The sequence below is a fragment of the Diabrotica undecimpunctata genome, chromosome 4 (genome assembly GCF_040954645.1).
Source record: "Diabrotica undecimpunctata isolate CICGRU chromosome 4, icDiaUnde3, whole genome shotgun sequence".
In the NCBI taxonomy this organism is placed as follows: domain Eukaryota; kingdom Metazoa; phylum Arthropoda; class Insecta; order Coleoptera; family Chrysomelidae; genus Diabrotica; species Diabrotica undecimpunctata.
This window is the reverse complement of record NC_092806.1, coordinates 90,416,182-90,488,270: the sequence shown is the minus strand read 5'-3', so window position 1 is coordinate 90,488,270 and position 72,089 is coordinate 90,416,182. Positions and strand designations below refer to the sequence as shown.

General features: G+C 33.9%; 1 protein-coding gene across 1 annotated transcript; it reads right to left on the bottom strand.

The window, feature by feature from the left end:
• Positions 1 to 70,103: 70,103 nt before the first annotated feature.
• Positions 70,104 to 70,613, bottom strand: LOC140438797 (uncharacterized). The gene has a single exon (XM_072528445.1). The coding sequence runs from the start codon at positions 70,611 to 70,613 to the stop codon at positions 70,104 to 70,106; it is 510 nt and encodes a 169-aa protein (XP_072384546.1).
• Between the last annotated feature and the right edge of the window lie 1,476 nt (positions 70,614 to 72,089).

The window sequence follows — 72,089 nt, the reverse complement described above, 5'->3', positions numbered from 1 at the left end:
TAACACTTGACTTCTGGACTACATGCACTAATGTCTTGCCAAGAAGGTCTTTCACCTCGACGCATCCAATCCAATACTCTTTTTATACATGGATCATCTGCTTGAGCGTCTTGTAGCTGTTGACGCTACCATTGATCATTAATTACGGTGATTCGTCTCACGGGGCAAAGTCGTTCTTCTACTTTCAGACAGTGATTACAATTTGCACTGCACAGTCGTCTCGAAAGAGCATCAGCATTTAAGTGAACTCTTTCATCCCTGTGTTCGATCTCGTAATTATATTCTTGTAATCGTTCTAACCATCTTGCCATCTGGCCCTCTGGATTCCGGAATTGTAGAAGCCATTTTATGCTTCTTCTCGCAAGCTTTTACTATGCCTAGCAATTCCCTCCTGCTAACGCAATAGTTTCTTTCTGGTTTCGACAAGACTTTTCTAAAGTAACCGATGACTCTCTCCTGCCCATCTTGGATTTGGGAGAGAACAGCTCCTATTGCACTGTTGCTGGCATCGGTGCCCAACACAAATTTTCCTGCCTGTCTAGGGTAGCTTAAAATCGGTGCACTGATCAGAACCCTTTGTAATTGTTCGAAAGCTTTTTGACACTCTTCGCTTCATGTATATTCTTTGCCTTCTTCTGTCGACTTTGTTAATGGCTTGGAGATGTTAACAAATGTTTTAACAAAACGTCGGTAATATGTACATAGACCAAGAAAACTTCTAATTTCGTGTTTATCTCTTGGTACTCGCCAATCCTTAATTGCAGCATGTTTTTCAGGATCAGATGTTACACCATTACTCGCTACAATATGTCCCAAGTACTTCACTTCTCGTCGAAACATGTGACATTTCTTCGGACTTAACTTTAAATTCGCTGCCCACAATCTTTGAAAGACTTCTTTCAGATTAATGACATGTTTATCGAAGGATTTTCCCACCACAATTACATCATCCAAATAAACCAGACATGTATTCCATGTTAGACCTCTTAAAACTGCCTCCATCAATCTTTCAAATGTGGCAGGGGTATTACATAAACCAAAGAGCATAACCGTAAACTGTCAAAGCCCTGATCCTATCGAAAATGCGGTTTTTTCTTGATCATCTAGCTCCACGTCTACTTGCCAATATCCACTTTTTAGGTCGAGTGTGGAGAACCAACGAAAACCAGAGGGAGTATCTAATGTATCGTCTATTCTTGGCCAAGGATAACTATCTTTCTTAGTTACCACATTGAGCTGGCAGTAGTCAATACAAAAACGAGTTGAACCATCTTTTTTCTTGACTAGAACTACTGGTGATGTCCATGGACTGCTTGATAGTTCAATTACCCCTTGTTTGTTTATATCTTTGATGATATCTTCGGTTTCTTCTCTTTGCGCAAATGGAAGTCGTCTAGGTTGTTGTCTGATTGGCTGAGCATCTCCGGTATTAATTTTATGCGTTACTATGCTTGTTTTGCCCTTATCCTTCTTATGAATGGCAAAAACATCTTAAAATTCTATCAGCATACACTTCACTTTTTTAGTTCGTTCATCATCAAGATCTTGGCACGTTTTAATCACCATCTCAACAAGCTCTTCTGGATACTTAAATTTCGATGATTTCTCATTTGTATTTTAGAACAAATCGAAGCCACGGAAACACACTGTCCGATTAAAGTTCTTTTACTTAACTTAATAGCAGTTCCCTTTAAATTAATTCATAACTGTTACAGGAACGATCTCGAATTCTCACCAAAGCTGTTGCCGTTAGGAAGTCGGCATTGTCCGCATCTTCGACCATCCTTAAACTTCCCTCTCGGCAGTAACCATCAGGTCTGGTCATCAAAATGTCTCTGAGTCATCTCCATTCTTGTTAAGAACATCCTTGAACAAAGTCCCCTTCGTTGGCTCAGTGAAGATGTTCGTTCAGTTGTAATGGAAACACCAAATAATAGTAGCAGAGTTTATTGTTGAGACGTACACTATGGGTGTTGACCCGGGATTACTTTGAGTAGAGACTGATGAAGTTGATCGTTGAAGACTATCAAGTTTGTTGAGTGAATATTGATTGAATGCTTCTCTAGGCAAGAGATCTTAGTTTTATATAAGTTTTAATTGGGCCAATATATTCGCGGACCTCGCGTGATATGTGTATTTAATTTATGTAAATTGTTTAACTTTGTCAGCACTTTTGACTGATGTCCAAATTATATTATTGATAATTGACCAAATGTGTATGTAACCTAATTAACTACGTGTGTGTATTTAATAACAAATAAATTCATTCGGTCTACTGGGTGATAAAATTATACTGTCCAATTTCGGATATGAATTCTGAAGATTTGATATTGGACATACTGCGGAATCGGGCAATCTGGCCCAAGTGTCAATACTCAAAGTTTACATATAAGTATTACATAACATAGTAAAATTCAAACATAATAAATTATAAATAGTTTAAGTGAACAAATCCCCTTCGTTGGCTCAGTGAAGATGTTCGTTCAGTTGTAATGGAAACACCAAATAATAGTAGCAGAGTTTATTGTAGAGACGTACACTATGGGTGTAGACCCGGGATTACTTTGAGTAGAGACTGATGAAGTTGATCGTTGAAGACTATCAAGTTCGTTGAGTGAATATTGATTGAATGCCTCTCTAGGCAAGAGATCTTAGTTTTATATAAACTTTAATTGGGCCAATATATTCGCGGACCTCGCGTGATATGTGTATTTAATTTATGTAAATAGTTTAACTTTGTCAGCACTTTTGACTGATGTCCAAATTATATTATTGATAATTGACCAAATGTGTATGTAACCTAATTAACTACGTGTGTGTATTTAATAACAAATAAATTCATTCGGTCTACTGGGTGATAAAATTATACTGTCCAATTTCGGATATGAATTCTGAAGATTTGATATTGGACATACTGCGGAATCGGGCAATCTGGCCCAAGTGTCAATACTCAAAGTTTACATATAAGTATTACATAACATAGTAAAATTCAAACATAATAAATTATAAATAGTTTAAGTGAACAAATCCCCTTCGTTGGCTCAGTGAAGATGTTCGTTCAGTTGTAATGGAAACACCAAATAATAGTAGCAGAGTTTATTGTAGAGACGTACACTATGGGTGTAGACCCGGGATTACTTTGAGTAGAGACTGATGAAGTTGATCGTTGAAGACTATCAAGTTCGTTGAGTGAATATTGATTGAATACCTCTCTAGGCAAGAGATCTTAGTTTTATATAAACTTTAATTGGGTCAATATTTTCGCGGACCTCGCGTGACATGTGTATTTAATTTATGTAAATAGTTTAACTTTGTCAGCACTTTTGACTGATGTCCAAATTATATTATTGATAATTGACCAAATGTGTATGTAACCTAATTAACTACGTGTGTGTATTTAATAACAAATAGATTCATTCGGTCTACTGGGTGATAAAATTATACTGTCCAATTTCGGATATGAATTCTAAAGATTTGATATTGGACATACTGCGGAATCGGGCAATCTGGCCCAAGTGTCAATACTCAAAGTTTACATATAAGTATTACATAACATAGTAAAATTCAAACATGATAAATTATAAATAGTTTAAGAATAATCAACAATCTTCCAACCGTACCCTAGCTATCAATGTCCGACTCTATCTCTAGATTAAAATTAGGGCAATTGGATGAAAATGTGGAAAGTGGGATGTCAACTTGGGAAGTCGACGGTACATTGTTGTGCCGATTACTAACTAAACTAATACAGGTACTTCCTGTTCGTTAGTCTGAGTTTGTGGATTCCCTGAACGACATAGTCGTGCAACAGGACGGTACTTCCATAACGTGAGTATCCCAATTATTACCATTATAGTAATGATCCCGGTGGCCACAAAATAATGCCAATTAGATTCGTGAATCGATCGCCACTGAGTATGCGTCATTTCTTGTTCCAGACTCTCCTCCTCAAGTAACACATGACGTAGCTCTCCTCCTGGTATGTCAAGGTAGGTGTTTAGAGGCGTGTTAAACTTGCGGGGTGTCCTCGCCACCAGTTGGGCCACGGGAGTGATTGGCGACTTCAGGTAACTCGTCACTGCTCTGTCCACCCCACTGCTAGTGGGGAGTAATGTAATATTTTTCGTTTGTGCGATACATTTGGGTGAAAGCTTCAGGAATGTGACTCGTTCCAGTACTCTTTCGTTCCGATTTCCATCGCAAATAATGGATATGTGTATCGTGACTGGCGTGATAACTAGCCAGAGGTTGGGAGTACCCATCTTACTCCATTGAGCTGTCTGTATTGTCCTGGCTACCACTGGACATGTGTTATTCTTAGATCGCTCATAAATTTCTTCAAGTATGCAGTTTGGTTGGGTATCCATGTTTCTTATAGCCGTTGGTGAGCACGCTATCTGCGCCTTTGTCAACAGTAAGCATCTTTCTCTATCTTCCGCGGTCAATTCGAAGTAGTGCAGTGTGTTATAATCTACGACCAGTAGATTCCTTGGGGCGACAAATGTGCGCAACACCGACCCCTCAACGTTAAGTGGTATGGCCGTGACTTTGAGCATGCTGTACTTATTTTTCCCTGTCACTATGAAGTAGCCGATGACTGTTATATATCTGTCGTCATGACTGACTTCTGTTTCTATAATGGGTTGTCGTCGTATTTCGACCCCTTGAGGCAGTATCTGCCCTGCTTTCCCTATTAATTTGGTTATTTCAGCCGGTTTCACTATATCAATGAAGTGTCCGTGGTTATAGTGAAGGTTTAATATTCCCTCGTAAAATTGAGTATATTCGTTTATGAAGTCCATAACTTGTAATGCTATCGTTTGTATTCGTAACGTGCTATATTCGGTTTCTAGTTTTTGTGCTTTGTGTTCTACTTCGTTAAGTCCTTTAGATATTTCTTGTAGACCTGTGATTAGTGCTTTGTTAAACTTGTTCATTTGCTCGTTTATCCTGTTCTCTGTGTGATTGATTAATGTTATTGTTTCTAACATTATCTTCGCCTGGTGCTGTGATCCCTTTATTAGCTCCTTTTGGTTATTATCTAATGCTTCAATGTTACTGTAGGCTTCGTCATTGACTCCAAATACTGAGGTTAATATTGTTCCTAATATTCCTCTTCTTTCCCTTCCTTTTATTTCTACTGTCAACCCCTCGCTTACTGACTCCGCCTTTCTTTGTCCTTCCTCTAACTTCTCTATTATATCCTTACAATTCACGATTTTTATCTCATGACACAGTTCTCGTACGCCTTGTATCATATTTCCTATTAGTTGGTGCTCTGTTCGAATTCTTCCTTTTTCGAGTAACACCTTTATTCGAAATGTTCCCCGGTCTATGACGACCTCTCCAAGGTCTTCTGTGAAAAATCCTGGTACCGGATTATATATTTTATACGGTTCTGCCTTTATGGGTTTTAACATCGTTAAAAACATTATAGCTACTAGTATTTTCTTCCATCTTAGTGCTGCTGCCTTCTTCGGCTTTTCCTGTTTCTCTTCTTCCAGTCGTATTAGCTTATGTATGGGTCTTTTAGTCAGTTTCCCGTTTGCCTTTCTCACTGTTACTACTCTGGTTAATCCCTCCGCTCCAGGGTGTGTTTCTGTTACCCTTGCTAATGGCCATCTGCCTGGAGGTGTATCCTCTTCTTTAATTATAACTATTTCTTCTTCTTTTATGTTAGGGTGCGCCTTATGCCATCTATTTTTCTGTTGTAATTGGTGCAGGTATTCCTGTTTCCAAATTTTCCAGAAGTCTCTTTTTATTTTCTCCACTAATCTCCACCTCGTCGGCATCTTCAAATAAGTCGTAAGCTCTTCTTCCCGATTTGGTGATATAATTTCTCTCCCTATAAGGAAGTGAGCTGGTGTCAGGGTTTTCCCTTCAGGGTCTTCTGATGACCCACATAATGGTCTCGAGTTCATACATGCTTCTATTTGTGCCAGCACCGTACTCAATTCTTCATATGTTAGAACTGTTTCCCCGATGATTCCTTTCAAGTGATATTTTATTATTCGCACTGCGCTCTCCCATAATCCTCCGAAATGTGGTGCATATGCAGGTATGACATGCCATTGGGTACCTAGTGCCAGTAATCCTTGTTTTATCTCGTCATCTATTTTTTGATTTTCTTTTTTCAACAAATTTGCTGTTCCTACGAATGTGGTTCCGTTATCGCTGTATACGTTGTTGCACTGTCCTCTGCGTGCCGTAAATCTCTTGAACGCTGCGATGAATGCATCCGTAGACATATCGCTTACTACCTCAAGGTGTACTGCCTTCGTTGACAGACACACAAATACTGAGATGTAGCCCTTATAGCTCCTCTGTCCTCTGCCTCTCGTGGTACTTATTTTTATTGGCCCGGCATAGTCTATCCCTGTGTTAGTAAAGGGATGACTCGGGATCACTCTGTCTTTCGGTAGATCTCCCATTAATTGTTGTGCTGCTTGGCTTTTATACCTCCTGCACCTTAAACATTTTGCTAGATGATCTTTCACGGTTCTTCTGCCGTTGATTATCCAGTATTTCCTTTTTATGTACTGTAGTGTTTGTTGTAATCCGCTATGTAGATTTCTGGCGTGACTATCTGTTATAAGTAACTTTGTTAATGCACTATCCTTTAGCAAAATTATCGGCTGGTTTTCTCCGTACTTTAGATTCGTGTGTCTCAGTCTTCCGGTGACTCTTAGAATTCCTTGTCTATCCAGGAATGGTACCAATGACGCTAATTTATTTTTCTTGTCTAATTGCTGTTTCTTCTCCAGCTTATTTATTTCTTGTTTGAAGTAGGCGTGCTGTGTGTGCTTTATCACCTTTAATAGCGTTTCCTCTAATTCTTGGACTGTAAGCTGACTTTGTCCATTGTCTTTCTTTTTTTTGCATTTGTCTGCAAATCTCCTACAATATGAAAGTACTCTTCTGATTATTGCTAAATTTGAGAATCTCTCGCATACGTCCTCCTTTATCGTTGTCGTGTGCACCGTTATTTTCGTTTTGACTTCCTCCTCATTTGTCTCTGGATTTCTTCTGATTCCTTCGTTAAAGTTTTGTTACTAGTCAGCCAAGTTGGTCCCTTCCACCATAGTTCTGCTTCTAATAATTCTAATGCGGTACTTCCACGTGAGAGGATGTCCGCTGGATTTTCCTTTGTATCTATCTTATGCCAATTTTTCGGTCCTATAACGCCTCTTATTTCCTCTACTCTCTTGGCGACGGACATTTTCCACCTTTTTGATGATCCCCTTATCCAAGCCAGGGTTATCGTTGAGTCCGACCATGCATATACCTCAATGTTTTCCCTGTTCAATGCTTCATTAAATTTGCTAGTAGTACCGCGGCACACAGCTCGAGCCTCGGTAACGTCGTTTTCCCTTTCAATGGTGCGACTTTCGATTTTGCTATCATTAGATTCGTTTTGATTTCTGGGCCTAATACCCTTGAGTAGATTACCGCTCCATATCCTTTCATAGACGCATCTGCAAATCCATGTAGTTCTACTCTGTTTATCTTGCTTAAGTTGTTCCACCTGGGCAATGTTATTTTCTCCAGATTTACTAATTGCGCCTGGTATGTATTCCACCTGCTTTGTTGGTTGCTAGTTAATTCTTTATCCCAACTGGTCTTTTGCTCCCATAATTCCTGTATGAACATTTTCGCCTGAATTACTACAGGTGCTATCCATCCCAGTGGGTCGTATAGTTTTGCTACTTCTGACAGAACGTGTCTTTTCGTTATTTTCTTTGCCGTCGTTATCCCTATTTTGAATGTGATTATATCCTCTTTAGGTGACCAGTGTATTCCTAACGTTTTCCGTACTTCTTCTTGTTTGAATGCCTTGGAGTCTACGTTCCTCATATCCTCCGGTACGTTCTCCATTATTTTTTCTTCGTTGCTCAACCATTTTCTAAGAATGAAACCTCCTTTTCTGAACAGTTGTATTAATTCCTTTTGGACTGTTTCTGCTTCCTGCACTGTCTCAGCTCCTCCTAGTATATCGTCTACATACATGTTTTCTTTTACAATTTTCGATGCCAACGGGTACCTCGCTCCTTAGTCTTCTTGTAATTGTTGTATTGTTCTTAACGCTAAAAAGGGTGCTGCGGCCGTGCCGTATGTCACCGTCGTTAAGTTATACTCTTGTATGTGGTCCTTTGTGTCCTTTCTCCACAAAATTTTTTGATATTTTTGGTCTTCTTCTGCCATTCTGATTTGTCTAAACATTTTTTCCAGATCCGCTGAGTATGCTACCTTATTGGATCTCCATCGTAATAGTATATTTGTCAAATCTTGTTGATTGTCTCTGTTGTCTTGATATCGTACAGCATACTTCTGCTTTTATATTCTCCCTTTCTCGTGCTATTCCCGAAACTATCCATCCTAGTTTGGTGTTTTGACTCAGGAGTCCATTACTTATTCTGTGCATCCCTTCTGTCAATATGTAACTGTATTCTTTTACTCCTAGTAGTAAGTCTATCTTCCCTACCTTGTAATATCTTGGATCTGCCAGTATTGCATTTTTCTCGTTATAGTCCGGTAGAATTATATCCTGTTCCGGTAAATTCCTTGTTATCTTCGGTAGTACTAGTGCTTCTATTTCCATCTCGAAGTCACTTTCGTAATGAGTTTCGATTAAAAGTTTCATACTCCAGTTGGCTGTTTTTTCTCCTGACGAGCCTATCCCGGATATGGTCGCCTGTATGGGCTTCCTTGTTGTTCCTAGCGTCGTCGCAGCTTGTTCCGTTATAAATGCGCATCGTGACCCTTGGTCGATTAGTGCTCTCATTATGTGTTAAATTTCCTTTCGCATCTCTTATGCGTACCACAGCTGTCGCTAGTAATGCTTCACCTTCCTTATGGCTTGCACAGTTTACTGAATTCTGCCCTCTTTGTTGGTCGTTGCTATTCCTAGGTCCATTGGTATCTTGTGTATTTTCTCGCCTTCCGTTATTTTGTTCTCTGGCGTTGTATGGATTATAATTTCCTCCTCTGTACCTATCAGCTTGGTACCCGTTTCTTCTATTGTTTGAATCTCTTCCATTTCTTTCTTGTGTTTGTTCTCCTTTCGTTTCATTCTAGTTTCTTTTGTTGCTTGTGTTTCCTTTTTCATAATGCAACATATGGTGGTGGTCTCCGCCACAGTGTCTGCACCTATATTGTGAATAACATGGTTTTTCTTTTTTATGTGCTAGGCAGTTTGTACACAATCCTTTTTCTTTTATCATCCTGTTCCGGTCTCTTACATTGAGTTCCTGAAATTCTCTGCAGTTCGGTACTCCGTGATCTCCGTTGCATATCACGCAATGTGTTCTTGGTTTCCTAAGAGATCCTCCTTGCTTCCCTTGTCTTTTTTCTGACTCCAGCAGTTCCAGTGTCTGAAATCTTCGCTGTAAGAATGTTTGTGTCGATTTGTACGTCGGTATCTCTCTACTGTCTCCAATGTGGTTTTCGTACAGCCTCCTAGTTTCATTGTCCCATTTCGTTATGATAATTCGGGCTATCAATGGGCTCCACGCTTCCGTGTCTGTTCCTAACCCTCCTATGGCTTCCAGACTTTCGTGGAAGGTGTCATGTAGTGATTTCAATGCTCTAGCAGAAGATTCCTTTACTTCCTGCGCTAGTAGCATCCTGTCTATTAATTTAAACAATATCATCCTTGGGTTCTCATACCTATCTTTTAGCATGTTCCAGGCCACTTCGTAGTTGGCCTCGGATATGTTTAAGTGTTGTATCATTCTGTTGGCTTCCCCTCCTACTTGAGTTTTTAGGTACTGCATTTTTTCTGCGTTTGATAACTGGTCGTTTTCATGTATTACTTTAGTAAACAGATCGTGGAAAGTTCTTCACGTTTCATATCTGCCTTCATACACAGGGATTTTTACCTGCGGTAATGTGACACCGTCCCTCCTCTGTGTGCTTTCTGGCCGTTGCATTCCTGGCCTTATTTTCTTTAAAACTTCCCTGACTTTCCTCTTTAGATGATTTATTCTCTCTACTTCTCCATTATCTGTAGCGTCTAGTTCCTCATTTACTGCTGCTTCAATCATTAGTGTATTCACCTTTTCCATGTATTCTCTTAACTCTGACTGTAATTCTTCATCCTCCTGCAAGTCTTGTTCATTTTCTGGCCGTAATAATTCCTCGATTCTTTGTTTTCTTATCTGTATCTCCTTTACTTCCGGTGCTTTTCCTCTTTTCAGCACCCTTCCATATTCTTCCAACAGGGTTTTCCCCTCAATGTGTGTCTTAAATACCTGATCATAGTATTTTGTTTCAAAATATTTTTCTTTCGTTATACCCCCTTCTAGCAGCTTTTCGTGGTTATTCAAAAATTTTGCCCAATATTCTTCTAATTTTTCCTGTCTATCCCGGATGTATTGTTGATTTTTCCGAGATTGGGAATCCTTTTTTGTATTTGAAACGAGTTTCGCTATTTCTGCTTGCTTAACGTATACACTTTCCATGTTTATTTTTATAAATTTTTACATTCAGCGGTAAATATATTAGACAATATGAAATGTACGTTATTTATTAAATAAGTATACCTGTACTATTACACTTTCTTTTCTATCGGAATGTGCAATTTAGCGTAATATGAGTTTGACCTTGCGTGCTGTGCTATTCTTTGTACTGAGGTAGGTCAAGATGTAAACAACACACTCTCACAATGATATATATATATATATATATATATATATATATATATATATATATATATATATATATATATATATATATATATATATATATATATATATATTGTTATCAAAATAAATGAAATTATTTGCTACGTAATTATTTTAATTTTTCGAAATAAAGTATTTAATTGAAATTAAAAGCAAGCTATATGTATGAACGTTTCTTTTTTCAAATTGTCATACAAAATTACTGTTTAGTAAATTTTAGTTGTGAATGACGTTTATTTTTGTTTTATCAATTCTCTGTATTATTTAAATGGTATACATTCTAAAGTACATTATTATACGATTGATAGAGTGGAGATTGTTGTTCTAAATTGTTAAATTGTAATAAAAAAAAAACTTGTTAAATTGTAAGATTGTAAAAGTTGGAAGATTTTGTAATTATTCAAAAACTTACGGTTTTTTGTGTTCTTAGACGTTGAGGATCCCTCGCTTCTGGTGGGTTCTGCAATCGGTCCTGTCCTTTGGCTGCTCTGCGGCTCTAGTATGGCTCTCGGCTTTGGTACTGCTCTCGGCTCTAGTATGGCTCTCGGCTTTGGTACTGCTCTCGGCTCTAGTATGGCTCTCGGCTTTGGTACTGCTCTCGGCTCTAGTATGGCTCTCGGCTTTGGTACTGCTCTCGGCTCTAGTATGGCTCTCGGCTTTGGTACTGCTCTCGGCTCTAGTATGGCTCTCGGCTTTGGTACTGCTCTCGTTCTCCCGGGTCTAGTGGTCTCTCTCTGCTACTGAGGGTGTTGCTGGCGTGGACTGTATAGGCTCTCTCAAACTTCCTTGAAGTATTCTGTTTCTCGATAGGACCATGAACAAATTTCCCTTCGTTGGCTCAGTGAAGATGTTCGTTCAGTTGTAATGGAAACACCAAATAATAGTAGCAGAGTTTATTGTTGAGACGTACACTATGGGTGTTGACCCGGGATTACTTTGAGTAGAGACTGATGAAGTTGATCGTTGAAGACTATCAAGTTTGTTGAGTGAATATTGATTGAATGGTTCTCTAGGCAAGAGATCTTAGTTTTATATAAGTTTTAATTGGGTCAATATATTCGCGGACCTCGTGTGATATGTGTATTTAATTTATGTAAATTGTTTAACTTTGTCAGCACTTTTGACTGATGTCCAAATTATATTATTGATAATTGACCAAATGTGTATGTAACCTAATTAACTACGTGTGTGTATTTAATAACAAATAAATTCATTCGGTCTACTGGGTGATAAAATTATACTGTCCAATTTCGGATATGAATTCTGAAGATTTGATATTGGACAATCCTTCAGTCGTTCTTGAAGGATCTTCTTGGACCCCCTGCAGTCTTCATCTCGTTTTTCTCATTGCTTTCGCAACTGTTTACCTGAAAGTTCTACTAGCAGCATCTTTGGTCAAGCACACACGTACTTTTTTAAATGTTCTTTCGTACAAAGATCACTACCGAACTACACGGACGTTCCCGACGAACAATACTTTTCAAAAGTCATTTTCAAAAGTCACTGTTAAATTTATTTTTAAATAAATCAATTTACCCGACACCTGACACCAATTGTACCGTTTTTAAATAAAACAAGCGGTTCTAATTTATATAAATATGTTTATTTATAAGTTTACAGCACGAGTATATCTTATCAACTAAACTTTGCGAATATCGGAGCTACTTATATATAAAAGTTATTATGTACTTGAATATTCTGGAGTAGTCTACCTCTAATTCGTTCGTTTGATGGGTCGATTTCTCCAGCGCTCCATACATCTCTGGAAGCTTCTCGTTGTTTCGAGATACAACCGTTATATGGGCTACATCGAATCCATGTTCGTAACATTACCAATTATTTATTTAGTTAAAATAAGGCTTATTTTCCATTTAAAATAATAACACAATTACCCCAAATTTCCCAAGTTTAAAAAAAAAATATCAAAAAAATATCAAATATTTCCGCCATACAAATCCACCCGCCTAACTAATTATTTAACGACCCTCGTAGAAGTTTATAATTGTGTCTCAAACATTCACAGGGATTGAAATTTGGTTGACATATGTTCCTTAAATTTTCGATATCGCGTCGCGTCGTTTGCATAGATTGCAATAAATCGGTGTTTTGTTTGTCTTCATTGGAGGAACATCTCTAAATGAAGCCAAATGTCCGTTTTAAATATCTAAATTTTCGTATCCTCGAATATGAACATTATTAACTGCAGAGTTTGTGTGTTTTTTGTTTTTTTTTTGTTAAGTTAGTTTTAAATGTTAAGTACATTTTACAGTACATATATAACATCAATAGTAAACTACATATTAAGTTGTAAGTTATGAACTATTAACACTTATATATCTTATAAACTCTTTGTTATCTGTTGTATTTTAGAAAACTGATGAAGTTTTAGAAATATAAAGCGAAACGTCTTCGATTAAACTAATGAAGTAGTCGACTTCTTTGTTTTTTATTTGCCAACCTGAATGACCGATTAAACCTTTGAATTCACTAGTTGAATACTTTTGAAGTATTTAACTTATATATATATATATATATATATATATATATATATATATATATATATATATATATATATATATATATCCCGCTATCGTTTTAAGCTCTTTTCACGTTTAAGCACAAGTCGTGTATGTTCGTTTAGTGCAACTTTGTAGGCTTGGGAGGTAAAATTACTGTATTTGGTATCAGTTTAAAGCCAATATATGTTGCCAGTGTTAATACTTAAATAATATTTGAAAACATAAAAATATCGATCGGTTTGGGTCACGTTCAAATAAAGACATTGAAACTACCTGCCGGCCGGCTGGGGTCAACCAACAATTTTTTTTATATCAATGTTCAGTTGTTATTCAATTTAGATATTTTTTCCCAGAGAGTTGTGTAGGGGAATATTTTACATATTTGAATTTCCAAGCTGTTTAATCGAAGCTATCAGTGAATAGTTTAAGATAAATATTAGGTTTTTATGGGATTAGGTCAAAAATATTGGTTGTGATTGGGATTAGAATCACATTTTTAATTATTTAATGTTTAACATTCTGATTTCCATTCAAGAAATAGTTCTCAAAAAACGTTTTTTGTACAAAATGTGTATACACATTTTTACATAATTTGTACAATAAACAAGGTTAAATATTGGAAATCGTATCGTTAAATATTAGTTAATTAAAAATGTAATATTCATCTCAATATCGACCAATAATTGTGGCTAAATCACATAAAAAAATAATATTTGACTTTGACCATGCCATAAGAAAGTAGTTCACGAACAGTTCACGAACCTCGCTAAATAGTTTAAAAAAATCTTATACAGAAATTTAAATTCTAAATAGTATGAGGGGTAGCCAACAAAAAATTCGTAAAGACGTACAGTTGATTTTGCTTTGTTTTTTTAAACAATCATAAATGGCAAAAAAAAATCGGTTGCCTGTAAAGTCGGTTTTACGGGCGAAGATTTTACGTGACAACGTCTTTTTCTCGGTAGAATATTTATTGATATGAATATTATTAAATTGCACAATAGGAACAAGGAATTGAATGAAAATAAGAATTGCACAAATTTTAACTATAGAAATATATTTTGTTTACTAAAACATTGTACATGTAAACTTAAACTTAACTAATTTCCAACGCGCCTAATTCTCTAGTGCTGCGCGCGCAGCGCACCGATCATGTTTGAGTGGGAGAGAGACGCAAGGCATTCGCCGGTCCGGCGGGCTCCCTCTCGAGCCTGACTCATCGTAACAGACGTGAGCGGGCGTTACACTTTTTCATGAGTGACTCCGAGCCACAACCTAATTTAAGACGTTGTCACGTCAAAAATGTTTGCTTATAAAACGTTTAAATTTAAATTTAAATTTAAAAATTTAAATACATAAATAATTGAGATAATTCCAAAAAACCATAAACTCTAAGATATTATGTTTGTAGTAATTTATAAATGTTAATAACTTTGTTTTTTTGACTAACGACAGGTAATATAGCTACTTGAAATCATGGCAAATGATGAGTTATTAAAGTGTGCTAAATATCAAGCAGATCAAAAAATATTTTACAATTTATTCAATTTGTGTATCACAGAAAGCGATTATTTAAACAACTGTACTTGTCCAAACTCGTATGACTCTACAAGTATTTTGTAACTTGCAATCGATTCTTTGCGCTTTCAGTTTTAGGGTATATTAAAAAAACTTTTAACATATTATTAAATTTTTTTACTTTTTAGTTTTTAGACCACTTAACGTTTTTTTAGTTTCTTTGACAAGTGAGGATTCGGTTATTTCTTCATATGGGCTATGAACAATTGTGTAGTCTCAAGTCAACACTATTATAGAAGTTACCCATACTTTTTCAGTAGTCATGCAGACGGTTCATCTTAATTGTTCCCATATGGAACATAAGCCCGAGAAAAGTCTTAAATTCTGTTTGTGTTGTCTCTTTCCAAAACGCAATCCTCGATTTGTCTGAACGACTTTGTGCAAGTATTTCGTCAGAGTCACTTCCACAATTCATTTAATCTACATCGTCCTCGCCAGATGCTTCTAACAATGATTGTAATTCAGCAGTGGTCAATCTACGTTTATCTTCACATCTAGCTTTTTTAGAAGGCATATTATTTACATCCATTTCTTTATAAATACTATAACTCACTTTTAGGGAGGTAATTAACAATAAAAACGTTCTACTGAAAACTATCAACTTACGACTTCCAATACTATAAGGCCACTTGAGGCACAATACGTTTTTACTCAATAATAGTTCCTGTATAAGTAAAATTGTTTTTTAATGTGCTTCATTGAAGCACACTAGATATATTTCAGTTTTGCAATCACATTCTTCCGAGTATGTTTTAACTTTTTTAACTTTTCTATCGGCCTTTCTACTAGTCAGGTTTCTTCTTAAAACTTTGTAACATCTTGTACACTTTCTTCTCTTTGTATTATCTACATCGCTTTGCCTTAAATGGTGTTTTTGGGTATAACTGGTCGTGAGGGTTACAACATTTCTTTATTTGTAAATGCCTTCGCGAACTCCAGTCTGAATTCAAGGATAGGTTGTCGCTTTTTTTACGTTTTCTATTATTTACCAACTGAGCATTGACTACTGCGGTATTAAATATTAATTCCATTGCCACTTTCCGGTACCACTTCAGCATTTTGCAGGCTTTGGTAAGAAGCCACTTGATCACTAAAATCAACACTCTTTTTCACCAAGTTATAATCGAGAATAGTTTGTGGTTTTAGTACTTGTGTATAATTTTTCTCTTCATTTGATTAATCCAAGATACAACTATTATGTTTAAATGTTGCAAGGATTAAAACTGGTCTTTTGTCGACCCATTTTATCACTCGTAAAATCAATAATGGGGTTAAGTTTCATCGAGAGTAACTGGTTGCAACTTTTTTAATCGAGATTTTGGTTTTACATGTTTTTATAGTGAAACATCTGCACATGAATAATTCGTTTCTTGAACAATGATTTCAATTCATCGACCAATATTCTAAAATAAGGTGTTATTACGTCGTCATTCATCGTCGTATTCATAAAGCATTGGAAATATAGTTTACACTCTATATTATTATCTCCGTTAAATCCTATCATTTTAGGCTCCATATGTGATGATTAGACCTATAGCACCGGAGATACGCAACTAAGGCTCTTTTGACATAACATATATAGGAGCAAATATATATACCTAAGGTCCTTTTGACGTGTTGATGTATTTGATTTCTACGTCGTAGTATTCTATTGGTTAAATGTTACCTTTTAAGGTACTGTACGTCACAATTGGACTAATAGGATCGAAGATACATAACTAAGGTCCTTTTGCCAGGCTACTCTATTTAATTTTTGTATCTCATTGTATTCTATTAGTTTAATTCTATTATTTGAAGTACTAAACGTCACGATTGGACTAATGGGACCGCAGATACATAACTAAGGCTCTTTTGACAAGCTGATGTATTTTATTTTTCTATCTTATTGTATTCGATTGGTTAAATCCTATCATTTGAGGTACTGTACTTCACGATTGGGCTACTAAAAACGAAGATACGTAACTAAGGCCCTTTTAACATTTTGCTGTATTTGATTTCTATCTCATTGTATTCTATTAGTTAAATTCTATCATTTGAGGTATCGTACGTCACGATTGGACTAATAGGACCGAAGATACATAACTAAGGCCATTTTGACATTTTGCTGTATTTGATTTCTATCTCATTGTATTCTATTAGTTAAATTCTATCATTTGAGGTATCGTACGTCACGATTGGACTAATAGGACCGAAGATACATAACTAAGGCCATTTTGACATGCTACTCCATTTAATTTTTATACCTCATTGTATTTTATTTGTTAAATCCTTTCATTTGAGGTACTGCACGTCATGATTGGACTAATAGAACTAAAGATACACAACTAAGGCCCTTTTGACATTGTTCTGCATTTGATTTTTCTATCCCATTGTATTCTTTATATTAAATCCTATCATTAGAGGTACTATACGTCACGATTGGACTAATAGGACTGAAGATACGTGACTACGGCCCTTTTGACATGGCTGTATTTAATTTTTTTTATTTCATTGTTTTCAATTCGTTAAATCCTGTCATTTGAGTTACTGAACGTCACGATTGGACTTATAGAAACGAAGATATATAATTAAGGCCTTTTTGACATGCTGCTATATTTGATTTTTCTGTCTTATTTTATTTTATTGGTTAAATTCTATCATTTGAGGGGCTGTACGTCGCGACTGGACCAATTAGAGCGAAGATACAATAGGTAGTTGCAATATATCATAACCCGTTACTTTTAACCAAACATGATGCCAGAATGATTTGTGGATGAAAAAAAAATATATATATATATATATATATATATATATATACATATATATATATATATATATATATATATATATATATATATATATATATATATATATATATATATATATATATATATATATATGTATATATATATATATATATAAATATATAATAATTATATATATATATATATATATATATATATAAATATATATATATATATATATATATAAATATATATATATATATAAATATATAATATATATATATATATATATATATACATATACATATACATATATATATATATATATATATATATATATATATATATATATATATATATATATATATATATACATATTATATATATATATATATATATATATATATATATATATATATATATATATATATATATATATATATATATATTATTGTGATATTTAAAGTCTTGGTGCGCCAAGCAATAATTAGCTAATTAATTTTTTTGATTAATTAAAATTATTTAAATGATATGATTATGACTCTATCACAATTTTTAATTCTTTTATCTCAGGGTTAAATTCGTGCTTCAATATCTATGCTATTACATGTGAAAGGTAAGGTCCAAAGAATACCGGAATAATAAAAAACACATATGATCTAACACTATATATTGAAATAAAAATAATGAAATAATTCACACTCAAAAGTTTTCAATAAAGAAATCTCATATAATGATTCTCAAAATTTTGTTCTACGTACGTGAACAATCAAAATTAATGGTACAAACAATATTAATTGAAATCTCAAAATCCCAAACTATTCTAACTCTCCTAATCAAAATATTTATATCCTTTCTAAATTAAGTGTAAAAATTGTGTTATCAATAAAAGAAAAAAACTGCGGAAAACAAAAATATCTCTCTCTGATGATGAGTGGTCCAAATCCTTGTTCCTTCTAGACTATATTATCTCCTCTCAACCGCTCCCTATGTAATCAGCAATCGTACAACAGATTGTTGCAAGTATATCGTCCTTAATGATCTCCTTCAAAAGCACAAATCATTCAAATTATGATAGCCTTTCTCCTCTCGATAAACTGAATCTCTCGTTGGCCCGAATGAAAAATGACTCTTGGAATATCTTCTCTTTACGATAAACTGAATCCCTCGTTGGCCTGAACAGTGACTCTTGGAATATAAGTAGAAAAATATGACTTACAATATTTTGCTGCTTCAGCTTCTGTCAGATACACTAACTCCACAAAAACTCACTAACATTCAACACTACTGCTTGCTACATCTCGGGAACCGCCAGAGAACAATCACTGTTCGTCTTACAGACTTGGAAAACCAACTGATTATCTTTTCTCTCTCCTAAATCTAGCTAAACTTTCATTCCTACATACCTATCCCACCTTTTTCAATCTCCGCCAATCAAAACTCGTCACAATTCCCCCATTTTTTCATTTCGATAACAAACAAATTTTTACCTATAATTATAAATTTTCCTAAAACTTATTTACAAATAATATTTTTCTATAATTCTTAAAAACTAACAAAAACCTCTTTCTAAAATCTCTTCTATTGTCTCTACTCACTGCATTAATGTATTTGGAAAACCCGGTTCAATTGTCTTTGGATTTCACTTAAAATTATGCGGGTCACTCAAGTATAACAAAGAAATAATTTATGCATAGCTTGCATTTTGTTTAGTAAAGGTAATCCAAGAATTTAATAACTTTCCTTCTTCGAAATGTTTGTTGGTTATTATCCTACTTATCTGAATTATTTTAATGTTTTTGAACTTTGAAATATTTTAATCAACTAATATTTAAATGGGAATAAGCCACAATTAAAGGTTAAAATACATTTATTGACGTTTCAATTTCCACTTCGGAAATCGTTCTCAAAATACAAACATTAGTAAATTAAACAAATTTTGTTTTTGTTACTTAGTGAAAAATTCTTCTAATAATTTAATTTTATCTGACTCATCTATATTGACAATTCAGACATACATTATACATTTTAAAGTAGACGACTTTAAAATGATATTGCCAATATTGTTGAGTTGCGTTCCTGGGACGACTTTACTTATAAGAAATCAACTTTAACGTGAGAATATCCGTCAGAAAAAATCATAACATGTAATTCGTCTTTAAAAAGACAAATACATGCCATGATGGCAGTAAAATTCTCCCGTTAGTGATTCCATAGTAAATTATGAGGGAAAAACCAGGAAAAACCAGAAAAAAAAAAAGTTTGTTATTTAAAAATATAAAAAAAAATTTTATATTTTTAAATAACAAACATATAAAATCGGAATTTGGTATTTATTGAAGGTAAACTAAATGCAAGATCAAATACTTACCATGTCGGGATAGTATTATGAGGTTTTTTCCTGGTTTTTCCCTCATAATTTACTATGGAATCACTAACGGGAGAATTTTACTGTCATCATGGCATGTATTTGTCTTTTTAAAGACGAATTACATGTTATGATTTTTTCTGACGGATATTCTCACGTTAAAGTTGATTTCATGTAATCGAATGAACTATCTTATAAGTAAAGTCGTCCCAGGAACGCAACTCAACAATATTGGCAATATCATTTTAAAGTCGTCTACTTTAAAATGTATAATGTAGGTCTGAATTGTCAATATAGATGAGTCAGATAAAATTAAATTATTAGAAGAATTTTTCACTAAGTAACAAAAACAAAATTTGTTTAATTTACTAATGTTTGTATTTTGAGAACGATTTCCGAAGTGGAAATTGAAACGTCAATAAATGTATTTTAACCTTTAATTGTGGCTTATTCCCATTTAAATATTAATTAATTTAAAATGCCACAAGAAAATAGCTTCAGAACAATATTTTAATCAACCCAATATTTTTCTCGATTTTACATATCATAACATATATATATATATATATATATATATATATATATATATATATATATATATATATATATATATATATATATATATGCCCGAGTGTCTGATAAAGCAGGGATGCTGAATAATGATATCGATTCGAGCACGGGAAGTTTAATAAATTTGTGCTCCTAGGCCATATATTTGGTCATTTAATTCAACAAAGCGATAGCAGCCTTTGCTAAAAAAAATTATTATTCTTTTACACATTTCGTATAACTCAGAGGACAGAAAACGATATTATTAAATCGTTTTCATTCATGGCCACCAAAGTAGGTGATACCTCTGTACGCTAACGCAGTGGTAAAGTTTTAGGAGACCTTCGTTGGACGTTTCGAGTTTGAATTTGTATCGGCCCGTGTGTCTGATGTAGTAGGGATGCTGAAATGAGTCATAAAACTCTATTGATACCGACTCAAGTACGGGAAATTTAACGAATTTGTCTTTCTACGCCATATATTTAGCCATTTAATTCAACAAAGCGATAGCAGCTTTTACTAAAAGATTTAATCTTTTACACATTTCGTAAAGCCCAACTTTCTGTCTTCCTCTTGCCTGATTACATGCCCTCTCTATCTAAGGCGTACTACCTTAATCAAATTTAAACCATCAGGTTCCCCGACCATTAAAGCAGTTCTTGGTTCTTCTGTGTAAGTGACCACGTTTTAGTGTAACAGTATGAACGTGGACTGTATTATTAGAAGATTAGAAGGTAAATCCGAATCATTTCAATTTCATTTTAATTTCATTTCAATTTCATTTCAATTTCATTTCAATTTCATTTCAATTTCATTTCAATTTCATTTCAATTTCATTTCAATTTCATTTCAATTTCATTTCAATTTCATTTCAATTTCATTTCAATTTCATTTCAATTTCATTTCAATTTCATTTCAATTTCATTTCAATTTCATTTCAATTTCATTTCAATTTCATTTCAATTTCATTTCAATTTCATTTCAATTTCATTTCAATTTCATTTCAATTTCATTTCAATTTCATTTCAATTTCATTTCAATTTCATTTCAATTTCATTTCAATTTCATTTCAATTTCATTTCAATTTCATTTCAATTTCATTTCAATTTCATTTCAATTTCATTTCAATTTCATTTCAATTTCATTTCAATTTCATTTCAATTTCATTTCAATTTCATTTCAATTTCATTTCAATTTCATTTCAATTTCATTTCAATTTCATTTCAATTTCATTTCAATTTCATTTCAATTTCATTTCAATTTCATTTCAATTTCATTTCAATTTCATTTCAATTTCATTTCAATTTCATTTCAATTTCATTTCAATTTCATTTCAATTTCATTTCAATTTCATTTCAATTTCATTTCAATTTCATTTCAATTTCATTTCAATTTCATTTCAATTTCATTTCAATTTCATTTCAATTTCATTTCAATTTCATTTCAATTTCATTTCAATTTCATTTCAATTTCATTTCAATTTCATTTCAATTTCATTTCAATTTCATTTCAATTTCATTTCAATTTCATTTCAATTTCATTTCAATTTCATTTCAATTTCATTTCAATTTCATTTCAATTTCATTTCAATTTCATTTCAATTTCATTTCAATTTCATTTCAATTTCATTTCAATTTCATTTCAATTTCATTTCAATTTCATTTCAATTTCATTTCAATTTCATTTCAATTTCATTTCAATTTCATTTCAATTTCATTTCAATTTCATTTCAATTTCATTTCAATTTCATTTCAATTTCATTTCAATTTCATTTTAATTTCATTTCAATTTCATTTCAATTTCATTTCAATTTCATTTCAATTTCATTTCAATTTCATTTCAATTTCATTTCAATTTCATTTCAATTTCATTTCAATTTCATTTCAATTTCATTTCAATTTCATTTCAATTTCATTTCAATTTCATTTCAATTTCATTTCAATTTCATTTCAATTTCATTTCAATTTCATTTCAATTTCATTTCAATTTCATTTCAATTTCATTTCAATTTCATTTCAATTTCATTTCAATTTCATTTCAATTTCATTTCAATTTCATTTCAATTTCATTTCAATTTCATTTTAATTTCATTTCAATTTCATTTTAATTTCATTTCAATTTCATTTCAATTTCATTTCAATTTCATTTCAATTTCATTTCAATTTCATTTCAATTTCATTTCAATTTCATTTCAATTTCATTTCAATTTCATTTCAATTTCATTTCAATTTCATTTCAATTTCATTTCAATTTCATTTCAATTTCATTTCAATTTCATTTCAATTTCATTTCAATTTCATTTCAATTTCATTTCAATTTCATTTCAATTTCATTTCAATTTCATTTCAATTTCATTTCAATTTCATTTCAATTTCATTTCAATTTCATTTCAATTTCATTTCAATTTCATTTCAATTTCATTTCAATTTCATTTCAATTTCATTTCAATTTCATTTCAATTTCATTTCAATTTCATTTCAATTTCATTTCAATTTCATTTCAATTTCATTTCAATTTCATTTCAATTTCATTTCATTTCAATTTCATTTCAATTTCATTTCATTTCAATTTCATTTCAATTTCATTTCATTTCAATTTCATTTCAATTTCATTTCATTTCAATTTCATTTCAATTTCATTTCAATTTCATTTCATTTCAATTTCATTTCAATTTCATTTCATTTCAATTTCATTTCAATTTCATTTCAATTTAATTTAATTTAATTTAATTTAATTTAATTTAATTTAATTTAATTTAATTTAATTTAATTTAATTTAATTTAATTTAATTTAATTTAATTTAATTTAATTTACTTTAATTTAATTTAATTTAATTTAATTTAATTTAATTTAATTTAATTTAATTTAATTTAATTTAATTTAATTTAATTTAATTTAATTTAATTTAATTTAATTTAATTTAATTTAATTTAATTTAATTTAATTTAATTTAATTTAATTTAATTTAATTTAATTTAATTTAATTTAATTTAATTTAATTTAATTTAATTTAATTTAATTTAATTTAATTTAATTTAATTTAATTTAATTTAATTTAATTTAATTTAATTTAATTTAATTTAATTTAATTTAATTTAATTTAATTTAATTTAATTTAATTTAATTTAATTTAATTTAATTTAATTTACTTTAATTTAATTTAATTTAATTTAATTTAATTTAATTTAATTTAATTTAATTTAATTTAATTTAATTTAATTTAATTTAATTTAATTTAATTTAATTTAATTTAATTTAGTTTAATTTAATTTAATTTAATTTAATTTAATTTAATTTAATTTAATTTAATTTAATTTAATTTAATTTAATTTAATTTAATTTAATTTAATTTAATTTAATTTAATTTAATTTAATTTAATTTAATTTAATTTAATTTAATTTAATTTAATTTAATTTAATTTAATTTAATTTAATTTAATTTAATTTAATTTAATTTAATTTAATTTAATTTAATTTAATTTAATTTAATTTAATTTAATTTAATTCAATTTAATGCCAGTGTATCGGATAAGTGATTCTAAAAAAGAACACATCTACCGCCTAAATATTTCGTGTTGGTATCATGTGACGTCACGGGCTATGACGCGGATGACGTGCAACGGTAAGTAAATAAGATGAAGTATATATTAGAACTGAATAAATTTTAAATAAAGAACTGAAACTGCATTGACAAACTGCCAAAATTTCAGCTCTTAATATTTATAAACAATTGCGCTTTGATTTTAAAAATAAATAAAATTATCGCCGGTTCTACTGGCCGTACAAACTTCTTTTTTTAAGATGTGTTTTGTTATAACCTTTCAGATGGTGTATTTTGTTTTTTTTTGTAAATGTAAAAACAACGCAGATATTTAAATTGTTTATATGTCCAAAAATAGTAATTCATTCAAATTAATATACTTTTGAAAAAACATGAAAATTTTAGATCTTATGAAGAGAATCAGATAAAAAAAACCATTCTAATTATTGACGAACCACCTGTACAGACATTTGAAAACGACCTTTTTGTCTCAAATGGGATAAACAACTAAATTTTTTAAAAACTACTCGACCGATCGGTTCCATATTTCGCAAATATAGTTACTGTGTAAAAACTCACATTGTGAAATGTTTTTTTAATGTTTTTATTGTTTATTTTAATAACTATAAACAATTGAAAAAATGCTTACTTTCGGGTTTAATTTACAATTACTTTTTTCGCCTTAGTCGAAATTTTTCTGTTCAACGTTTTCATCTAGAATGTGTAGTTTATTCACAATGAAATGAAAAAAAGTCGCTTTTTTGGCTTAAATGTTAATAACAAACCATGAAGCAGGAAAAATTTTAAACTCACGACATGGTACGCCTTTTCTATTAACTTCTCCCAGATATTCCAATTGAAAAAAAAATAGCGCCAAGTAATTTTTTGATTTTTTAAGGGCTTTGTTTCCTGGGATATTAATTAGTATATAGCATTTGCATTTAGTATTTTTTGTCTAATTCCTTATTTGTAAATCAATTTAAGTTGATTATACCTTGGATGAAGAGTATACCTACTGGTCAATTTAATGTTTCCACCTCCTTTTTTGTATTTTTTTATTCATTAATATCTATGTATATATTTGTTCGCATAAGTGTGTATATGTGTGCATATGTGCATAATATCCTTAAATTTAATATTAAACCAAACAATATTAATTATCCATCATAACTGAATGTATCAAGCAATCTAAAGACATTAAAAAAAATTTCTACTATACCGGCTCTTATACTATACTTATAAAATATTAATTACTATTTAAATGGGAATAAGCCAGAATTAAAGGTTAAAATACGTTTATTGACGTTTCAATTTCCACTTCGGAAAATGAAATTGAAATTGAAAATTGAAAAGTCAATAAACGTATTTTAACCTTTAATTGTGGCTTATTCCCATTTAAATAGTAATAATTTAAAATGCCACAAGAAAATAGCTTCAGAACAATATTATAAAATATATTTAAAAAAATTATCCATTTGCAAAAAAACTGAATGTTCTTTTTATTTAATAAAAAAAATAATAAATCCCTTGTTTTGAGACTTGGAGCCAATCGCCCCCATCGTCTCCTCTTGGATCCACCATTGGAATCTGATGAATGAATTTTATATAATTTGAAGTCTGAAATATACTTATAGGTCTGAAATAGTTTTAAGTCTTAAATAATATACTTTATAGATTAATGAAATCGTTTCATTAATCTAAGTAAGTATAAGAATCTGAGTTTAGTTGCGTACTTAAATACACATATTTTGCATACTTTATTTCCTTTGGCGCCTCTCTAATCTCTAGAAAATGATGCTGGAAAGCTGGAAATCAGTGCAATTCTAAATTGAGTATACACGTTGCTGGAACAACCATGTTTATGATCTCTACTATACATATTATAAGGAAAGTATGTAACTGTCGACTTATAATGAATATGGTGTGATTGTTCTGAATATCTCCCAACGAATTATTTTACTTTAAGTCTACAAATATTATTCATTAGCTTACATCAAAATTTTATTATACAATAAGCTGAATTAATAATATTAGAACCATTAGATAATTAAAACTATTTAGAAGTGCGTGTGAAATTTTCTGTCTGTTTTGTTCATTGATCCACATATTGTTTCAAAAAAATTCCAAATAGTAATATTTTTGTTTCCTAAGAATACAATGTAGACTTTTTAAGAAACAATAGATAATTATATAATAATGTTTATATTTTGTAAAGAAATTAGAAGTATATAATATAATTAATTTTCATTGAATGAGAGAAAATTATACACGTTGGAACTCCAAGAAATAAATAACTAACCGCAACCTTGGTCTATTCCTACTCATATCAACAACTTTTTTTACATTTTATATTAGCATTTAAACACCTAACATAACATTGTTTTCATTCGACAAATATTTCGTAATTAATTTTTAATCACCGTTCAAGCAAAACCAAAAGAGATTATGAACAATCTGGGATTTAAAATTCCCAGATTCAGCTTAAGAAATTCCTAAACGATGATCAAAAACTTTTACTTTTTAGGAGCTCCGTAGGCACATTGTGACTTTTGCCACAATCTCATTCTACAATGAATAATAAATCAGTATATCTACAGTATCCTATAGGAATGCGATTTAATTTTAGCCAGGTAAAGCATAGAAACGTGATAGATTGTATCTAATGAAACCTTGTGTAGAATTGGATTTAAATGTAATTAAATTTGTTGTTGGCTTATATCTGACTGTCCATTGTCTGTTTAAGTTATATAGTGTCATTGACTATTCCGACAGCACATCTGATATATAAATGTCTAGATTTCAGTAGCTGATATTCTTGTGTAATTTATAGGATGCACCCGTAAACGATATTACTTAAAGCAGAAAAATACACTGGGATTATTTTAATAGTTCTAGCTATTGTTCTCATTTTTATTGCTTCTGAACATCGACTTCGTTAACGTGTGTAGTATTTATAAGCTGAGTCAGCTCTATCTCGTAAGCCCTGGAATGGAACATTCTTTAAAAAGGAGGTGTCAGATGACCACCTTTGCTACTTAAAAAAATTGAGGTTCCGGCTGTCACACGCTGCAATTCATATTTATATACGCAAATTATATATAATTATATTATAGGAATATGAATTGTGGATATTGTTAACTTTTGCATAAAAAGATAATTAAATAATGTGTGAAAGACCAATAACTTAAAATTTAAAAAAAAAAGTGAAAAAAAATATATTCAGGAATATTATGCACCTATGAAATAAGTTAAATTAATTTAATTCTTTCTGATAAACACGCTACCTATAATTGTCCATGCATCAAACATGGAAACTCCGAATTAATTCCGCAAGTTTCCATTGTTTTTTTGGCGATTTGTTTATCGTCATGGCAAAGGCCAAAATCACGGGAAATTGTAGACATTTAAAATCAAATTGTAAGTCGATTGAAATCAAAGTCGAGATCAAGAAATCCCCTCCTCTATATTTAAGACGCAGTCGAAGTTGATTTATGTTACGCAGTATAATGACAAATGATCATACGAGGGTCATTCATAAAAAAATGCTGCTGAGGTAGAATCTGGCGTACTGGGAGAAATCTGGCAACACTGCCTTACGCATCACCTCTTCCTCTCTCCCTCACCCCACCCCTATCAACAAGCTGCATTGCACAGTGCTGGCCTAGTAGCCGTCGAAGATAGAGCTCCCGATTGCTGTTACCGCTAGATGCAAAATTCGTACTCTGATACGTTTTTTAAATGCAAAACGGATTTTACCTATTGACATTCAGTTAACCGAAGTTTATGGGGAAAAATGCATATCTGTTCAACATGTTCGCAAATGGTGAAGCGAATTCAGTGAAGGCCAAACGAAAATTCACGATGAAATCGGAGCGATAGATCGAACGTTCACCAATGACGTCTTTGCTTTACATATTCCTGAGACGTCCCATACCACAATATATAAGATATTAACAGAAACATTGAACGATCACAAATTGTGTGCGCAGTGGGTAGCGCAACTGCTTACAGCAAATCACAAACAGCAACGTGTCGAGTGTGCCCAACACTTTTTGCAACAATGTGAAGACAACAAGGAAAAATTTTTAGATGTCATTATTACCGGCGACGAAACATGGGTGTTTCACTTTACCCTCGACACCATTCGACTTTTTGCCTCACGTAACAATAGGAATAGATCCAAAACCGTCGGCGTGAACGAAACTTATAGCAGCTGAATAATATTGACGCTTAGTATAAGTAACAGTGTTCTTTTTTACTTTTTCCATACAATTAATCACTTTTTACATATTTCATCAAAGTTTATCCCCGTTTCTTTTTGTTTAACTACTATACAGTTTACATTATTTAGTGAAACATTAACATATTACAACATTATTTAAATATATATTTATATATTATATGCACTTAAATGCTTATGAGTGTTGTCTAAAGTTTAGTTGCTCTATTTGCAGCAATGCGCACATTTATTCTTCTAATGATTTGGCTACTGTTTCGGTTTCTTTGTTTTGCATTACGTATCCTTTTATGTATTTGCTTAATTCGCATTCTTCTCTTCTTCTTCTAATGGCGCTACAACCCTTTGTGAGTCTTGGCCTGCTTAACAATGTTCTTCCATTCTGCCCTGTCGGATACTTTCCTTCGCCACTGCCTGATGTTCATGGTTTTAAGATCCCTCTCTACGTCGTCTATCCATCTTTTACGGGGCCTTCCTCTTGTTCTGTTTCCTTGGGGCTTCCATCTCTGGACTACTTTTACAGCTCGATTATCTGGCATTCTTTCTAGGTGACCAAGCCAGTTTAGTCTTTGTGATTTTACAAATCTGACAATATCTGCGCTCTGCATTAGTTCATCCAGCTCGTGGTTCATTTTAATTTTCCAAGAACTATCGCTGCATTGGGTTGGTCCAAATATCTTCCTTAGTATTTTGCGCTCAAATATTCTCAGTTGATTTTCATCAGTGGTTGAGAGGGTCCACGTTTCACATCCATATGTGACCACTGGTCTAATTACTGTTTTGTAGATTCTCAGCTTAGACTCACGATTCAGTAACTTACTTTTCATTAAGTCTTTGTATGCATAAAAGCATATATGGAGTGCTTAGTTCGCATTATAATGTCAATATATATCTATTACCATTGTCATCTACCTTAAATAGGCCTACCAGATCTATAAATATCGTGTCAAATGCGCTAGTGGCTATCGACATAATAGTCATGAATTCTGTGGTAATAATGGAATGTTTATGTCTTTGGCAGTCGTAGCATCCCTTCACATATTCCTTATCATTTCTCCGTAATCCGTTCCAGAAATAGTATTTTCTTATAGTCTTATACATTTTATTTATTACAGCATGTCCTACTGTAGGTAACATGTGGAAATCTTTAATTACAACTCTTCTTAATTTTCAATCTACTATATTTTGTTTCTCTCACACTATACAAACTTTTATACCTTTTTCTTTAAAACATTTTGGATATTTTTGTATTTTATTAAGAATTGGCTTATTCTTATCTTTTTTCATTATTATTATTTCCTTTATATTTTTCGACGTGCATAGTTGTACCAAGTCTCCCAGCGACGCGACGTTCGTAGTGCAGAAGCTGATCGAGGTTCTTGATAACTCGAGCCTCTCAACGACGCTTGCAATGCTGACGTAGATCGAGAATCTCGAATTAAATAAATAACATCATCTTGATTATATACTATATCGTTTCTTGTGTGTACATCAGCAGATTCTAAATCCATTTTTCCGTATTTATTACTATCTATTAATCACACTCGCATTTTTTGGGAATGTCAACAGTTCGATAACATCCGGTTGATGAGTCCTTTCGTCCTTTTAATTCTGTATTTTCTCCTGTCCCTTAGCTTGTTCTCTTGTTGACACCAATGTGCTTTTTTTGTGTCTCTGTTTATTCGCTTTAGTTCTTCTGATGTGATTTTAATCCGTGATGAGGCCGTAACATTTTTAGCTTCTTGTATGTATCTAATTGTGAAGTTATATTCTTTCAGTTTTCGTCAAAATCTTCTTTTTCTCAAATACTTCTTGTCATTCAGTTGTCCATTTAAAATTTACATTTTTCGTAGATAATTTATTAAGCGGTGTGGCTTTTTCTGTGGAATAGTGTATTTCCTATAATAATTAGGAAAATCCTACAATCTGCTTTGCTTCTTTTGCATTCTATGATGTTCCATTGCTATTATTTTTCCTGGTCTGATACTATCTCTTTATTCGAGATCTTATATTCTAAGTATAAGAGTTTTTTTCACAAACTAACATTTATTCGAGTTTAATTGAGTTGTTGTAAATTGTTGCCAAATACTATCAAATCGTCAAGATATATAAACATGTTTTCGAAGTTTAGGCTAACATTGCCATTTTAATATCCTTGATACAAATCTAAATGAGAAAAATATGTAGCTCGAGACAAAGTGTCTAGGATTTATTCTATGCATGGTAGTGGAACTCTGTGGTTTTTTATTTTATTGTTTAATTGTCTGTTATCTATCACAATGGTATCTATCACCCTAGCATTCCTTAGCAGCCTCCTGCTCGACGTAGATTTCAACCCTTGTGGTCGAACCATATTGAGTTTGCTTACGTTCGTGGAAAAAAATCTACTTCATGCACTGGATTTGTTTGTTGTTCATTTCGCGTTATTATTTCTTCCTTGTTGGGCTTGCCATGCTCCTCTGTTTCTGTGGTATCTTACCTGTATCCATAGAGTATTATTTTTTCTCGCTGAGCTTGCCATGCTCCTCTGTTTCTTTGAAATCTACTTCTATTATGATATATTCCTGCATTATGTCGTTCACATTTATTTTTATTTCTGTTATTATTGTTCTCATATTCTTTCCTTTTGTCGAAATTGTACTTGTGTCCGTAAATCCCACTTCTTCTTCTACCTTTAATTTTGTTCATATGGTATATTCTCGAAGTTTCTATTCGGGCAAGTGATTCTTCATTCATAGCCCACGTCATCACCTCTGCTAAAGTGCTAAAATTTCTTAATTTCATTATTATCTTAATCCTATCATATCTTAATCCATTTGCAAATACGCTTATTTCAATTTTTCATTAACTTTAGCTAATATTTGTTCCGCTTTTTCGTTCCCATCTGCTTCTGCAACTTTTCGAATTTTTCTATTGACCTATCAGCTTGCGTTGCTGCATGTAACTTATCCTTAATATCGTTTAATTTAATTCAGTTTAACACAATTCAGAATATTGTTCTGAAGCGATTTTCTTGTGGCATTTTAAAGTAATTACCATTTTAATGGTAATAAGCCACAGTTGAAGGTTTAAGTAAATTTATTGACGTTTTAATTTCCACTTCGGAAATCGTTCTCAAAATACAAACATTAATTTTAATTAATTAATTAACATTAATTTTTGTATTTTAAGAACGATTTCCAAAGTGAAAATTGAAACGTCAATAAACTTACTTTAACCTTTAATTTTGGCTTATTCATATTAAAATAGTAATCCTTTAATAGCTCGTTATTTGAAGCATAATTATGTCTAACGTCTTAATTTTTCTGCTTGTGTCAGTTTAACTTTTATGATATATTTCCTTAGCTTTCCTTTTTCGTCCAAAAATTCATCGTATATCTTAATTGCATCTAAAATGCTTTAGTCGAATCTTCAGTAGTTCCTATGTATGGGATAAGATTCCTTGCTGTTTTAAAATCATATTTCTCTTCTCTTTAATTTGTTTTTCTTCTCTAGGTTGTTGTTTCTTTGACATAGGTAAAGCAACTGGTTTATAATCGTCTACATGTTGAGTACATTTTTCAGCAGAAATTTTCATAATATTATTATCGATTGAGATATTTCTAGATATAAAGTTAAATTCTCTTGGCTAACTTGGACTTCTCCTTGATACATAAATTTTACCAAATATCTTAATGCTTGACAGGGATTTGACAATTTCCTTCAAATAAGGGCTATAAATCGAAAGAACCATTTTATCGGCCTTTAACTATTATCCAATAATGAGTTTATTCCAGAACTCATAATATATTTTCTTGGAAATCGTTCTAACATAATGCAAATTTTTCTGGCGCCATGGTCAATTATTATCTTAAAAATTGTCTCTTTTCCTTCGTTATATGTATAACGATAATTCTAAACATCGTAGTTTATTGTAGTTAAATAGTAAAATAAAAAGTCATATTCGATTTCTTCGTCTAGTCTATATTATTTAAAGAATTTTTCATCTAAGCAAATTCGTATCGTAATTTAATATTTTCCGACTCATGCAATATTTCACGAACTATTTCACTCATCTTAAAATGTTCACATAATCTGACCAATCACAAACCAAAGACAGCTTGTGTTATCGCGAAAACACCAACTGTCTTTCAATTCTGATTGGTCTATCAGCTTCGTGTTTTCAACGACGTAACCATGGATATCGATCGCAAAGCAAAGTTTGACGTTTGCCAAAAAAATTATTGTAGCTGTATACGTCAAAATGAGTCGTTTCGGTGGTACTTCAAACGAAGTTATAAACCAAAACATTGAAGAAAATATACCGAGTAACACAAGAAAATCTAAATCTTATATATGGAGACAATTTATGATGTTCTGTGTGGATCGCAACTACAAATTAGATGCAGAAAATAACAACGAAAGACTAGCATTCATTCTAAAAGACTGGGCCTTCAATAATTATATTCGAGAATAATGTATTTTTTTCGTGTACAAATTATTTATTGTTATAGGTAAAAAATAATTATAACAAATTATTTATAGTTATAAATATTTCATGATTATGACTAATTGTGAATTATTCAAAAAATGGGTAGATTTGGGTTACCTAGATCAAATGTATTATTATTAAATTCCTTCCTCTCATTCTACTGAATTTTTGACCTATCACTTTGTTCATGAAATAGTCTAATAAAATACCACTCGTAATTTAATTTAGCTTATAAATCTGTCTTTTATTTCTAAACTCAACTAAGTTTCTTAAAGAAAACACCACTCGTCCTACGGACTCGTGGTGTTTTCAAGCAACTCAGTTTCGTTTAGAAGTAAATCGACAGACGTATCGCGAAGATTGAATCACTAGTGATATTACTATTGATAAGTTTAAATACTTTTAGAAAAAAATATATTATAGCTTACGTAAATAAAATTATGTATAAAGCATTTGTTTCATTTAAGAAATAAAACTTGATATACAGTGTGTTCCAATGAAAATTTGACCCCTCCCCCCAGAAACTCACAAACCAAAAGTTCCTTTAATATTAAAAAAAACACGTCAATTTGTATTTTTCATGCAAAATTCATACCCTCAAATGTAACTCTCTACTGCCCCGCATCAACCATTCGTTTTTTTAATAGTAAGTGTGGTCGAGTGGTACATTGAAGCATGTTTAAAATTTCCTTAAGTATTCCTCTCAGCAAATTACTTTTACGCCACCTATGTTCATATACTTTACTAGACCCATTAAAAATAACCCTTAAGTAGTGCGCGATTTGTCACGCCTGCTCGCAGCAACGAAATGTCTTACAGTATGTTGTCCTTTCTCTTATTATCTTTCGTTAGCTAAATAGAATCTCTTCCTCTTAACAAAGAAGTTCGTTCCCATTGTCGAACAACACAGCATATTTTCTAAGAAAAGCTGAGATGTAGCTCTTCTATAAAATAACTTTTTAGTCAGGAGAAAGTAGGAAAGTATAGGAAATAAGACAACGCCGGACTTGTCAATTAAGTACCATTTTCGCTTGGCACTCTCCAGCAAGTACTCCCCCTATTTTTTAACCCTAGTTGGCCTAAATATTGAAAACCGAATTCATTTTCGTTGTGGTTCCTGTTGCATGTGGTTGTGTCCATCAAACGGCGGTAAGTGTAATTTAAATTCACCATTATCCATCTATCTTCATAAAGTGCTTCCTACAGTAAATTTTCTCTCTTCTCGTTGCAGACACGTAGTCAACTCTGTTGGCTGTTCTCTTTTGTTACCTGATTCACTGACGCTGCTTTAGGCGTACTTTCTCTTACTTTAGGCTGCCTGCCTAACAGACGCCGCCATTCACGTCCTTTCTCTTTTTTGCCTGTTTGACGCTCTGCCTCTATGCCTCAATGATACACCAACCTGCAATTATTTAACGATACCCTTGCTCATCTGCCACGAGCCCTCATTGTGCTACTCCCTATGTTTATGGTATTAATAAAACCAGAAGTAAAACAAGCTACGTGAGGACGACACGTGCCCATTCTATTCTGTAAGTAGTGCCTATTTACATCACAGCCAAAAACCGAATTGTTTGGTAAAAGACTTCACATATTTAGATCAATCTCAGATATTTAATTTACGACTGATATATACCTTCTGTGCTAAAGAGCCGTCTGGGATAATTTATGCTACTGTACGGAGAATTATGACCTTATTTTTTTATAAGTATTAAGTATATATTTTTTGTGACATTTATCAAAGAAAGAGTAATAATCATTATTTTTTTAGTGTTTTATCAAGGTGCAATAATTAATTACTAGGTTCATTCACGTTAGTTTGAGAATAATCATTTCGGTACATTTAGACAAAAACAATTCCTTTTAACTCTCTTGAGAATATTACAGAATATTACTAGTATCATTTATTTTCGTTAGCTGTACATAGTAATTTATTTTCATAATAATTTAACTCTTATTAAGATAACTTTTTTTGATCAGATATTTGCTTATTTTTTCTTTTACCACATTTTCAAATTATTCATTTCGATTGTAAGTAATATTATCTCTTTCAGGTACCTATTTTATTATTCTATCTTTATGCATGTATATGTGTTGTAATAATTGTTGATTACCGCGAGATGTAAATACTTCTCTCTCTATATTTGTTTTGCTACAGTATACCTTATCTTTTTCGTATTATTCTCGTTGCCTTTTCTTATCTCCCTCGTGTCTGTTAACTTTCTCTATTACCTATCCACAGATAGGGTGGCGCCCAAAATTCTCTTTTCTTCTCTTCCTTTTATGTACCCCACTCTTACATCTGTTGTATTTGAGCTGCAAAGAACTCTGACCAAGATACCTCTACTAGACTGAAGCCCGATCCTAGTGCCGTTTTCTGGATAACCTCCACTCTGTCCATAAAGAGGGTACATCATTAAATTTGAAAGGTATTTTTTTTTACTCTACACGACACTCTATATTTTTTTTATTTTTGGAATAACTTTGAAGATAATTTTGTATTTAACTAATTTATTGGTTGAACACAGTAATAACAAGGAACATCAAATTTCAATAAATCAACCAATCAAATGTTCGAAATGACGTCCTGTAACTTCCATACATTAATTCAGTATATTATCAAAGCCTCTTCGTACATTTGCAAATACCTCCAGTGTCAATAATTGGCATTCTTGTAACGAGTCCGTCACTTGAATGTCATTTTTAAATAAACTTTTTAAATTCAAATTCTCTTAATGATTTTCTTAATTCTTAAATTTTAAGTTGGTATTAAACAGCGACACCCAGCGTCCATGTTTGCAACTATAGTTTAGCTAGCTCAAAACCCGTGCCCATTGCACACTTCTGTTTCGACGTTCGTGAAAGACAATTGAGTTCAAAGGTAGGGGACAGAGGTGGCTTAAAAGGTTTTTTTTGGAATTGTAAAGTTTTTTTATGAAGAAGTAGCAAAAAGTTTTAGTTTGGGGTTTTTTTTTAAGTGTCCTGCTTGGTTTATAGCCACTCTGAGCCGGTAAGTGTATCCAGTTATGTATAAAAACCATCAGCCATTTTGAGATCGTATAGTATTGTCATTTTTCAGTTGATTCGATATATTTATCTGAACTGTTTTCCATCATTTCATTAAGAAATATTCAACATCTAAATCGAAAGTGTTGTTGATATAAAATCATATGTATTTTAATTTTACTTCCCGGCCTTAAAAACATAATTATCTATCGTTAAAACAATCTATTATTAATTAAGAGTATCGATAAAAATATTCTGTCTTGTACCGTTCTTTATATCATAAAATATATTATTATCCATATCATGCTTTTCGTTAAAATGAAGGTCACATCATTTACAAAACCATTAAGTTTTTTGCTTTCATACTTCATAAGTAACCTTTATAAAACCTTTCAAGGTTTTATAAACCTTGTGTTTTTCCCTACTCTGTATCAAGAGTAAGAAAGAACTCTAAAACAAAAGTTTTTTTAGCCTACCTTTGGGAGCAGAAGTCAGGGGAAAAATTCTGTATTTTTTTTTTGGATTTTGTTTTTAAAAAAGAAAGAAATATAAGTTTGGATTTACACAATTGTCCGTCACCCATAGCTGTTCCTTTAGAGGTCCAGACCTCTCTGAAACTATTCCCGGACAACTTTAGGGAACCAATCGGAACGATCTCCCCCATTTGGAGTGTGGAAAAACTATTTATTTGTATTAAGTCTTATTCATTACTTTTAATCATTTTTTGTGTAATATTTTTTTTGTATATTTAACTTCTACTATTTCATTTAATAATAAGAACCGTCATTTTTTTTTAATAATTTACTGAATAACATTTAAGGACTAATTGTCAACTACAGGTAGAGGTTTTTAAGCCCTCCCTTTCAACTCTGTTGTACGGTTTTATGTGTACACATTTAATCAAAGAGTTATTAATTGTTATTGTATTATTATATATTTAAACCTTTGGACATCTATCCCTTCAGGATAATGTCCTCATTAATTTAGCCGAATATTTAATTGAAAGCCGAAGTACAGGGTTACCTCTCTAGTAGGCCAGTAAATTACCTTTTTAGGATAAATCATTAAAATTTTCTTATATTTTATTATTTATAAATTCAGATCATCTAGGATCAGTGTGTATAACCGGGGTATTTATTTTTTTTTGTATATAAGTAACTAGGTTGACGGTACATAATTGGTGGTGGGTAGCTATAAAAAAAAATTATACTGTATATATTTGGATAGGTATTAAAATTTGTGGTGAAAACTAAATATTTTAATTGATACCTGTTTCCTTTTTTTGCAGAAAATAGCTTTACAAGATACCTTGGAAGGTATATGTTAATACTTTCTTGGCGCCCAATCATATCTTAGAGCAACTTCTATAATTTACCACTTTCATTTATATTATTTCTATTCTTTTTTAGTATCTTATCATTCATATTCCCACTTTACGGTCTCTGTAGGGCCTGCAAATTGGCCGAATCCTCTTTTGAGTGTCAAGTAGTCACTCTCCGGCACCTTCTGCTAGCCAGCTTTAGTTTATTTGTTTTTGTTCCATCACTTCTCATTGTTTTTGTTTCATTCTGTCACAATTTTTTATCGCAACTCTGCAAGATCTGCAGGCGGAATGGCATATATTTTTTATTTTAGGTATCCCCACAAAAAAAAATCCAAAGGCAAAAGATCCGCTGATCTGACTGGCCAATCTAATGGACCGCTTCTGTCAATCCAACGGCTTGGAAAACGTTTATTCAAAAATTGTCTTAAGCGTATATCATTATGTGGGGGTATCCCGTCCTGTTGAAAAGTCAGTTCATCCTCTAAAAGATTATTATCATATTCCAATGTAATGAGCGGATCAATAACGTCTTTTAACAAATTTAAATAAGTTGTTTCGTTGAGATTTTCTTCAAGAAATAATGGTCCAATAACGTGATGTCCTAAATTACCAACCCATACATTTAATTACTTGGGTATTTGTGAATATGTCTTCATGAAAAACACGTATTGTACAATCGATGTTGGTTGTTATTTATTATTTCACTAAATTATTCACAAAATTGAAGCTGACAATCAGAATCATATTCGATTAATTGATGAAGTAATCGTATTATCAGTAACTGAATTATCGTATTGAAAGTCACTTAGAATATTTAATTAGTTAATTTGGTGAAATTTTATGTTTTTCTTGTTATTACTGATATTCAACTAATAAATTAATTAAATTCAAAGTTATTACATCAATTAAAAACAATAAAGTGTCGTGTAGAGAAGAAAAATATCTTTCAAATGATGTACCACTCGACTACACTTGCTATTTAAAAAAAAAACTATGAGTTGGTGTCGGGTAGTAGGAGGTTACATCTGAGGGTATGAATTTTGGATAAAAATTCGTCACCTTCCAATACAAATTAACGTATTTTCTTAAATTCTGAAAAAACTCTTGGTTTCTGAGTTTTTGGGGGAGTCAAATTTTCGTTGGAACACACTTACCAATTTGTATATAAATTGTTACTTACTCCGTGGCTTTACAACCCTTCGTGGGTTTTAGCCGACTCGACAACATGCCCCTACTTTTTTCTGTCTTGAGCAACTTCCATCCAATTCTTCACGCCCATAGTCCTTAGGTCCCCTGCTATATTATCCCTCCACCGGAGATGAGGGCGGCGTCCGCCTGGTCTCCTTCCAGTTGGGACTTCCTCCCACACCAGTCTTACTATTCGTTCGTCAGAATGTCTTCTGAGGTGTCCTGCCCATTGGAGTCTTCTGGACTTTATTTCTTTTATGATGTTGGCGTCTGGGTAAAGTTCTTCGAGCTCTTTGTTAGTTCTTATCCTTTATTGTTCTGATGCTTCATCCAGCACAGGGCCAAAGATCTTCCTATGGATTTTTCTTTCCCAAACACATAGTCTTTCTTCGTTTGCCTTTGTTATCGTTTACGTTTCGCTTCCATACATCACAACGGGTCGTATGATTGTTCTTGTTAGTTGTTTCGATTTTATAAGGTTTTGGAGAGCAAAAAGACATAAGTTGCCGGCCTGGATCCTGTTGTTTATTTCTTGTGATCCGTTATTGTCTTCACTTATTGTTGTTCCAAGATACTTGAATTCTCACTAACGCGCTCAAACTTAAAGTCATCGATGGTGATGTTCTGACCGATTCTGTCTCTGCTTTGGTTATTGCGGCTCATATACATATATTTCGTCTTGTTTTCGTTGATTTGGAGCCCCATCTTCTCTGGTTATTTCTCGAATCTCACGAAAGTCTCCATCCTTAATCGTGTGCTTCCTATTAGATCGATATCGTCTGCAAATGCCAGTGCCCTGTGTGGGTCCTAGCCTCCCCAAGAATTTTTCTCCAGTCGTCCCTATCCATCGCCTTCCTCCGCCAAGCACGTATTTCCATATTTCTCATGTCTTCATCGATGTTATCTAGGAATCTTGTTCTGGGTCTTTCTCTTCTTCTTTGACCAATAGGTCTATCAAGGAGCGTTTTTCTAGCTGGGTCGGTTTGCTCCATCCGCATTACATGGCCTACCCACCTCAGACGTCCTATCTTTATGTGTTTTACGATATCTGGTTCCTGGTATATCCTATAGAGTTCGAAGTTGTATCGTCTTCTCCAGACACCATTTTCATTTACCGCTCCATAGATGCGCCTTAGTATTTTTCTTACGAAACATCCTAACATGTTTTCATTGCTTTTTGTAAAGTCCAGGTTTCTGAACCATATGTTAGGACTGGGCGTATTATTGTTTTGTAGAGTTTTACTTTTGTATTTCTTGACAATAAATTTACTCACATAATATATTTCACATACGGTTTTTGTACATCACTTTTGTCCATTTACTCTAATCTATGAGCTCGGTCCACGATGCTTTCGTGAATCTCGTGCTGGGTTTAGTCCCGGATTTGGCGGAAATTTTCTTAATCGCAGATGCATCTCCTATTTTGAAACTCGTACAGTGGTTTCCATATAACATCCAGTATGGGGATGGTATGGTAAATTATGGTAAATTAGCTCCGCTTATGGTATCGTATGGTAAATAATGTAGTTATGGTGTCAGATGATACGTTTATTTGAAACACTAACTGTACGTTCTTACAATATTACTTATGCTAAATGTAATAAGTACTTAGTTGATGTTGCACCGAGATTACTTTATAATTACCAATACGTGGTATGTCGACTTGCCATCTTGACGTTAATTTAGTTCTGAGATGTATGATAATAATTGTTGCCTCTTTTTTATTCGTCCTTGCTATATCAGCAGTCGTTCGTAAGTGGGTCAAGTTTGTTTTGTTAGCCGACGACAACAAGCTCGCACTCCAATACTCTGATGATTTGCACATTCCGACCGACGCTGTTTCTTGTATATGTTCTCAATTTAATTTATTAAAAACATATTTATATAAACAAATGCGAAATGTGTTACACGTTTCTTTTAACTTATTCTTTATATGAATTGTAATATTTTAGGGATAATACCACACAATCCCCCTTACGGAAAAAAATTCTCTCTTGCAACTGTCTCATTCCTCTCTCTCTCGCTCTCTCTCTCTCAATCTCTCTCTCTCTCTCTCTCTCTCCCTCTCTCTTTCCCTTAGGAAGAAGAGAAATTTTTAACCTCAAATAAGTACTGTTTACTATCACTATTTACTATCTTAATTCTAAAAACATATGTGGCAAAAATAGTTTATTCGTTTACCCTATTGAATTAATTATTTACACCGCGATTGTTCATTTGCTCTGTCACTTTTCCGCGATATCACTAATATTGTGTCGTAATATCACCGCGTTCACTTATATCTACTAATTGTAAGCGTATAATCTGTTTTATGCACCTCCCTTATCTTTCCGGTATCTAGCCTAATTTTACAGTTAACATTATTTACTTCTGTTATGACAAAAGGACCTACATAAATACTATTAAACTTATTATTTTGAGTAGGACTAGGTCTCCTATTTTGAAATATTCAGGTGCTGCGGTTAGCTTGCTTGCGTCTTGTCTTCTCTTTTTGTGCTTTAGTAAGAATATTTTAGCTCTCTCGTGTGCGATTTGTAGTTTATATCCTCTTCTTCTTCATGTACCATATCCTTTCAGAACGTTGGTTACCATCATAGCTATCTTAATTTTATTCACTGCCACCCTAAATAACATGCTTGTAACCTTACCAATCTCGCAAGTTCCTCAACCATGAGGTTCTTCTTCGTCCTGGACTGCGTTTGCCTGCTATTTTTGCGTTCACGATATTTTGTAGCAACCTATATTTGGGACCTTTTATTGGGAGTAGATGTATAGCGTTCCTTCTGGACCAGGAAGTGACGTCACACGTCGATCGTCAAGCGTACGTATCCTCATGTATCAAAGCCACGAACCCCTCGTGACGTAGGAACGTGCCTCGTGTCTCAAGGCCACGCCCCTCGACCAATGGTGACGAAGGAACGTGCCTCGTGTCTCTGGCCACGCCCCTCGGCCAATGGTGGCATAGGAACGTCCCCCCATGTCTTGCTGACCAATGGTGGAAGTCCTCGTGACGTCGGAACGTGTCGTCGACCAATGGCAGCATAGCAGCGTTAGTGGTGGGAATAGCAACACCCCCAGCGACCAATGACAGCTTATAATTTGAATAAACATCATAGAAATGGCGGTATAGCGATGAGGGACCAATGGTGACATGGTAACTCTCTCCTCGTGACGTTAGAACGTTTTCCTCGACCAATGGTGCCACAGAAACGTGTCCTCGACCAATGGTGGACATCCTCGTGACGTTGGAGGCCAATGGTGACGTAGGAACGTGCCTCGTGTCTCTAGGCCACGCCCCTCGGCCAATGATGGCATAGGAACGTCCCCCCATGTCTTGCTGACCAATGGTGGACGTCCTCGATACGTCGGAACGTGTCGTCGACCAATGGCAGCATAGCAGCGTCAGTGGTGGGAATAGCAACACCCCCAGCAACCAATGACAGCTTAGAATTTGAATAAACATCATAGAAATGGCGGTATAGCGATGAGGGGCCAATGGCAGCATAGCAGCGTCAGTGGAGGGAATAGCTACACCCCCAGTGACCAATGGTGACATAGTAACGCCCTCCTCATGACGTTAGAACGTTTTCCTCGACCAATGATGCCACAGAAACGTGTCCTCGACCAATGGTGAACATCCTCGTGACGTTGGAGGCCAATGGTGTGCATCAACGTCCAATGAGAAAGACGTGCGTGCATCGACTAATGGTGGAGTCGTACCACAATATTAACGAAAAGACGCCCCCATTCCCCCAATATTAACGAAAAGACGCCCAAACGCCCCCCATTCCCCCAATAATAACGAAGCTACATCTCAACGTACACCAATGAGAACGATGTAATGAAAAGACACCCAAACGGCCCCCCATTCCCCCAATAATAACGAAGCTACACGTCAACGTAACCAATGAGAACGATGTTCAATCGCTGGTCGGTGACTGCGTTCTATAAATAGACAAAGAGAAGAAGACGAATGACAAACAAAGAGAGCAATTTTTCCTCGTATTTTTTTTTAATTAAAACCTACGAACACTAGCGTAAAACTTCTAAATTTTTTCAATTTATATTTTACGAGTTACCTCGTATATATTTTATCGATTAGCATAATAACAAAAATTCATTTTTTCTATTTATACTTCAGTTTGTCTATTTATACTTCAGTATACTATCAGTTGAAATCTTTATAAAATATATTCTGCTATCATAAAATAAAAATAGATCTTGCTACTGAGAATAATGACATCATCGGATACGCCGGCTATTAAAAATTTCTCACGCGATCACGATATAGCCGGAAGCACGTGCACATTCTATTTGATGTGAGATAAAATATATTCGCATAGACGCCGGAAACATGTGCACATTCTTTTCTATTTCTAATTAAGCCAGACATGTGATGCATAAATGAATAGTCTTACGAAATATTGCGCAACATAGTTTTAGCGTGGGAGAGGCAGTTAGATAAATAGCAGTTGCTCTACATATCATCAGTTCAATTCAGATCGTCGTTCAGACAAGTTGTATGCAAATTATACAAAGTACCGTTCGGAGAAGTTCTGTATTTGTGAAGTGCCGGCAATTATACAAAAGTAAGTTTTATAATACTTAACCTCTTTTATATATACTAATTTCCAATTCTTAATCATTTTTCTGATTTAAACATTTTATTGAAATTACTTGGTTATAATCTCTGTTCTAAAAAATGTTTGTAAATATTGCGGTATTTGTAATTTTTTGTTTCTATGAAAGTTTTGCAAAATAGTATTGCTAGTTAAAAAAATTTCATTGTTAAATTAAAAAAATATACATATTATACTAGATAGAATTTTTGTAAAATAATATTGCTAGTCAACAATATTTCATTGCTAAATTAAGAAAATGTATATTGTTGAAGATGAACCTAACAAAACTTAATAAGGCTTCTCTTATTGCAGAGAAGACAGAAAAACCCATTAGAAAGCTGAACAGCCTACCCGTAGGAGTACCCCAGAAGATAATTGCGGCAAGAGAAGTCAATACGAAATTTGGGGAATCCATCCTTCTTGAATTAGAAAAGGAGGTGACTTTCTTGCCGCAAAGGGTGGTTGAATTCTACAGGCCGCATTTGGAACATTTCAGCGAGGGAAAGTACAGCTTGGTGTTCCGAGGAAACGTTGCCACTGGAAAGTTGCAGCCAGCCGCTTCGTTTGAAATAATAGAAAATTAAAGGATTAAAAAATATATTGGTGAGTTTTTCATTTATTGATTTATTGCTTTTTACTTAATCATGAGTAACATTGGTGATCTTAGTAGTGACATTGTACAACATTTAATTAAAGCGCGTGATGTTTTGTTTCGAAATTATACACCGCGAGAAGCGAATATTTGGTTAAATCACATTAAAAGGCATTTGGCTTTGTTTACTAAAGCGATTCAGTGTCCTCCGGAGGCGTCCGGAGACATCAAGGAATTTGGATATCGGTCAAAATACTTGGGAATTCCAAGGTTGGCCAAATCCAAATTTCTAATTGATTCGATGCAGGGAAATTCCACTTTCGCTACGTAAAACAAAGGATTTGTTTTACATAAAAGCAGGTAGATTTTCTCTCATCGATCAGTCGAGCTTGCCTCTTCTACTGTAGACCTAGTCGGTGCTATTATTGTTCCTACTAAGTTATTGTTTTATTTCTGATTTTTTTATATACCATTTTATTTTAGCATTATTGTATATTCAGACCTTTTCAGGTTAGAATAATATATTGATCTATATTTGTTTTGATTGTTTACTTTTCTTGTATTTTGTGTCTAAGTTGTTCTTCCGTAAGTTAAGAACACTTAGAAATATTTATCTTGCTTTTTCTATTTTATATTTTGATTTGTACTTTGTCTAAGTAGTTCTTTCCGGTAAGTCAAAGAACTCTTAGAAATATTTCTCTAAATATTTGACTTGTTATTTTAATTGTGCGTTTAAGCCGTTCTTTTCCGGTAAGTCAAAAGAACACTTAGAAATATTTTCATAATCATTGTTGCATTATAATTTCCGATATTTTATCTAAGATATTTTCTTCCTTAAGTTAAGAAAATACTTAATACATTTGTCTCTTTCATTTTCTATTTTATGCTAAGTTGTTTCTTCCGTAAGTCAAGAAACACTTAGCAATATTTCCACATCTTTTCTGTATTTGATTTTTCGTATTTGTAAGTCGCTTCTTCCGTAAGTCAAGAAACACTTATAAGTATTTGTATTCTTATTTTTCCATATTTGATTCTCTTGTTTGTTTTCACTCTAAGTTGTTTCTTCCGTAAGTCAAGAAACACTTAGAAATATTTCCATACCTTGTTTCATATTTACATATTTCATTTATCTGTATTTCTGTCCTAAGTTGTTTCTTCCGTAAGACAAGAAACACTTAGGAATATTTCTGCACTTTCCTATTCTTTTATCTTGTGTATTTTACTTTTCATTCTAAGTTGTTTCTTCCGTAAGTCAAGTAAGTTTTCTTTGCATTGTACTTTTATACCATTTTATTTTTCTTGTTTACTAAGTTATTCCTTCCGTAAGTCAAGGAATACTTAGACTATTTTACCTGTTCTGTTTTCTATTTTTGATCTGTTATTTTGTAACTGCTCCTTGGAACTGTTACCTATAACAGATACTTGTCACGGTAACCGTTATTTTATACCAGTAGAAGTATTAAACCATTTTATCAGTGACAAGCAAAGATGGTCAACACCTGGTCTAATTCCGAGGACAAGAAGAAGTCCGCAGAGCCGGCGATGGGTCCTACAGGCCCAAATGCTCCCTCTCGGCAACATCAGTGTGGGGACTTGGAATTAGCTAAATTACGGCAACTACAGACAAATGCGGGACATTTAAAGACAATTAAATCAGAAATTCAAAATTTCGGCCTTCGCGTGGGTGGTGGAATTACTAAACATCGTCGGGTTAAATGGGAAGATGTAAATTCCGCATTGAAGAGTAGAATCAGAACAGGTATAATTATTAATCTAGGACGCAAAGATGTAATGCAATTTTTCGGGGATTGTTTTAAGTTATTTAGAATTCGAATTAAAAACATTTTAAAAAAATTAAATATGATAAAATGTAATATGACATTATGTGGAGAATTTATTAGAAAATCAAATCAAGGAGGTGATATTAACCAATTTAAATATTTCAATACCAAGAATGAAGCCATAGACGCAGGAACGGACTTGGTTTTATGGTTTCGCACAAACATAGTCGATAAATTAATGTCTAAGCTATCGGAATTTGAAGAAACGGGATCAGGGTGGGCTTTGAAAAAAATAGTTTCTTTAGAAGTCAATATAAATAAATATGAAGTGAGAAATGGGGCATCATCATTTATTAAGTTACCGGAACCAATCCAAAAGAAGCACGCCTGCATAAATATCAAAAACGATGATGAAGCATGCTTCTTTTGGAGTATCGTTTCGGCGATTTATCCAGCTAAATATCATTCAGATCGTACTTCTTCGTATCCACATTATGCAACTGTCTTAAATATCGATGGGCTAGAGACACCTATGACTATAAAGGGTATTTCAAAATTTGAAAAGTTAAATAATATTTCTGTAAACGTTTACGGGTTAGAAATGAATGTTGCTAAAGAGAAAACATTTTACGTAACAACGCCGGTAAGGCTATGCAAAACCAAATTAACTAAACATGTAAATTTATTGATTGTACAAGATAAATATTTTCCTTATTTATTGGTAGTAGGCTGATACTACCATTTTTCGCTAGATCTCTAATCATCATATGCGAATCGTAACCGCTAAGATTATGAAAAAAAATTGGGACAACGAAAAGTTTTTTGACATTTAAGTTACACACTTGGTGTGCGAATCCTCAAAAATCTCCGGTAAAATGGTCATGATCACGAACAATTACATCCTTATCTGAAAACGTTTTTTCGCAAATGTGACAATTAGATGCATTAAAACTGGGTGTGACATTCATAGGTACAATATCTTTAAATTTTCCTTGCACAAATGCCGCCAACAACGTCATTTCCTCGGCAAACCACTCCATGCAATCTTCACTACGAAGCACCTATGGCTCACGATGAATCTGTAGAAATTAAGTATCATTATTGCATGATTAAAGATATGTCTTCACTTATGTCCAGGCAGTTAAGTAAGAACCGTAATAAAAAAAATTTATGTGATAGGTGTTTGAATTATTTGAGTAGTTTTGACAGATTAAATGATCATGCAAAATACTGTGAGAAAATTAATGAATGTAAACTTTCTTTTCCATCATATCAGAATGTTGAATTTAAAAATCATATTTATAAACAAACAACTCCTTTTGTAGTCTATGCCGATTTTGAGTCAATGTTGAACAAAGTTAAAAACAGCCCATTAAAATGCAAAACAATTAAGTATCAGCAGCATAAAGCCTTTAGTGCAGGTTATTACGTAAAATGCTCTTACGATGAATCTCTGTCGTTTTACCGAAGTTACGCAGGTGAAGATTGCATGGAGTGGTTTGCCAAGGAAATGACGTTGTTGGCGGCATTTGTGCAAGGAAAAATTAAAGATATTGTACCTATGAATGTCACACCCAGTTTTAATGCATCTAATTGTCACATTTGCGAAAAAACGTTTTCAGATAAGGATGAAATTGTTCGTGATCATGACCATTTTACCGGAGATTTTCGAGGATTCGCACACCAAGTGTGTAACTTAAATTTCAAAAAACTTTTCGTTGTCCCAATTTTTTTTCATAATCTTAGCGGTTACGATTCGCATATGATAATTAGAGATCTAGAGAAAAATGGTAGTATCAGCCTACTACCAATAAATAAGGAAAAGTATATTTCATTTACAATAAACGATTCTGAATCCAGTATTATGTTGAGGTTCGTTGATTCACTGAGATTTTTAAATTCATCATTGGACAAGTTGGCTGCCACATTGCAACCTGAGGATTTAAGATACTTAGCTAGCGAATTTCCAAATACCACTCCCGAACAAATGGAATTATTGAAAAGAAAAGGCATATTCCCATACGAATATATTGATTCTTTCAATAAATTGAATGAAACGCAACTACCATTAATTGATAAATTTTACAGCTCATTATCGGGTGATCACATCTCCAAAAATATGTATCATCATGCTCAGAATGTTTGGTAGTCATTCGGTATTAAAAATATTTTGGAATGTTGGTATGGTAAGGTATGTTGTACATGAAAACTGATATTATGTTACTGACTTGCATTTTTGAAAATTTTTGACAAAGATTTCGAAGTACATACGGTCTTGATCCTGCATGGTACTATACCATGCCTGGATTTTCTTGGGATGCAATGCTTAAATCAGAATAGCCATGATGATTGCCAGAAAGATCAGAATAGCCATGATGATTGCCAACCTGCGTCGCGGAGATGGCACGTGAAGAAGAAGAATGCTTAAATATACTGGATGTAAACTTGAACTACTGAATGATATCGATAAAATCATGTTTATTGAGAAAGCTATCAGAGGTGGTATAAGTCAAGTAAGTAATCGGTATTCTGAGGCAAATAACAAATACATGCATAATTATGCTCCATTAAAGCCTAGTAAATATTTGCTATATTTAGATGTCAACAATTTGTATGGTTGGGCAATGTCTCAATTCTTACCATATGGGGGTTTCGAGTGGGTCGATACCAATATTGTTGTCTTGTCTATTCCTGATGATGGAGATACAGGCTACATACTAAAAGTGGATTTGGAATACCCAGAACACTTGCATGGCTTACATCGAGATTTACCGTTTTGTTGCGAACATCGTGTTCCACCAAGAAGTAAGCTTCCAAAACTTATGACCACCTTGTACCATAAAAAAGAGTACACTTTGCACTCCTTCTTCTTCTTCTAATGGCGCTACAACCCTTTGTGAGTCTTGGCCTGCTTAATAATGTTCTTCCATTCTGCCCTGTCGGATACTTTCCTTCGCCACTACCTGATGTTCATGGTTTTAAGATCCCTCTCTACGTCGTCTATCCATCTTTTACGGGGCCTTCCTCTTGTTCTGTTTCCTTGGGGCTTCCATCTCTAGACTACTTTTACAGCTCGATTATCTGGCATTCTTTCTAGGTGACCAAGCCAGTTTAGTCTTTGTGACTTTACAAATCTGACAATATCTGCGCTCTGCATTAGTTCATCCAGCTCTTGGTTCATTTTAATTCTCCACGAACTATCGCTGCATTGGGTTGCTCCAAATATATTCCTTAGTATTTTGCGCTCAAATATTCTCAGTTGATTTTCATCAGTGGTTGAGAGGGTCCACGTTTCACATCCATATGTGACCACTGGTCTAATTACTGTTTTGTAGATTCTCAGCTTAGACTCACGATTCAGTAACTTACTTTTCATTAAGTCTTTGTATGCATAAAAGCACTTATTACCGCTAAGAATCCGTGCTTGTATTTCTTGACTGATGTTGTTGTTGTCATTTATTATTGAGCCTAGGTAGGGAAAAGTGGAGGCATATTTGTAGGTATGGTTGTCTACCTTCAGATTCTCATGTTCATTCGATTTTGTCCCCTCCATATATTTTGTTTTGCTTTCATTTATATATAGACCAAACGTAGCAGCTTCTCGTTTCAGTTCTATAACTTTTTCGCTTAATAAACTTTTGTTGCGGCTTATTATGGCAACATCATCCGCATATGCGCATATTTGCATAGATCTTGTATTAATACAGCCGTTTATATCCAGTTTTCTAACAACAGCTTCTAAAGTTAGAATAAAAAGTGTTGTTGATAAGGCATCCCCTTGTCTAACTCCATTTTCAATATCAAAGGCCTGCGTCATATCTCCATCTATTCTCACCATAGCTTTGGAACCCTCCAGAGTCATTCGTATAAGTTTAACCAACTTATTGGGTATCCCTAACATAAATAGTTGCTTTAACATCTTTTGTCGATCTACTCCATCAAACGCCTGTTTGAAATCGATATACAAGTTGTAAATAGGTATGTTATATTCAACACATTTTTCATGTATACCTCTTAACATATGTATTTGGTCTATAGTTGACCTCTTTGGTCTGAAGCCACATTGGTATTCACCAATAATCTCCTCCGAAAACGATTCCAGGCGGCTATATATAATTCCTGATAATATCTTGTAGATGACATGAGTCGTTTGTCTCCACCTTTGTACATAGGAAGTATGATTCCCACTTTCCAATCTTCTGGGATGACTTCTAGTGTCCATATGCGGTCGATTAGTTTATGGATACGCCTCCATAGCGCATGTCCACCATTCTTTATCAGTTCTGCAGTTATTCCATCTGTGCCAGGTGCTTTGTTATTTTTTAGATGTTTTATGACGTTTATCGTTTCTTCCAATGTTGGTTGCTCAACTAGTTGTTCTGCTGTGTGCTGAATTATCTCTTCATCTTCGTTTTGTTCTTTTTCTGGATTTAACAGCTCTTGAAAACGCTCCTTCCACCTTTTCATTATTTCCTCTTTCTCGCTGATAATTGCCCCATTTTTGTCCTTGCAAACTGTTGATCTTGTTATGTATCCTTGGGTGCATTGCTTTTCTTGTTGATTTCCTTGTAAAATTTTCTAGCCTCTCTTCTGTTATTATAATCTGTAATTTGTTGTATTTTTCTATTTAACATTTCTCTCTTTTTCCTTCTGCATATTTTCTTTGTATCTTTTTTGAGTTCTTCATATGCCTTTCTATTCGATCGGGAATCCCTTTGTAGACATTTCTGTCTAGCTATATTTTTGCTATTTATTACTTTTTGCCAATCTTGGTCAAACCATTCCTCGTTTCTTTGGCTTGAGGTTTCACCTAATTTTTCCTTTGCCATATTTGTAATTGTCGTTTTGATGATATTCCATTCTTCTTCAATGTTGTTTTGTTCTCCTCTTTCATTTAATATTACTTTTATTTTCTGCTGGTACTTATTCTTCTTTTTAGGATTTTTAAACATATATGTATTCCATTTTCTTTGTTTGGCGCCTTCCTCTTTTCTTACCATTGATATTCTTTGTTTTATCTTCGATATAACCAAGAAATGGCCCGAATCGCAATTTGCGCATCTATATGTTCTAACATCTGTTACGGAGGTTGCCCACCGCTTAGATATTAATATGTGATCAATTTGATTAAATTTATTAGTACCAGGTATCATCCAGGTTCCTTTATGAATATTTTTATGAGGAAAACACGTACTAACAACTCTTAGTTTGTTTGCCATTGCCAACTGTGCCTCTCTCATACCGTTGTTGCTGGTAATATCATGTAAACTATGCTTACCAAAGGATTCTGCATATATTTTCTCTTTTCCCAGCTTCGCGTTCATATCACCCAGAACTATAACTGCATCTCTCTTCTGTGCGTTTTCACATTCTACTTGTAGTTGGTCATAGAATTGGTCGGTTACTAGTTCATCTGCTGCTTCTGTTGGGGCATGGATATTAATAATTGTAACATTATGAAATTTTCCCCTTAGACGTATTTTGCATATTCTTTCATTAACTGGAGTAAAACCCAATACTGACCTGCGGCATTTATGGTTTACGATAAACCCCACTCCAAAGTCTCCTTGTCTTTCTGTTCCACAGTAGTACATACTGTATTCTTTTTTATTTATGCAACCATGCCCTTTAAATCTGATTTATTGGAGAGCTGCTATGTCTACTTCGTACTTCAATAGTTCCTGTGCAATACTTTGCATTTTGCCTGCCTGCAGCATGGTTTGGACATTCCAGGTTCCCAGTCGCAAATCCATCATTAAGTCCTTATTCCGTAGCTTTGGTCGTTGTCCGTTGGTCCGTCCGGTTAGTTCATTGTTCGTAGCATTCGTGATAGCTGAGTTTAAGGTGAACAGGTTATCGGCCTATTGCACCCGAGTCCAGTGCCAAGGCTGCTGGCTATAGCTTCTGAACAAGCTATGCTTTCTCCCTTCCTCGTCCGCCCTGACCCTACCTTCCATTGGGGTTGGTTACCCAATCTCCAATAGGGTTGCTCAGGTTTACCAGGGTTCACCCGTGTGATCAAGATCACACTTCTTGGAGGTGAGGATAGGAATTGAGTAGGAGAGGCTAGAGATGTTATCTGGAAGCAACATCTTATATTGCGCCTCACCACTCCTTTGAACCCCACACTTTGCACTATCGCAATCTAAAACAAGCTCTGAATGCAGGACTCAAACTAATAAAAATCCATAAAGTGTTGAAATTCAAACAGAGCGCTTGGCTTAAGCCATATATCGATCTTAATACAAAATTTGCTAACTGCAGCAACTACAGCATTTGAAATAGACTTGTACAAGTTACCCAACAACGCCATATTTGGTAAAACGATGGAAAACATTAGGAAACATCGCATTGTAAAACTTGTATCAAAATGGGATGGAAGATATGGAGCGAAAAATTTGATTGCTAGTCCACGATTTCATAATAGAACCGTGTTTAATGAAAATTTAATGGCGATCGAACTTAACAAAACAGAGCTCATTTTCAACAAACCATTGTACATCGGCATGTCAATTTTAGATATATCCAAAGTGTGTATGTACGATTTTCATTATAACTTTATGCTGCCATATATGGGAGTTGAAAATTGTAAGCTAATGTATGGGGACACTGACAGTTTTATCTATGAATTAAAATGTGATGACGTTTACAGAGATGTTATTAAAGCAAATTTATCTAAATTCGATACATCAGACTATTCTGAGAATAATATTTATGGAATACCTCAAGTCAACAAAAAAGTTCTCGGAAGGATGAAAGATGAGGCAAACGGTCGCATTATGACTCATTTTGTCGGACTTAGATCTAAAATGTATTCGTTTAAGATTAGTACGACGGATGAAGATCGAAATGTATTGTGGGATAAATACAAGAATAATATGGATTATGCAAATATTGAAAGACTTGCAAATAATTTAGGTGTCACAAAAAAATCTAAGGGTGTAAAATATTCAACGGTAAAAAATGATGATTACTTTCGATGATTATGCTAAGTGTTTAAACGTATTTACAACTAAAAGTGTTTTCCAATCAACGTTTCGTTCCTACGCCCATGATCTTTTTACAATAACACAAGAAAAAATTGCATTAAGTCCGTATGACGATAAACGTTACTTGCAACAAAATTCTCATGACACTTTACCTTGGGGTCATTATGAAACCACAATGATTGAGTAAAAACAAAAAAATTAATAAATGAAAACATAACCATTTTTTTATAGCTTTATCAATCTCCACAGGAAAATGGACCGGCTATTTTTAAATGAATATTATGTAGATCGATAATTGTAATTTTGTTAAAAATCAATTTGTAATCATAAGTAGAAAATAAAAAATCGGTTGCCTGTAAAGTCGGTTTTACGGGCGAAGATTTTACGTGACAACGTCTTTTTCTCGGTAGAATATTTATTGATATGAATATTATTAAATTGCACAATAGGAACAAGGAATTGCCGCTATAAACTCAGTTTCTCAACTTTTGTGTCAATCTAACAATTAATCAATCAATCATAGTTTACGATAATGAAATATTAGTGTACAATTATTTACCTTTATTGTTGTAGTTGTTGTAAATGACGAATCTACTCACGAATTGAAGACAAATCTCACGATCTTACGATTAAGGTCTTACATCTTACGATTTTTAAATTTTTTTTTTAATTTCAAGTGTTTCTAATAAAATGCATGGGAGGAAATCAGCTTTTTTTAGATTGTCACCTTGAAATATCCATAAATTGACTGTATTTTTGTATCAAAGTAAGCTACTCCAATTAACTCAATTAATATACACAAAATAATATAAACAAAGCTTAAAAGGTTCTTTATGCTTTGAAAGTGGTTTATAAACAACTGAATTGTAATGTATATTTTACCGCCTTTAATAAATATGAAGTATAGACTAAATTTTGTGTAAAGAACAAACATTCAACAGACCTAATAGTAAAAACATATTGATTTAAGTGTGAATTTGAGATAATGTGCTGACAAAATGTTAAATCCTAAGAAAACAAAATTATGTTTTTATGTATATTCATTATACTTAATACTCTTGGGTAAAATACCTCATATCATATATGTCTTTAGACACAGTTAATAATTTTCATTGAAGTTTAAACTATAAAGAATGTTTACAATCATTGCTCAATATTAAATGGATAAATCCATAGCAATATTATAAAAGAATATAGGTCCCTAGGTAATTTCCTAAAATTATATCTGATACTGGTGGTTCCCCCTAAAATAGGACACTGTAAGCACTCCACATTTTCACTACAGACACAGCTGACGATACTTTCAACGATTTTCAACTTTAGCGATTCAACGCGCCTAATTCTCTAGTGCCGCGCGCAGCGGACCGATCATGTTTGAGTGGGAGAGAGACGCAAGGTATTCGCCGGTCCGGCGGGCCTCTCTCTCGTTCGGTGACTCACTGTAACAGACGTGAGCGGGCGTTACACTTTTTCTTAAATGACTCCGAGCCACAACCTAATTTAAGACGTTGTCACGTCAAAAACTTTAAAAAATATACATTGTTTTCCTGTAATTTTAAGTCTCAGCTTATCTTTTACAGCGTTGTGAGACATTCGACGTGAAAATAAAAAAAGACATGTTTGCATAAATAGCATTTATTTTGATTATTACATAAAATCATTTACAACTTTAATTTTATAATAATATAAATATTCACTTAAAGCATGACTTAACAAAGTGTCTGTGGAAATTTCGCAAAACGCAGGTAAAGCTTCAAGTGGTCTATATAAACTGCTTCTGCTGCAAAAGTTTGATTTTATCAAATCGATAACATTTCTATAATAGGCATGAAAGTTTAAATTATCCAATAACGATACACGATGACACACCAGACTGCTGTTTACTTCTAGGATTTGGTTGACATCACTTTCATTTAGATAGTATTCCAGACCATGCTTTTCAATAACAAGGAACTTGGTTGAATCATACACTATTTGTTTAATTTTACAATAGTCTCCACACTGAAACTCGATAGGATTGTAATCATCTTGAGAGGTGCTGTTAAAGAAATCGCTAATCTTCTGCTTAAAAACTCCGATTATATCATCCCACTCGAACGTGCTTAAACTAATTCTTGCATTCTTGTTGTGCTGACACAAAATAATGGCTGGTGAGAAATGACGAGCTGGAGAAAGGCCAACTTTGATTATACAGTTGTCAAGCGGAAAGGATGCTTCTAGTAAATAATATGGTTCATTTTTGGTTGCTTCTTCGAATCTCGTGAAAACTCTATCTAATTCAGCATCATAATCGATATCATCTGATGATGAATCAGCAGTTACCACCATATCGTCTGATGAACTATAACCACTATCTTGAGAACTCATATTGATGAACTGGCAGGAACAACTGGGGGTGAGCTTGCAGCATTTATGAAATTTATACTTTTTGTCACCCTCATGTCATGTAAAAGTAGATCCTAAATGATATCTTTAACGTTAATCCTACTATTATGGCTACTATCGAGTCCCAACCATTGAACATACATCTTATTTCCACGTCTGCGCAGTACTTTCTCTACTAAATATATGTCTTTATTTTTTGTTTTCTGTAATTCTTCTTCGTAGAATGCTCCTTTGATAGGCGCTCCAGTCATATCTTCAATCAAGTATGTTGTGGGATTCGTTATTTTAATTTCAGTAATTTTAAACAGTTCTGTTGTCCAATTCGGTTTATATCCCTTATCGAAAATGTGTTTATTTTTACTAATGCGAACCACGTCACCAACTTTCAATTTTCTTGCGCCAGCAATTTTCAAGTGAGTATAATATTTTCGTAAAATTTCATTTTCGTTAGATTTATTAACATTAATAGGTCTAAGTCGAATTTTGCTGTGTTCGTGTTATTGTACTCTTTAGTAATTTGAGGCAAGATATCAATCCATTTGTAAGTTCCATTAAGACTGAAATACTTGTAAAGTTTTTCCTTCAATGTTCGAATAACTCGTTCACATATGGCTGCTTTTTTAACACTAAAGGTATTATAGTGATTAATACTATGATTTTTTAAGAGATTTTGAAACTTGGAATTGAAAAATTCTGTGCTTTGGTCTGTTTGTAAATTTTTCGGACATCGTCGAGTATGAGCGAGAATATCCGAAAATGTTCGAGTAATTTCCTCACCTGTTTTTATCTTTAATGGTCGAGTCCACACAAACTTTGAAAAACAATCAAATACAACAAGAATGAGCTTGTAAGATTTATTTTGACTGGCATAACGTCTCATCTCAGCAAGGTCCATTTGCCACAAATCATCTAATCCTTTAATGATTGTTCGTCGACGAGGATAATTTTTTCGTGTAGGCTTATGCAGCTCGTTAACTAGTTGTATCTTCTCCTCGGTAAATGCCATGTCTAGCTTGCAACGATTCGATTCTTTGAACTAATGCTAATTCGTTGTTCCGTTAGCTTTATAATGTAAGAGGTAATCTTCCATTACATTAAGACGCTTATCTAAATCATGTGAATTAAGATCCGCTGTTTTAATCTTTTTTTCTATTTCCAACGTTTTCATCATAATTTGTGCATTTTGGTTGGCAGCATCTGTAATATTCTTCGTCATTTCTTGTTTAAATATATCAAGATCATTTTTAAATTCATGCATTTGTTTTGATAAATCAAATATTTTCGAAGCAGTCATTTTATTCTCATCAGACAACTCGTTAACTTTTTTACTTAAATTATCTTCTATTTTACTGATGGAGTTTGAGATTTTTTGTTCGAGTTGAGTATCTTTTTGAATTCTATTTTTTTGTATTAAATTAATCTCTTTTCTTAGAAAAGTTTTCGCACGAACAATGCTGTCATATAAATATTTCTTATTGGAAAGATGAATACCTGCTATAGGAGGATCTCGTTTAATGTCTTTATGTACTTCATGTATCTGGTTTTGTAAATCCAAAATGGATTGCTTTAAGCCTTCACGTAACTTTTTAACAACTTGTTAAATTGAAGCAATATCTGCTTCACGTAATTCGTTGATAATGGCAACAATTTCGTTATTGTGCGATGTGTTTCCTGCTTTTTGGGAAGCAATCAGCAATTTTAGTCTGTCGCATAGTTCGTTTGGATCATCCCAATATACATATTCAATAGGATTATCGTTGTAGATCAAATGAGAATTATCGACGAGCTCTGACCCTTTGGAGCTAGATGGTGAAGATAACGATGTTCGAGAAGACGTTGTTATCGATGATGAACGAGTCGTTTTTGCTAAACGAACAAGACCTTCAAAAGGTTGTCTCTTTAATGCAGTAGATCGAGTTTTCGGTGGCGATTTCTTTGTTGTTTTATCGGTAGGTTTAAATAGCGGTTTGATAATATGATGATATTTTTCCCAGTTGCACCTTTAAGACGACCTTTGGAATCCAGATGAACTTCTGTACTATTTAATAAACTTTTATAGTGCTTTAAATCTGTATCATTATAATCTTCAGGGTTATCATACAAAATTAGTTGGTATAGACCTGGCGTTCCCGGCACCCATCCTCCTTCCCCACTACCATCACTGATGACTTGTATACTACTTTTGTTTTTGTTAAAGTTTATTCGGCGTTTACCCAACATCCAGCCAATTTCATCATTGTGAATAGGTCCGTAGTTTTTATCAATTTTATTATCTTTCATCCAAAATTCTTTTATATACTTATGGCTCATTGGAGGATATTGCTCAATATATTCATCAATAGCCTCTTTCAAAACATTATTAGGATCAAACATTTCATGTTCGTTAACTTGATCGATTGATACTGCATCGGAAAATACATCGTCATCGCCGGCTTCTTTTTTATCTCTTCCTCCGTTTTCACCTCTTTCTTTTTAACGTGTCTAAGCTTGTTATTAATAGCATGATGCAACGTTTTTGACGATTGCGCAATATCTTTTAGAGGTTTAGCTATGGGCTTAAAGAGTTTATTAAGCGACTCATCTTGTTCTGTTTTACCTAACTTTAATGCCAAATACTTTTTGCGAATGACACGAGCTAGTTCGGTAATTTTACGCTTGCGCGCAGCTACCTCTTTGTCTGACATATTGTTATACAATGCGTGTTTTTCGATCATACCTACAGTTTTATAAACTTGTCGAAACCTTTACGATATCGTCCTTAACAATGACGAATGTACCATATTTTTAAATCCAACATTCGGAACAAAATTGTTTAAATTGGTCAAATGTCATGTCAGGTGAGACGTGATCGTCAAAGACGTGTTTTAAATTGAGCTCATCCTGTTTAAACAATACAATAAGGTTGGCATTATCACGCAAAAGTTGTTTACCTGCTCGACTGTATGATTGACATAGGTATGCACAATCGATATCCTTATGTATACCCATACAGTAATATTCACGTATTGTTTGTTGTGAATCCGTTGATATGTCATCAAATATGAATACTGAGTTTGGTTTAGCTTTACTTGGGCTTATACATAACATCATCATTATCTTTAAATGGAAAATAATCTACTTCTTTCACAGACTCCAACACTTCCTTCAAAAATTGATACTTGGGTTGAAACAACGACTTTGAATAAACGTAAACATTTTTGAATTTAGCGCCATTCAGGTCAAAAAGTAACGCCAACATAACATTAGTTTTTCCACATCCGCTTGGACCACATATGATAGCACGAAATGAATGTGGTAGCAATACACCATGTTTGCTGGTTCTTGTCACGTTGTCGACAAAATCCAAGTTTTCCACTGCTAGTGTCTTGTCTTGTTGAATGACCTTCATCTTGTAATTGAGATGTATTTTGTACACATAGTTATATAAAGACATTTTGCAAAAAGCGATTCATTTCAATGTTGGTCGTTCAAGGTGAAGGAGTGTTGAATTCTCTGATCAATAGTCTACCGTTTGAATTGCATGCTCCTGGTTACCAATATCTAGGACCTGGAACAAAATTACAGAAAGGTCTAGCTCGTGGAGATCCAGGAGTAAATCCGTTAGATCGAGCTGCGAGAGATCACGATATCGCATATTCCCAAAGTAATTCATTAAAAGATCGACATAAAGCAGATTGGGTGTTGGAAAATAAAGCGTGGGAGCGAGTTAGAGCAAAAGACGCATCTTTGGGTGAAAAAACCACTGCCTGGTTAACTACTACAGCAATGAAAGCTAAACGAAAACTGGGTATGGGTATGAAACGTGGTAAAGGTGTTGGTTCATTTAAGCGACATGTGTTACAACCAATTATTAAAACGTTCTCCTCCGTCACCAAATCTACGTAAATCCGCTCTACTGTCACTTGCAGCAGAAAGAACAGCCGTTCTTTCTGTAGGAAAAATGTACGTGTTCCAAGAATCATTCCATTAGAACCAAAATCTGGTGGTGTTTTGCCGTTGATCCCCATCTTTGCAGGCCTATCCGCTCTCGGTAGTTTGGCTGGAGGAGCAAGCGCTATTGCCAAGACTGTAATAGATTCTAAGAATGCTCAAAAGAAACTAGAAGAGGATAAACGTCACAATAAAGCTATGGAACATCTAGACAAAGGATTATACCTGCGAAAAAACGCTAAAGGTGGCTTTGGATTATATTTAAAAAAGGCAAAAAACTTCCGCTGAAGCTACCTAATAGACTTTTAACCAATGTGGACTTGAAAAAATTTGTTAAACTGCGGCGTGTTCATGCGAGATAATTTACCACGTAGCCCTCGTAAACATGAATGTGCTATTATTAATCTCGACATTTCCACAAACCCCGGTACACATTGGGTAGCTTACAAAAAGATAAACAACGATATAGAGTACTTTGATTCATATGGTTGCTTGATGCCACCGCGAGAACTAGTATCCTACTTGAACGGTGGAAGAATTTTCTACAATAAGGATCAATATCAAAGTTATAACCAAATTAACTGTGGACATCTTTGTTTAAAGTTTCTCTACAATAAAGCCATCTAACGATATATTGAGAAGTGCCATTTGCATTTTTATGGAAAATATAACAAGCGTTGTTTGGTTGTTTGAACTACCTCAAGATATTCGTCGGACACTAGAAGATTATTTACCTTGCAAGAAAGACTATGATAAACATGAATGGAGTAATGTTTACGGCATGTATATGGAAAGTAAATGTGTATTTTGTGAAGTGTCATATTCTGAGAAAAACAAAAAACATGTAAAAGTATAAGAAAAAATAAAGAAATTTTTAACATATTTTGGTATTTAACTTACTACACCTTTTACCATATATCAGTCATATCTCGATTGTTGACCTTGACAAGTACTTCAAACGAGTTTTCGTTTACTCCTCAAGTACCTCTTGTGCTTGATCCGTTTCGATAGTATTATGTAGCAGTGTTGGGATATCATACATTTAATTCAATTCCAAACATCGATGGTGAAAAGTTTTATTTCTATGAGCAAAATGATCGTACAAAGTTGCGCCATATCGAAATTCCATCAGGATGTTATGAAATTACAGATATAGAAGCGTACATTCGAAAGGAATTAATACGTAAATACAACTCGGTTCGGGAATTTACTTTAAGACCGAACAATAATACGCTTAAATGTGAAATTTTCTGTCAGGATCACACCATTACTTTCGATAAAGACGATAGTCTTGGAAAATTATTGGGCTTCTCGTCAAATAGAGTGTTGGAACCAGGAAAAATGCATTCTTCAGATCAACCTGTAAACATTATAAAAGTATCGAGTCTACTGTTTGCATTCAACATTACCGAAGGAGCCTTCTACGAGGATAGACCTGCGCACACCATTCTACATTTTCCGATAAGTGTTGATCCACGTTTTTCTATTGACGAACTTCCTCATAATCCTATATACATAACAGTAAGCAACAGCATACGTGAAATTACCAAAATTACCGTTAGTGTAGTTGATCAAGAATTAAGACCCGTCAACTTTAGAGGAGAGAAAAGTACACTTCATTTGGATTTTAAGGAAACGATATAGATGGGTTTAATTATAAAACAAAGCTCTACATATCAATATCCATTAGTCTCACGCAAATCTTACAAGCGACGTGACGTGTCTGCTGTCAATAAAGCCTTTCTTGTTTCCATTGGATCACAGCTAAAATATGTCAAAACGTCAATACATTCGACGACAGGTTCAGAAACCTCAACCACCTATTTTAGATCTTTACCAGAAACCTCAGTTCAACGATACTATTAGAAAAGAAGAATTTCGTACATATACACCTTACATCAAGCCATTTAATAATAGCGACGTTGTCGAGTTTATCATAAACCAATCAGATGCATTTTTGCCATACACGAAACACTTTTGGAAATTAAAGGAAGTATAAAGAAAGTGGGTAATGGAACTGTTTCTCTTGCACCGAATGCTGGAGCCTTCTTATTTGATACATGTACATACATCCAAAGTTCACACGACATGGAAATAGTTCGAGATCCTGGTGTAGTTAGCACTATTTGCAGTTTGTTGTGTTACACTCCTGAAGATTACAAGATTCTCAGTACTGCAGGATGGAACTATCCCAATAATCCACATTTATCGGGAGACAATTTTAGTTTACTGATTCCGATAAAACATATTTTCAACATTTTCAACGATTACAATAAATTAACCTATGATCGTCAAGTGTTTCGATTTGTTCGAGCACGTAATAATAGAGACTGTATTTTAGTGGAAGAACCTAATGCCACAACAACAACAACAGTGTCTTTAACTGTTACCAGCATGGAACTGAAGGTCAAACATGTCTTTCCAAATGATGATGTGAAAATTGACCTAATGACTCCGATTAAGAATAATACGCCGATAACTATACCTTTCCGTAAATGGGAACTTAATGAACTACCTTCACTTACGGCTGGATCCCGACGTGAGATATGGAGTGTCAAGAAAACTTCAGCTGTTGAACGTCCACGCTATGTCATTGTAGCTTTTCACACTTCTAAACGAGATGACACTCACGCCGATCCAACGTTATTCGATAACATTAAGGTGTACAGCGTACGAGTAGTTATTAATGGTGAATATTGGCCTAACGAGAGAATACAATTGGATTTTGCGAAAAATGATTATGCTATAGCTCACTACAACTATACCGAATTCTTTCCCAGTTATACTCATTCGTCAACAAAACATCCAATCTTGGATTATAATGCATTTAAAAAATATGCTTTGTTTACTTTCGACTGCTCCAAACAGGATGATACGTCATTTAAATCGGGAACCGTTGATATTAAGTTGGAAATCGAAGCAGATTAAGGTTTTCCTGCAGGCACTCGAGCGTACTGTTTAATTGTTCACGACAGTCTACTCGAGTACTTTCCTCTAACTGAAGTTATCAAAAATATCATTTAAATTGACCTATTCAATCATACCCAATTCAGTATACTATCAGCCATCATGAGGATCGCATTAGTTGACATTCAAGGATTCACCGTAGATGGGTGGTTTGTTTCCAAAGAACTCAGCATTGAAATTGGCTTTAAACATTGTCATTATATATTTAAACCTCCACAACCGTTTGCTACATTAAGTAATTAAGATAAGAAAACTGCTGTGTACTTGGAGAAAAACGTGCATGGTCTTCGGTATTCTAATGAGGATTTTAAATATTCAAAAATAAATAAAATACTGGAATCTAAGTTGTTGTATGCAGCTGACTACATCTACGTTCGCGGAGAACAACAAGCAGAATTTTTAAGATACAAATGTTATATGCTTGACGTCTTTCCCATAATTATTGATGTTTGCAAGTTTGATGATTCTTCATACTCCACTGGAGGCTTTGCTCCACATGAATACCTGTGCCACGCTACTGGACCATTTTCCTGCTCCTCGATAAATGTGGATCACCTCCGCCAATGGTTGTGTAACAAAATATTACCTATATAAATTGGATTTTTTTAAATAAAAGATTAAAAGTTTTATTTTAGTTTTATTAAAAAACACTATTTTCCTTTTTTTACATATTTATTTTAATGTAAGATGATTCACATTTGGGATTTACAAGAAATTTTATAATGCTATTAATAGTTATAAACCATATTGACCGATGTCATCATTATTAGTTTTGTACCATTTTGAATCACTTTCGGTGTTATTTGGGGATATTAGCTTGATCTTGTAGAATGCTCCTCCTGATTTTGGTATCGCTTTGAAAAATACTGGAAGCTGTCCATAATTCGCCACTTCATGATTCATTAGAGTCCATTTAGTTCGATTACAATCAGTTTTTACATCATTAAAACATATTGCCTGGTTCTTAACGTTGTTTGGAACGTTTGTATAAAGGACATTGTTAACAATAGCTGTGAGGATGATGAATGAGGTTGTTAGTGGAGGCATCTTGTCGGTTGAATTCTTTTTAACGGGTATTGTGTTGTTTTTGGTAACTTTCTTTCTCACAAATTAAACTCTGCAAATCGTTTTTCAATTGCAGTTCTATCTTCGTACCACTTTATATCGGCTTTTAACTTTTGTATTTTTTCGTAAAACTCTTCTAATCTACACCGTATGGAAGACATTGATGAAATAAATGTCTTTCACTCCAAAAGCCAATATAAATAATATTCTTAATCATCCCCACTACCATGGTATAATAAATAGAAATAAATGTTTTAATCCTTTATTCAAAAATACTGTTATTTAATTCACTAATTGTATCTTCATTATAATAATAAAAATTGCCTTTCCCACGCTAAAACTATGTTGCGCAATATTTCGTAAGACTATTCATTTATGCATCACATGTCTGGCTTAATTAGAAATAGAAAATTAGAATATATTTTATCTCACATCAAATAGAATGTGCACGTGCTTCCGGCTATATCGTGATCGCGTGAGAAATTTTTAATAGCCGGCGTATCCGATGATGTCATTATTCTCAGTAGCAAGATCTATTTTTATTTTATGATAGCAGAATATATTTTATAAAAATTTTAACTGATCATGTAAAGTATAAATTGAAAAATAAACGAATTTTTGTTATTATGCTAATCTATAAAATATATACGAGGTAACTCGTAAAATATAAATTGAAAAAATTTAGAAGTTTTACGCTAGTGGGTCGTAGGTTTTAAATAAAAAAAAAGAGGAAAAATTGCTCTCTTTGTCTGTCATTCGTCTTCTTCTCTTTGTCAATTCATAGAACGCAGTCACCGACCAGCGATTGAACATCGTTCCCATTGGTTACGTTGACGTGTAGCTTCGTTATTATTGGGGGAATGGGGGGGGGGCGTTTGGGTGTCTTTTCATTACATCGTTCTCATTGGTGTACGTTGAGACGTAGCTTCGTTATTATTGGGGAATGGGGGGGGGCGTTTGGGCGTCTTTTCGTTAATATTGGGGGAATGGGGGGTCTTTTCGTTAATATTGTGGTACGACTCCACCATTAGTCGATGCACGTCTTTCTCATTGGACGTTGATGCACACCATTGGCCTCCAACGCCACGAGGATGTCCACCATTGGTCGAGGACACGTTTCTGTGGCATCATTGGCCGAGGAAAACGTTTTAACGTCACGAGGAGGGCGTTACTATGTCACCATTGGTCACTGGGGGTGTTGCTATTCCCTCCACTGACGCTGCTATGCTGCCATTGGCTCGTCATCGCTATATCGTCATTTCTATAACGTTTATTCAAATTCTAAGCTGTCATTGGTTGCTGGGGGTGTTGCTATACCCACCACTGACGCTGCTATGCTGCCATTGGTCGACGACACGTTCCGACGTCACGAGGACATCCACCATTGGTCAGTAAGACATGGGGGGACGTTCCTATGCCATCATTGGCCGAGGGGCGTGGCCTAGAGACACGAGGCACGTTCCTACGTCACCATTGGTCGAGGGGCGTGGCCTCGAGACACGAGGCACGTTCCTACATCACGATACATCACGAGGGGGGCGTGGCTTTGATACATGCGGATACGTACGCTTGACGATCGACGTGTGACGTCACTTCCTGGTCCAGAAGGAACTCTATACATTTACTATTGGGACAGGAAACTTTTATTCTTCTATAGCACCACATTTCAAAAGCTTCAAGACGATTTAGATCGATTTTATTTACAGTCCACGACTCTACACGATAAAGTAAGACCGAGAACACGTAGCAGCGAAGTAGGCGGATCCTCAATGCCAATTTTAGGTCTCTGTTACATAACACCTTGGACATCCTTCTAAAAGCCGCTCTAGCCTGCTCTGTCCTAGATCTAATTTCGCCGTGACTTTCTGCTTTACAATTTAATTGCTGTCTAGGTAAACGATTTTTTCAACTTCGCTCAAGTTTGGTATTATTTACATATTATAGACGGTTTTATATGCTGTTGTTTACTTATTACGAGTATTTTGGTTTTCGTATGTTCAGTTCCAGACCTGCCTCCCTACAAGTCTCAACGACACTATAAAGTAGTGTTTGCAGATCTTCTTGACTAAAAGCTAGGAGTACTGTACCGTCCGCATATCGCGAATTATTGATGACTTCACCGTTCACAAGTATTCTTTCCTGTTTTTCAGAAAGTGCTTTTCTGAAAATTCTTTCGGAGTAAAAGTTGAAAAGCAGGGGTGACAAGAGGCATCTCTGCCATACTCCTCTTTTAATATTAAGAGCCTGTGATTCCATACCATCTACTAAAACTGATGATATTTGATTCCAATATAAAGGCTATAGCGGGATAAGATGATCAAAAGTGCACCCGCACCGATCAGCACCGCGACTTGTGCTTTCAATAAAGCATATAAAAACATGACTTCATACAAATTTTTAGCTTCCCAGGGCCCATAAAACCTCTTAAATCTAAAAAAGAAGCTTTTTTCGACTTTATTTTTTTCTGGGCGCAATTTTGCTTTAAAAAATCTAAAAAATTCATGAAGATGTATCTTTCGAATACAAAATAGCCTGATTTTTTTCAAATTTTTATATGGAAAATTGAGCTCAGGAAAAATTATTGAAATTTTCATTAATTTCAATAAATTTTTAGGTTATGTTAATAATTTTTGGCTAACTTTTGTATAGTATTTTTTTTATGTATTTTTTTCATTCTTTTAAATAGCTAAGGCAGAACTTTCAATTTCTGAGCGGAAAGCATCAAAAAATAAAAAAAAAACATTTTTTTATTCATTTATTTGCACACAACCTTAAAACTCAGTTGGTAATTCAACATTTTTTCTTCCACATTATCAAAAGTTATTGTAAAAGTTCTCATTTAACTCATAAACATTTTTTTACATTACCTTAAAATCAGATAGTTAAATGTATGCTTTAAATGTATGCTATAAATCACCATTGTAAAAATAATTATTTTTAACTTACAAATTCTCAACTTGCGAAAAAATAGTGATTTTCTAATATATTCTCACTTTATTGGCTTATAACCTTAAAATGTTATATATCACATTATGTAACTGACGAGTCAAAAATAGAAATAATGTTTAGAAACAGTTTTGACTATTTAAGAAAAAAAAGACAAGTGGTATAACAAAATTGAAGGGTGCGATCAAAAATACGCGAAAATTCGATCATTTAGCTACTAGATTTTAAGGTTATGAGCCAATAAAGTGGGTGAATATTAAAAAAACACATTTATTTGGCATGTTTACGGATCATGCAAGTAGCAGACATTGCTGTTGTTACCACTGCTTTTGCCTTAGTATCGCTTTCGTGTCGGCGTCGCCTTCGTATCGCTTTGACTGTGATAGCCCATAGAGTACGATACGCGCGCCTATAGGATATATGGCAATTATAATATTCAACTCTAAACTTCGATTTGACCAACTACTTCGAGAATTTCAATACGACTCGAGATTTTCGATATTAACCCGCAACGGATTTTAGCATAAAGGGATGATATATCCCATAGGCGTGCTCTATCATTATCTAGTAACTTATTTATTTTGATAAACATTTGGCACATGTAGGCAATATGCATTATCAGCTAAGAAGACTTGCGCACAAAAAGTGATATGCGATTAAAAACAATTGTTGAGGAAGAGTCAGTCATAAGCAGTTTGTTTCGAGTTTTGACTATTTAAAAAAAAAGACAAGTAGTATAACAAAATTGAAGGGTGCGATCAAAAATACGCGGAATTGCGATCATTTAGCTACTAGATTTTAACGTTATGAGCTAATAAAGTGGGAAAATATTAGAAAATCACGATTTTTCGCAATTTGAGAATTTGTAAGTTAAAAATGATTATTTTAACAATGAGGATTCATAGCCCGTAAGAAAATAGATACAAAAGCATACATCTAACTATCTGATTTTGAGGTAAGGTAAAAAAGTACGAAAAGGATAAAAAACGTGGTATTTTCGAATTTTATCTTTATAAAAGAGTTAAATGGGGACTTTAACAATGGATTTTGATAATGTGGAAAAAAAATGGTTGAAAAATGTTGAATTACCAACTAAGTTTTGAGGTTATGTGCAAATAAATCAGTAAAAAAACGGTTTTTTCGATTTTTCTGTGCTTTCCGCTCAGAAATTAAAAATTATGCCTTGGCCATTAAAAAGAACGAAAAAAATACATAGAAAATTACTAGTTAAAAGTTAGCCAAAAATTATTAACATAACCTAAATAATTATTGAAAATTTCAATGATTTTTTGAGCTCAATTTTCAATATAAAAATTTGAAAAAAATCAGGCTATTTTGTATTCAAAAGATCCATCTTCATGAATTTTTTCAAATTTTTTAAAGCAAAATTGCGTCCAGAAAAATATAAAGTCGAAAAAAGCTTCATTTTAGATTTAAGAGTTCTATGGGCTCTGGGAAGCTAAAAATTTGTACGAAGTCATGTTTTTATATGCTTAATTGGAAACATAAGTCGAGGTGCTGATCGGTGCGGGATCACTTTTGACCATCTTATCCCGCTATTGCCTTTGCAATTATTCGAACATCTCTGCCGTCAAGCCAATATCTTTTAGAGCTTCGATAAATATAGAGTGCTTAACACGATCAAATGCCTTTTGGAAGTCAATAAAACAACAGTATATGTCTACAGATATATCTCGACATCTTTGAGCAAGTACGTTCATTCCAAACAGTGCCTTTCTCATTCCAAACCCGTTGCGGAAACCAAACTGTGTGTCATCCAGGTATTCCTCGCATTTATTGTAGATACGACCATGTATAATTTTCCGTAAGTTGTTTAACAAACTGGTGGTTCTATAATCAGCACAGGTTTTTGCTGTTGTCTTCTTAGGAAGAGCTATAAACAGTGAATTAGACCAACCATTAGGTAGTTGTCCGCTGGTATAAATGGTATTGAAAAACGAAGTTATAGCCTCTAAAACATTGCTATCATTTATAAGCTTGTATATTTCAGTTGGAATTTCATCAGGACCAGTCGCTCTGCCATCTTTTGATAATTGTATGGCTTTTATAACCTCAGAGCGTGTTATTAGGGGTCCGTCGCAGTTAGTAATATCGGGAGGTGAACTACTCCTATCATCTTCGAGACGTAATTTTCCCATTCTTTAGGTTTGTTCTCTACTTCAAATATTACTTTACCATGTTCATCCTGTAGCAATCCAGTTTGTTTCTTATTAAAGATACCAGCCGCTTCTTTCACTTCTTTATACATGTTAAACGTGACGAATCTGTTTTAAAGTTCTTTAATGTCATGACATTGTTTGGCTAGATGTTGACTCTTTGTTTCTCGTATTTTACGTCAAATTTCTTTTTGTATGCTGCTATAAAGTTATTCGTTGTTTTTCGCTAGTCGCCGGTATTCCATCAAATCCAATATGTCGTCTGTCATCCAAGCCTGCTTTTTTAGCTTTGATCTGCCTTGTAAATTTCTCACACAGATTTCTTTTACTGTTGAAATCGTAGGCTTCCACGGCCAGAGTCAGAATTATAGTTTATTCGTCTTCCGGGTTTGGACCGTGTCATTTGTGAGTGACCCAAAAGTGGGTTCATCTCGACGTTTCGCTACAATTGTATGTAGCTTCTTCAGGAGAACAAAAAAAAGGGAAAAAGAAAACAAAAGACAGGAAGATGGGTAGTTAGCAACGGTAACTCAGTTACTCAACGCAACCAGAGGCGAATACTAACTACCAAGATGGGCATTTGGTCACAGTAACTCAACTACTTAACGCAGCCAGAGGTGAAAACCAAATGCCAGGACAGGGATTCACGTCCAACAGCTCAGAACACTAACGCGTCGAGAGGCCGGGAGTGAATCCGATGATTACTCCGCTACCGCTCTATTTATAGTCGCGGTGACCTGTCGTGTCGGGACGTATCGGCACACTCCGTGGCGCGAACGTCAAGAAGCGCGCGCTGGCCAATCATGTGGCTGCATCGTGGTAGCGGGACCGGACGGCGGCTCTAGACTGAGATTCCAGATGGGAGACAAGTAGTATCCTTCCTCTCGATTGATATTATGTGGATTTTTTCGGATCTCTAGAGATTCGCGGATTTTCCTGGAATAAAAGAAGGGGCTCTTAGAAATAATATGGGTTTTTTCGAACAATATGGAATGACCGGTTTCTTGGCAGTGTTCTGCAACTGCAGAATGGGAAAAAAGACCAGATCGAATGCATCTTTGATGCTCTTGAATCCTAGTTTTGACGGAACGACCAGTTTCGTCAATATACACTTGTCCACATGAACAAGGAATAGAATAGACACCACAGGAAGATAGGGGCGGTAATGGGTCCTTAGGAGAGGGTAGATATTGTGAGATTTTCTTGGGTGGTCGAAAAGTAGTCCTGATACCTTCTTTGCGAAGAATTTTGCCAATCCTATCAGTGACACTTCGAATATACGGAAGAAAAGCCACAGGAGTATTACCCGAAGATTCTGAATTTGTCGTCCTAGGGTGTAAAGGGGGATGTAGATGTCGGTGTGTAATATTTTGAATTGTGGACTTGGAGTAACCGTTGGCGACAAGGGTTTTTTGCAGATGGCCAAGTTCTTCTCTAAGGTTGTCAGGTTCAGAAATCGAAATGGCCCGATGGATGAGAGAGTTGATCACAGAATTCTTTTGGGCAGGATGGTGGTGTGATGAAGCATGTAGGTAACGATTCGTGTGAGTCTTTTTTCTATAAACAGAGTGACCCAATCGGCCATTGGGCTTGGAGGTGACTAACACATCGAGAAAGGGAAGAGACCGATTATTTTCTACTTCCATTGTGAATTTTATACTCGGATGTTGTGAGTTAAGATGATCTAGGAAGGGAGAAAGGGTATGTTGACCATGGGGCCAGATGATAAATGTATCATCAACGTAGCGGAACCAGACTTTTGGTTTTAAGGGGTAAGATTCTAGGGCTAAAGACTCAAAGGCTTCCATGAAAATGTCAGCAATGACAGGGGAAAGGGGAGAACCCATTGGTGTTCCAGATATTTTTTTGTAGAAATTGCCTCTAAAGTCTTCAGTTTTTAACTCTAAGCTATGTAACGATAACTACAATGCGCGAAATAAAACTCTAAAAACAAGAAGCGACCAGCTCAGCTGGGATACAATTTGATACTGATTACGCGATAGTCTAAAAACTCTTAAACCAAAAATGCGTCGAATTATATCGAATTCGAAACTAAAAACTAACTAATATGCGAGCGACCCGCTAAGCTGGGGTACAATATTATTCTGACTTAAAATTCCGATTTTCAATACTTGACTATTGCAAGGGATTTGCGAGCGGCGAGGGACAACTTCGATATTTCTATACAGAGATAGGTAAAAACCGACCTTCTGAATTCTTGTCTAACAGAGAAATTTTTGCAATTGGTCGGAGAAAGTTAATCTACGGGTAAACATTCGACTTTTATGAGAATTTACATGGGAAGAAGTTAAGAATTGTAAGTTAATTGCTACCAGTGGCGTAGCAACACTTAGATACATTTCTTACAGACATTGATCCATACTGGATGGCGCGCGGCTAGGTGAAGTATAACTTCAGCTAGAAATATCCTAAACTTACTTCTTAAGTACAACTACAGTGCTACTAAACCCTATCGGCTTCAGACAATGGAAGAGGAATCAGCTTAGTGATAGGGCGAATATATTCTCCATCAGCAGTATGGACACGGACAATTCTAACTTCACCATCTTTGCTGCTAATCGATTCTATCACTCTTGCTAGGGTCCACCGTAACGGAGGTGTATTTTCACTTGTGATTAGAACTAGATCATTTACTTTCATACCTTTGGTTGGAAAGAGCCATTTTGGGCGATGTTGTAGGTTATTTAAATAGTCAACAGACCAACGTTTACAAAAGGGTTGCTGTATTGTCGAAATTTGTTTCCAGATAGAAAGTCTGTTAACAGGCGTATTTGTAACATCAATCTCAGGGAATGACATTATGGGAGTACCGAATAAGAAATGCGCAGAAGTTATTGGTTGTAAATCATTAGGATCATTGGATAATGCATAAAGCGGTCGAGAATTTAAAATAGCTTCTATTTGGGTTAAAACGGTATATAACTCCTCGAAAGTCAATACCGAATTACGCATTAAACGTACTAAATGAAACTTGGTACTTTTTACTGCTGACTCCTAGAGTCCACCCCAATGAGGTGATCGGGAAGGAATAAACTTCCACTGAATTTCAGTTTGAGCTAAATAAGCTCTAATTTTGTCAAATTCAGAATTTAATTTGAAAAAAGTACTTAATTCCTTAAGTTGATTACTGGCACCAACAAAGTTAGTCCCGTTGTCATTATATAGTGTGGGGATTACCTCTATAGGAAATGAATCGTTTAAACGTTGCTTAAAAAGCGTTAGAAGATAACTCATTAACCAACTCTAAATGAATGGCCTTTGTAGCCATGCAAACGAAAATTGCAAAATAACATAACTACAGTGTAAAAGCGCTCGAGATTCTAACTCTATCCAATGGGAGTGGAGACATAAGTTGTGATGCGATGACATTGAATCTATAATATGTAATGCATTCTTTGATAATGCGTTTAACATACTTGACCCCACTTAAAGGCCAGTATCGTAGACGCAGATTGCCTAACACATTTTGAGGACCACTGTGTCCTAGTCTACAATGTTCCTTTTTAATAAACAAAGAAACAACATGATCATTTGCGGGCAACAATAAAGGAAATTTATTATTAAAGTTTATATCTGCATTTTGCAAGCGCCCTCCAACACGTATAATTGAAGAGGAGTTTAAAAAAGGATTAAGAGGGAGCAATTTTTTGTCTAAGACGAATTATTTTTCTAATAAGCAGGCTATATCGGTTGCAAAATATTGTTGCTGAATAGTTTTAATGGTGAAATCATGAGCGTTCGAAATTTCTTTACGTGTCAAAGTACCCTTAATTTTTTCATTACTGTGTTTCATATTATATACAAACCTAAATACGTAAACTACTGCGTTTTGTAATTTTGAAAAATTAGAAAATAACATAGTTATCCAATTATTTGGTAAATGATTAACAACTAATAGAACTATTTTCTTTACCTCCGGTAAATTCTCAATTTTCTCAAAGGTATCAATTTCATCAAAATATATTTTGGGATTTAGCAAAAATTCAGGTCCCTGAAACCAAAACGAAAATGTTTTTTGATTAAATACACCGCGGGACAAGAGATCTGCAGGATTTAATTGTGATTTAATATGTCTCCATTTTAGATTTTTACCAAGATTCTGAATATTGGCCACTCTATTCGAAACAAACGTATTATAATTATTAGCGGGATGTTTAATCCAGCTGAGAGCAATTTGTGAATCTGACCATGCGTTTATAGAATTAATCTCTACACGGTTTTTAAAAGTCGTTTTAATTTTTTCAATCAATTTGACTAAGAGTTCAATGGCTATTAATTCTAGTTTAGGAATGGTAAGCTTGCTTTTCAAGGGTGCGATACGCGATTTTGCGGCAACAAAATTTGATGACAAGGAATTATTTAAATATCGAGCGACTATATAGATACAAGCACCGTATGCAACTTGACTTGCATCACTAAATCCATGTA

Coding starts and splice junctions, on each gene's coding strand:
- LOC140438797 (XM_072528445.1), bottom strand. CDS start 70,613: ATGCGTAATTCGGTATTGACTTTCGAGGAGTTATATACCGTTTTAACC.